This window comes from Hibiscus syriacus, unplaced genomic scaffold (assembly GCF_006381635.1).
Source record: "Hibiscus syriacus cultivar Baekdansim isolate YM2019G1 unplaced genomic scaffold, ASM638163v2 tig00110160_pilon, whole genome shotgun sequence".
Taxonomy (NCBI): domain Eukaryota; kingdom Viridiplantae; phylum Streptophyta; class Magnoliopsida; order Malvales; family Malvaceae; genus Hibiscus; species Hibiscus syriacus.
The window spans coordinates 316,885-388,973 of NW_024062608.1; the positions used below are offsets into that span (position 1 = coordinate 316,885).

The 72,089-nt window shown below is 34.0% G+C and overlaps 1 non-coding gene and 1 pseudogene across 1 annotated transcript; one reads left to right on the top strand and one right to left on the bottom strand.

Annotated features, from left to right (window-relative positions):
- Positions 1–30,140: 30,140 nt before the first annotated feature.
- On the bottom strand, positions 30,141–30,212 carry TRNAH-GUG. Its single transcript has one exon. It is a non-coding gene; the product is annotated as a tRNA-His (tRNA).
- A 108-nt stretch (positions 30,213–30,320) lies between these two features.
- Positions 30,321–32,112, top strand: LOC120216478 (annotated as a pseudogene).
- The last annotated feature ends 39,977 nt before the right edge of the window (positions 32,113–72,089 follow it).

A 72,089-nucleotide genomic window follows, 5' to 3' on the forward strand; every position in this document is an offset into this window, starting at 1 on the left:
TGAGAATGACAAGTGACCAAGTGACATGGTCCTTGTTTTTGGAAGAATTCAAGCACAAGTATATAGGAGATCAGTTTATAAGGCAAATGAAGCAAGAGTTTATGAGCTTGAAGCAGTTGAATCGCACTGTATATGAATATGAGTGTGAGTTTAATAAGTTAAGTCATTTTACTTTCGAGCTTATTCCAACTGAAAAAGATACATGTGAATGGTTTGTTGAGGGCTTGCGCCCCTGATTGAAAGAAATGTTAACTATCTTAAATATTTCCTCGTTCCATGAGGTGGTCAGCCGTGCTAAAGCTCTTATTCGTATTGATCCAGAGATTATTGCAAGTATTTTTTAGTTACTAGAAAAATCTATTTTAGCATTGATTATTCCGGGTTCCACTTATTCGTATGTTAGTAGCAAATTGGTGAATGAGTTGAGAATTCAATTAGAATCAACAAGTAGTGATGTGATAATGACAAACCCATTAGGGTATAGTGCTCAGGTAAATCAGATGTGTCGTGGGTGTCCCATAAATATTCAGGGAATTGAATTCCGTGCTAATATGATAGAATTACCCTTTGAGAAATTTGAACTGATTTTGGGAATGGATTGGTTGTATCATTATCATGTCAATGTTGACTGTAGATTGAAGAAGGTAACATTGATAAGTCCATAAGGATTTGAAGTTATAGTGTTTAGTGGAAGTTTAATCCGTTAGCAAATGTAATATCAGTAATGGCGGCAAATAAGCTATTTTTACAAGGATGTCAAGGTTTTATCACTAACGTGATTGATACTCGGGTTAAGGAAAGTGGAATAAATGATATCCCGATGGTCATAGTGTTTTCAGACGTTTTTCTAACGAAATTGTCGGGATTACCTCCAGATAGAGAAGTTGAATTTCAGATTGAGGTAATGCCTGGAACTGCACCGATTACAATGGCACCTTATTGAATGTCTCCAAAAGAATTGAATGAGTTAAAGATTTAGTTGCAAGAATTGTTAGATAAGGGATTTATCAGACCAAGTGTGTCACCTTGGGGAGCTCCAGTGTTGTTTGTAAAGAAGAAATATGGTTCAACGCGTCTCTGCATTGATTATTAACAGCTCAACAAGGAGACTATCAAGAACAAGTATCCCTTACTAGGAATTGATGACTTGTTTGATCAGTTAAAGGGAACTTCATTCTTTTCTAAGATCGATTTGCGTTCTGGGTATCATCAGTTGAAGATTCAAGAAAGAGACATTCCAAAGACTGCTTTCAAAACGAGATATGGTCATTACGAGTTTATAGTTATGCCGTTTGGGTTGACTAATACGCCTGATGCATTTATGTATTTAATGAATAAAGTATTTTAGCCCTATCTAGATAAGTTTGTTGCTGTCTTTATTGACGCTATTTTGGTATATTCAAAGTCCAATTAAGAGCATGATGCGCATCTCAGGATAGTTCTGCAAACTTTACGAGATAAGAAGTTATATTTCAAGTTGTCTAAATGTGAGTTTTGGTTAAATGAGGTGGCATTTATTGGGCATGTGATTTTTGCAGAGGGGATTCGAGTTGATCCTCAAAAGATTAAAGCTATTTTAAATTGGGAAATTCCAATGAATGTATCTGAAGTACAGAGTTTCTTGGGTCTTGCAGGTTATTATCGAAGGTTCGTTAAGAACTTTTCGATGATAGCTTTGCCTTTTAAAAGATTGATGAGAAAAAATGTACAGTTTGTATGGACCTCTGAATGTAAAGAGAGTTTTGAAGCATTAAAAAGAATTTTGACAGAAGCTCCAGTGTTTGTCCAACCTGAATTTGGCAATAACTTTGTGATTTATAGTGATGCATCCTATAATGGTTTGGGATGTGTACTGATGCAAGAAGAGAAGGTAGTGGCTTATGCCTCCAGACAATTAAAATCGAATGAGAAGAATTATCCTACAGATGAATTGGAGTTGGCTGCAGTAGTGTTCGCTCTCAAGATATAGCGTCACTACTTATATGGTGAACGTTGCTAACTTTATACAGATCATATAAGCTTGAAGTATTTTATGACTAAAAAAGAGTTAAATCTACGACAACGAAGGTGGATCAAGCTTCTTAAGGATTATGAACTAATTATTGATTTCCATCTTGGAAAAGAAAATATGGTAGCTGATGCTCTAAGTCGGAAAATGTTCTCAGCTTTACGAGTTTTAGATGCAATGTTCTCATTGGTGGGAGATGGTGCATTATGTGCAGAGTTAAAGCTTAGGCCAACATTGTTGGATCGAATCAAAGAAGTACAGGATAAAGATAAAAAGTGTTTAACAAGAATAGATCAATTAAAAAGAGAAGAAAATAAATATTTTGAGGTTAAGTCTGATGCGAATCTGTACTATAGAGGGAGACTGGTGATTCTAGATGATGGAGAATTAAAGAATTATTTATTGACAGAAGGTCACTGTAATCCGTTGACGATGCACCCTGGTGGAAACAAGATGTATATGGATCTCAAGAGTCGGTATTGGTGGCCGAGAATGAAATGAAGTATCACGGAAGTTCTGTTTAAGTATTTAACTTGTCAGCAAGTTAAAGCTGAGCATCAGGTTCCGTCAGGATTATTGCAACCAATCTCCATTCCTCAGTGGAAATGGGAGAATGTGACAATGGATTCAGTGACAGGGCTACCTCTGACTACGAATAAAAGAGATTTGATTTGGGTGATAGTGGATCGATTGACTAAGTCAACACATTTCATTCCTGTACGAGTTGATTTGTCTATGGATAAGTATGATGAGTTGTACATTAGAGAGATAATTTGACTGCATAGTGTGCATGTTTTGATCGTTTCTGACCGATATCCTCGATTTACATCTCAAATTTGGAAAACTTTACATGGAGCATTAGGGACTCGACTGAACTTTAGTACAACGTTTCATCCTCAGATGGATGGACAGTCCGAGTGGACTATCCAAATTCTGGAAGAAATGTTAAGATCTTGTGTAATCGAGTTCAAAGGATATTAGGAGAAGTATTTGCCTCTTGCTGAATTTTCTTATAACAATAGTTACCAGTTAAGCATTAATATGGCTCCCTATGAGGCTTTACGGAAGAAAATGTCGTACGCCATTAAATTGGTACGAGATCAAGGATCGGGAAGTTCTTGGTCCTGAATTTATCAAAGAAGTAGAGGAGAAAGTTCAAGTGATTTAGCACAATCTTAAAGTGGCCTTCGACAGACATGAGTCATATGATAATCCTAAAAGAAAGAAATTCAGTTCGATGTGGGAGATAAAGTTTGATTGAAGGTATCTCATTGGAAGAAAGTGTTATGGTTTGGTCGAAAAAGGGAAGCTGAGTCCTAGATTCATTGGGCCTTGCCACCAGAAATGGAGAAGATTCATAATGTTTTCCATGTTTCTATGCTTCGAAGCTATAGATCTGACCCATCCCATATCGTTACACTGAAAGAGATAGAAGTTCAACCTGACGTGACCTATAAGGAAGAACCGGTGAAAATCTTGGCACAAGAAGTGAAGCAGTTAAGAAATAAAACAATTATGTCAGTTAAGGTGTTATAGAGAAATCATAAAGTAGAAGAAGCAACGTGGGAATGTGATGATGATATGCGTAATCAGTACCCCCGTCTTTTTATGCAGTGAAAATTTGAGGACAAATTTTCTTAAGGGGAGAGATTTGTAACATCTCAAAAATCAGGTTAGTGTCTAAATTGTAAGATTTTGAAACTTTGTGTCTAATTTAGAAAAATTAAAAAGTTTAGTGGTTTATTTAGAAATTTGTTTGTGTAGGATTGATTAGTAAAGAAAGGAAGTTGGAAGGGCATATTGGTCATTATACCAGAAGAAAATTAAAAATCCCATTATGGTTGTTTTATATAACCACATGGAAAAGAGGAAGGAAAAATCAAGATTCTAGACATCTCTTCATCATTTCTTTCTTCTTCCCCGTGAGTTGCATAGCTAAGGTGAGTTTTGTTTTCAGCTGGTGATTTCTTGAAATTCATGAATGGTTTTGATTGTTGAAGCATTAGGAAAGATTATGGAAACTTAAAGGGATGTAGAAACTAAATGAATTGTAAGTTATGGAGGATTGAATATAAGAGGTTTCTAAGTGAAATTGTGAGAAAGAGTTAGTAAGTGCAGTTTGAGATAAAATATGACTTGTCATCAGTTAGAATAAGAGATTTTTATGGCTAGAAAGGTTTTATAACAAAGTTGAAAATTTGGTATGATTTCTGATTCCATGTAAGCTATTGAGAATTTAGATGTTTAGAAGTACTAAAGTGAAATAAGTTGGTTTGGAAGAGTATAGATGAGTTTAAAAGCTTTAAAGAAGTGTTAGATGAGAAAGTTAGCAAAGTTTGGATAAATTTTCAGGTTACATTAGTTATATCTAGGCTAGGGGTATACAATACCGATAGTTCAAAGAGAAAATGAGTGATATTTGGGGTATGGGTACCGATACTGGTTGAACAATATCGATACCATAAGCCAAAAGTTGATAATTTGTTCATGGAGTATTGATACTGAAGGGGTAGTATCGATACCAAGCGTACCGATACCATTATGCAAGTATCGATATCATTTTAGAAATGGAATTCCAGAATCGGAAAAGGGTATCGATACTAAAGTACAGTATCGATACCACAGTAAAGGAAGTATTGGTATTGTACCTTGGGTACCGATACTACTCAAAGTAAAAATGTGAATTAAGTACCTCTTTTAGTTTAGGTTATTGATGATCTATTTATAATGTTTAGAATTTTGATATTCGCATCGAATTTACATTTATGTAGATATCAAACATAAGCAAGTTCCAGAGCAGTCGAAGAGTTAAGATCGATTGAGAGAGAGATAAAGAGTTATAGGAATTGATTGGACTAAGTGAGGCTAATGTGAGTGCATATTACTTTGACTTATGATTATATAGAAACTAGACTTGCGATGAGTATGTTCCTCATGTTTTGCTTTCATGATTTCATGGGTATAAGCACGATTATGATTTGTATTGTGTAAATATGCCTTGTTTGCATTACATGATATATGATATAAACCTATGTGATATGTGTTATAAGATAATGATCTAAGTTACCATATGAGAGTGTTAGATGAACTATGTGACAATAAGCTATGAGATTATGCCTATGTGATATGAGAATTGTGATAAATGGTAAAGCCCATGTTATGTGATATGAGAACTAAGGGTATAATTGGCATGCCAAGAGTCAAGGGTTCTACACTGTCCTTCGGGATAACTCTACGGGGTCCTTCGGGACATTCTATGAGGCAATTCGGTGCATTTTATATGAGCTGTGGTGACAACATTTGTGCATAACCTCAATGCACTCACATACCTTAAGTTCTCAATAATGTACCGTGGGTTATTAAAAGATATAACATGAATCAATATTGCATAACATGATATGTTATTATTGATTAAATGCATGATAATGTATATTTTGTTTATTTGATATATGATAATTCTTATACATGATAAAAAATATGTGAATGCATGTATTATTATTATTTCATTATACATATATGCCTCACTAAGTGTGTGACTTAGCGTGTGAGTATTTCACATGTAGGTTCAAAGAAACAAGGAGATTCAAGTTAGGACAAGCGGACAAGACATCATCGATCAGTTAAAGATCATATCATAATTAATTTAAGCAGTTGGTACTTTTGTTATATGTTATTTTATTGGTATGTAATCAAAGGCTTGAATAAAGTATGTTGTGATCGGTTTTGTAAATCTTTTTTATTGCGTTTATGTAAAGAAATTATTGTTTTACTTAAATGAAGGGTTGATTTTTCAACTATTTTGTAAGAGTAACATTTTGAAAAGTCAATGTAACACATCGGATTCGTATCTGGGTCGGGTACGGGTTGGGGGTGTTACATGTTCCCATTTAGGGGATACCTTACCATATTCCGAAGTCAATGGTTTCAAAAAATCCCCTATAATTGTTCGTCTTATACCATATCTAGAACTACCCTCACCAGTTTGTGTAGCCATTAATCTTCTTTTGTATTCAATGAGATATGTTGACTTTGTATATAATTCCGCTGTAAATAAACGATCTTTTCATAGATCCATTGTGATCTTCAAATTATATAATAATGGAAATACCAAACTTAGTCGCCATATATATATATATATATATATATATATATATATATGGTTTACTTGTAAGTTTTATTGGTATACCTTATATATTACCTTTGGGCAACCTTCTCAACAATTAAGAGATCCATTTGAGGAACACGGGGACTGATTGAAGTAATGAGCCTCCCAATATCGGGTCATCTGGGTCGGGTATTTTTGAACACCCCTAATGGCTCCCCCAGTCCAAGGTCAGTGGATACCTAAGACCCAATTGAAATTTACATTAGAATTTACAGATTGCCCACTTATAATATAAATAGAATAAATGTTAACCTCATCTACCTGTTTACTAATACTAAAATGAAAATGAAAATGATTAGGTTCTCATTTGATAATATTGTATAAAAGCACTTTTTAGTTAAAAAGCTCGTTTTGACCGTAAAATTAATGTCAAACAGATAAAAATAGAAAAAAATATGGTGAGAACGATGGTTTTAAACCAATAGCAAAAGCTAGAATTTCTAGCTCTTTCATTCAAACTTTGCGTTTAGCAACAAATTTATATTTTTATCCTTACTAATGCATGAGACTCACCCAATTATGTATTTACATTTTATTTTAATAATTTAATACTAAAATCTTTAAAAAATATTACTTTTAATAATTTATTTTAATTACTTAATAGTAAAAATTCTTGATTTATATATAATAAAATTTTAATAGTGGGTTATTATAAAATATATTTTTATTTTTATATTTATAATTTTATTATATTTAAATTGATATAATTTATATATAATAATATTTTTTTTAAATTTATTATAGTTTAAATCGATATAATTCATATATAAGTGTAAATATAACTTAAATGCTATATTTTTAATTTACAACGTAATGTCTATAATGGATATTTTATATTTTTAAACTCACATTTTAGCATTAATCCTAAATAGTTATATTTTAAATTGCATTTTTAAATGTTTGTTTCTACAATCCTTATAAAAGTCACTTTTCAAAAGAAACGCTAAACTGACCCTAAATTATGGCCATTCATTTGTAAGATTAGAATTTGTTAATAATAATAATACGAGTAAATTTTGAGTTTAGTACATAAACTACCGGCTTTGATTTGTTTTAGTTCATAAACTTTCAATTTTTCAAAATCATATATAACGTTTAGTTTTTATTTTATTCTAGTACATCTCCGTTAAAAACTTAACATGTAATTTGCACGTGGCACCTTATTTATAGGTAAATTGCATCATTCATCACTCAACTATCTTCTCACTCCTATTTTGGTCACTAAAGTTTAATTTTTTTAATTTAATAATTACTTAAATTTCAAATTACTCATAATTTAATCACTCTAACTTTCAAATTTATTTTTTATTTATATGTTAATAAAATAATAATAAAAAATGTCATATTGCAAAAATTATTAATAAAATAAATTAAAGTGATTGAAATATGAGCAATTTGAAAGTTAAGCAGTTAAATTGAAAAATTTTAAACTTTAGTACCAAAATATGAATGAGAAGATAGTTGAGTGATAAATATATAATTTACCCATAAAAATTCAGTGTTGTTTGGAGTACTAAAATGAAATAAAAACTAAATGTTAGCTATGACTCTAAAAAAATAAAAAATTTAAATACTAAAACTAATAATTTAAGTATTGAATGCACAATTTACCCTAATAATAAGTAAGTCAAAATTTACAATTGATTCCAATGAGGACAATGTGTGGAATTCTTGACCCGTTAATTATAGGATAAACTACTCCAATGGTCACTAATGTTTGGGTAAGTTTTTATTTTCACCACTGATATTTCAAAAGTTACAAATCAGTCACTAATGTTATTGTTTGTTACAAATTGGTCACTCACCGCTAACAGGCATGACGGAAAACACACGTGGCATGTTAACAGCAGTTAACAGGCTTACCTGGATGGTATAATTACACAAATAGCCATTGTTATTTATATATTATTTCAATTTGATCCTAGTTTTAATAAATTAAAATATATTTATTTTTAATTCTTATAAATAATGATATATTTTTATACAAAATAATTAAATGTTTAAGTCCACGGCTTTAAAAAAAGGAAATCAAAAATTTAAAATTAGTTATAAAAACAAAAAATTAACGTTTTTTAATGTTAGGGGAAACTACTTTTAAAATTACCCAAGACTCGTCAATAATGTTTTTTCACTTCATTTTTTTCTTCCCCAAACTTTTTTTTAAATAAATACTAATATTAAAATCTTTTTTTGTGAAGAAAGAAATTCCACTCGGTCCATAATTTTTTTATTAAGTCTTTCATTTTCGGAACATTCTTATAATTTAATTTATCATTAAATCTTTTAAATTAAATTTTATCACAACATAAATTGTAAATTTAATTATTATTATTGATATGATGAAAAATTAATAAGCACATAGGTCGTGAAATTATTTAGGGAATGGACCAAACTACATCCGAAGTGACTCGTGATGATATCATGGATGAATATTCTGAGAGCTTTGTAGATTGGGTAACTAATGGAGATTTTCTCCTTCCGATAACCGTCAAGTCGAACTAGTTCGTTATAGATTCGTGATAGAATTCATTTTAACCACAAGAAGAAACAAAATGAATCCATCCGAAGGATAAATTCGAGGTAACAAAAATAAATCGGTCGAAGGTCTGGCTTCTGCCCGAGGAAAAGCAAATTTTTAGCTTGTGTTATATCCGATGATACGACCACAATTTCTTTAATCACGATGAATTCATTAGGTGGTGTAAATTGGTGCCTATAGCTAATTCATTTTGGAGCTCTGATTGCCTCTATCTACAAAAAAGCCATAGGGATTTCGATTTCTAATGCTTGTAAATATTTCATAAATAGATTTATGACGTCTTATTGAGAGCCCCTTAACATTATTGGTATTCATGTATTTCCCCGTGCTTCGGTATAATATCTTTTTGGGAAATACATAAATGTGCATTCACAAATTTATCATTTTATGTTATGAAACTTTTGTCTGGTATATTATTATAAGCTTGAATATTAGAATTTATATTTTCATATCACTTCAAGTAATATTAAATTAAAATTTTGGACAAAAATTTACTTGGAAATTAAGGTTTTCCCCCTTGAATCATGGAAGATGGAGGGGCTTCAAAACAATTTCACTACCTATGTGCTTATTAATTTTTCATCATATCAATAATAATAATTAAAATTACAATTTATGTTGTGATAAAATTTAATTTAAAAGATTTAATGACAAATTAAATTATAAGACTGTTCAGAAAATGAAAGACTTAATAAAATTAATTTTAAAAAATTTTATGCACTGAGTGAAAAACAATTCTTCACAAACAAGATTTTAATATTATTGTTTGTTTAAAAAAAACAAAAAAAAAATTGGGGAAGAAAAAAAATTAAGTGAAAAAAACATTAATAACGAGTCTTGGGTAAGTTTCAAAGTAGTTTACCCTAACATTAAAAAGAATGTTAATTTTTTTGGTTTTATAACTAATTTTAAAATTTTTATTTCCTTTTTTTAAAGCTATTTTTTTTGTTTTTATAATTAATTTTAAAATTTTTATTTCCTTTTTTTAAAGCCGTTGGACTTAAACATTTAATTATTTTGTGTAAAAATATACCATTATTTTTAATAATTAAAAATAAATATATATAAGCTCTTCTCTCTCGGTGCATATTAGTTGGGCTAATAGCGATTGAAGACGGGCCATCTTCTTCGATTATTGCTTCTTTTCTGTAATTTCTGGATTCTTTCTTGGGGTTTTTCTAGGTCATGGAGATTGAAGGTGTCTCTGATTGGAGGAAACTCTTCTCGGCAGGGAATGAAAAAGAAATAAATTTCTTCCCTCCTTCGATGGTCGAGGGTTCCTGGGTAGTGAAGCCACCTCGCTACGTGTTTGAGGAGGGTATTTTGGAATGGAGATACGCCTTGGTTGGCCAATTAATTGGTTCAACGCTGAGCTATGCTTCTCTTCAGAAGATTGTTGGTTTATTGTGGGGGAAACAATCTCCGGTGAAGGTAAGTTTAGCTGGGTTGAATCTTTTTGTTTTCTCATTTGTTAATTCTTCGGCTAGGGACTGGGTTTTAGAGAACGGTCCATGGCATGTTCAACATAAATAAATTTGCCTTAGGAAATGAGAACCTAACTTGAAGGAATTGAGCTTTGACCTTCATTGTATGCCTGTTTGGATCCATTTGTATAATGTACCATTGGAGTTATTTTCGAAGAAAGGGCTAAGCTATGTAGCTAGTGCAATTGGTAAACCTCTCCACATGGATTCGATTACGGCTAATAGAAAAATATTAGAATATGCACGAGTTTGTGTAGAAATTTCGGTTGGGTCGCAGATTCCGAACTATATTGATGTGATATTATTCGATGAATCAATAGCCAAGGTTAAAGTCATTGTGCCTTGGATGCCTAACTCCTGTGCATACTGTAGTCGATTTGGTCATTTGGCGAAGTACTGCCCACAGGGGAAGAAAGTCAAGCAGGTCTAGAGGGTCAAAGATTCAACTCAGGGTATTAAACTGAATGAACATGCCTCTGCGGGTAAGGCTACAAACGCTCTGGAATCTGTAAGTTCTAAGGATGGTAGTTTGATTGCACCTGCATGCTTGAATGATATTTCAGCCAGTGGGCTATCTGATTCTGCTAGTGTCAAGGTGGATAACCTAATTGTTGATATTGTTAATACTTTGATTTCTACTGCTGATGAGACTTACGCTAGGATCCTGGGTACTATTTTAGGGACTGATGGGGCTTGTAATGGGGATTCAGTTGCTAATATGGTGCCAAGTGGGGCTTACGCTGGAAGTTTGGTTGCTAGTACAACACCTACTGAGATTTGTATTGGAAGTGTTGCAGTGACTGGCCAGGAAACTAAGCAACCTGAACATCCTGTTCAGGCTAATGACCCCACGCAAAGAGAGGTACAGGCAGGCCTATTAAAGCTGATAAAGCTGTGGGAGGAGAGTCCAAAAATAAGTTTGACATTCTCAGTTTGATCAACCTTGATAGTTTGGTTGGAGTTTCTCTTGTAGATTCTAGTAAGAAACAGAGGGGGCTGCTTTGGGTGTTGCAAATATTGTGCAAGAATTGAAACTAAAAAAGAAATAGCAGGTTGAAAAGGTTAAAAAAACTGAGGAAAGGGGTGGTGCCTCTTCCTCCACAAATCTGTCATGCTAGTTTGCTTCTGGAATGTTAGGGGATTCAACAGTCCCCTAAAGTAAAACATTATGCTGAAGTGGGCTTATAGACTTCACATCAATATTCTTTGTCTTCTGGAAACTAAAGTCAAAGAGAACAACACTGGGGAGATTTTGTTTAAGAAGTTTGAGCGATGGAATTTTTGATGTAATTACTGCCATGCTGAGAATGGTCGAATCTGGGTTTTATGGCAAGAAAACTTGGACAGCTCCATTTGTTCAATTTTTTAGTAGTGTATTACTTTCAAAGGCAGTTTTAGTGATAAGCCTTTTTTCATTACCGTGGTGTATGGCTCTAATGATGACATAGCTCGTAGGGATCTTTGGGCATAACTTAGTAGTATGGACATCTTTGTGGGTAATGAAGCCTGATTAATAGGGGGTGACTTCAACGTCGTTTTAAAATTGAGGAAAGCTCAAATCCTTTTAACTCGAACACCAGTAGTGACATCGCTGAGTTTCAGAAATGTGTTGAGGACCTGGGGGTTTTTGATCATCAATTCATTGGACCTCTGTTTACCTGGTCTAATAAGTAGCAGAACACCTTTCTTGCTCGCAAACTCAATCGAGTCCTTGTTAATCATTGTTGGGTTGAGACTTTTCTGTCCTCTGAGGTTGAATTTCAAGCACCTAGGGAGTCAGACCACAGTCCAGCTTTAGTCTGGCTACACAAAGAAGCTGCTATAGCAATGCCAAAGCCGTTCAAGTTCTTCAACTTTTGGGTTATGCACCCAGATTTTTTGACCATAGTTAGAGATTCGTGGAAGCCCCCAGTTACTGGAAATCTAACCCAAGTTCTTTTCCTGAAGCTAAAGAGATTGAAAAATGCCTTAAGGACCTTAATAAAACTTACTTTCTTGACATTTCGGGGAAAGTTCAGAGGAAAAGGGAAGAATTGAGGTCTATTCAGCTAGCCAATTTGGATGCTACTACTGCTGGCAGTCTCATAATTGACGAACTGAAGATAGAGGAGGAGTTGAAAGTCCTTGAGCAGATAGAGCTTCTCTTCTACAAACAGAAAACAAATGTAGACTGGATTAGAGAGGGAGATCAGAGTACTCGTTTCTTTCACTCTATGGTGGCTAGCAAAATGATGAACATTACCATTAGGGTCCTTTATAATCAAGATGGTGTTAGACTTAGCACCTTTGATCATATGACTAGAAAGGCTATCAATTTCTTTATAAAGTAATTGGGGGTGATTGATCCTAAGGTAAATTGTTGTAGTGTCAGTACAATCAAGGAGCTACTTGGCTATTCTCTACCTGAGGGTGCACCTGAGGCTTTAACCAGAGAGGTCACTGATGTGGAGATCATAGATACTATACGAGGTCAAGAAAATAACAAATCCCCTGGTACTGATGGTTATAACTCGTTCTTTTTCAAAAGAACTTGGCATATTGTTGGAAATGATTTCTTGACAACTATCAGGTACTACTTCACTAACTCATTCATGCTCCATTCCTTCAATGCTACAACTGTTGTTCTTGTTCCTAAGGTTCTTAATCCGAGTATGGTTAAGGACTTTAGGCCTATTTCTTGTTGTTTTGTCATATACAAGACTGCTACTAGAATCTTAGTGAATCGACTGTCTGTTGTCTTTCCTAGTATGATTTCAATGAATCAGTCTGATAACACCCTACTAGCACAAGAACTTGTTAGGGGATATTCTAGGAAGAAAGCTTATCCAAGATGTGCCCTTAAAATTGATTTGCAAAAGGCTTTCGACTCCTTAACCTGGGAATTTGTGATGATTGTTTTGCATGCACTAGGATTACCGGAGAAGTTCATAGGCTGGATCTGGGCTTGTATTACTAATCCTAGCTATTCTATTGTGTTCAATGGTACTCTAGTAGGCTATTTCAAAGGTGATCGGGGTTTTAGACAGGGTGAACCCCTTTCACCATATATTTTCGTCTTAGCTATGAACATTTTATCTAGCCTTCTAAATATGACTGCTAAGAAGGGAGTGTTCAACTTTCATCCTAAGTGAAAATAGTTGGGCTCACTCACCTTTGCTTCATATATGATTTGCTTATATTCTGCAAAGGTTCTTTAGACTCTGTAATTAGTGTACAAGCTGTTTTAGATTCTTTCTATACCATGTCTGGGTTAAAACTAAATGTTAGTAAATGTAAAATGTTTTATTCTGGGATTCTTGTTGACCAATGTGCTGCCATCAAGTAATTAACAGGCTTTAAGCTGGGCAACCTCCTAGTTCATTATTTGGGAGTCCCACTGGTTACCAGGAAACTCACTGTGAAGGACTATCATAGTTTAATTGATAAGATTAGGACAAAGTTGAATTTGTGGGCAAACAAACACCTTAGCTTTGCGGGGAGACTCCAACTAATCCGAGCTATTCTCTTCAGCATGGCAAGTTTCTGGTGCATGCAGCTCATTCTACCTAAAGAGATTATTAATTCCATTGAGCAGTTGTGTTCCAGATTCTTCTGGAAGGGTCTGACTTGCCTGCAAAAGGTGCTCGTGTCAGCTGAAAGAAAATCTATACAATAAAATCTGAAGGTGGCCTGGGGGTTCAAGCTGTAGGTGAATGGAATAAAGCCTGCATTATTTATCTTATCAAGATATTATTAGCTAACGAGGGCTCTGTTTGGGTGGCCTGGATGCGTGCCTACATGATCGAGAATGCAGACTTCTGGCAGATGAGCACTCCCACAAATATAAGCTGGTAATTCAAGTACATTTTGAAAATCAGACCTAATGTCCTTCACCTCTTTCCTGGCCTGATTCATAACCTGAGTGTAAGAAGTATTCAGGATAACATGCACATCAGTGCCCCCAAAGTTTTTTGGCAGCATTTAGTCTGGTTCCTTGGGCGTATACCTAAGCACATCATCATTGTGTGGATGGCCATTCTTAATCGTCTCCCTACTCGGGTTAGGCTTCTAAGAATGGGTTTAAATATTGAGAATGATAAATGCCTTTTGTGTGGTATGAGGCTAAGTGTAGAGACCATCTGTTCTTTGGTTGTCAATTTTCAAAGGACTTATGGTGAGCTATTCTTTCTTTATGTGGTATGTACCGAACGGTTAATAGCTGGGATGGCGAATTGACTTGGGCGACCTATTGCCTTAAGGGAAAGTCTCTCATTGCGAGAGTGTTTCGGCTTGCCTGGGCAGGTCATGTTTATAGCATTTGGAAGGAAAGAAATAACATACTTTATGGGGGTAGAGCTCGATCAGTGGATGCGTTATTGCATGATATTAAAGTAGTTGTTCGGATTCAGATGGAGGGACGCACCATTAGCAGATCTGACTCACGTAATGCAACTCTTTGTGCTAGTTGGGGCATCACTTAGCTGTGAGTCTCTGTTCTTCTATTGCCCCTGTTGTGTTAGCAATCTTGCCAAACAGTTTCTTGCTTATGTTATTTGTTGTTTATTGTAGACTGTAAACTGTAGCAGGCTTTTGCTTTCTTGGGTAATGAAATGGAATTATCCAAAAAAATATATATTTTTTGATTTATTAAAACTATGATCAAATTGAAAGAATATATAAATAACATGGGCTATTAGTGTAATTATACCATCCAGGTAAGCCTATTAACTTCTGTTAACAGGCCACGTGTGTTTTCCGTCACACCTGTTAACGACGAGTGATCAATTTGTAACAAACGATAACATTAATGACTTATTTGTAACTTTTGAAACATCAGTTATGAAAACAAAAATTTACCGAAACATTAGTGACAATTAAAGTAGTTTACCCTTAATTATATCCTCTCTCACCTGTTATACTGTTTGGAGAACGAAACACGCAAAAAGTTAAAAATACAAAACTTTGATTTAAAAAATTAAGGATATGTTTAGTTTAAAAAAAATATAAGTTATTTTTATTTTTATTTTTTTAGAAAATAAAAAATAGTATAAAAAACGTGTTTGATTTTCAAATCGAAAATGATTTTAGGAAAATAAAGTTAAAAGTAAGTAAAAATATCAAAATATCAAAAGATGTTTTCGATAAAATTATTTTAAAAATTTAAAAAAGAAGAAAACATGAGATCTAGATTTTTAATTTAACAACAATTTTTTTACTTAATGGTATAGAAAACTCTCTAGCTTTTGAAAAAAAAATCAATACAGTCTATGTAACTTTTATTACATTCAATATGGTCCTTAAATTGAATTATTTAATAATTTATTTTTATTATTTTTTATATTTAATATATTGAATATCTTAATAATTATTTATATTTTATATTCAAATAATTTCTTTTTAATAAAAATAAATAAGTCATCAAACTTTTTAAAAAATCAATTATATCCTCGAACTTAACCAAAAAATCAATTAAGTTCATCTATCATATCATCATTCATCGTGTATTGTCACAACAACATCGTGAACATTCACTTCAATCAAATATTGGGAATGTCTCAGGAAAGGCGGGTTAAAATACGGCTAATATACGACGTTATCGGATACATTAAAAGATATTTAACAAATTCGGTTTAGCGCTACCGGAAATGTTGAGTAATAATAATGTAGTAGGTCTAAGTCATGAAGAAATATTAAAATTTTTGGCAACCGACAAATTTAACTTGTCGGTTTGTGTCGATCCAAATTAAAAAAGTATCGATCCATATCAATATAACATGTAAAAATATCGATAAAACCTGTCACGAAAAGATAATACCGATAAATCCTTACTGGATATATTGAACGTGTCGATACTTTAATATAAGGATCGACACTTTGTGAATTTAAAAGAGAAGCAGTTTTAACGCCTATAAAGTGTCGATACGTTATAAAAATGTATCGATACACAACGATATAACAGGTAAAAATATGACAAAACCGGTATCGAAATGATAAAACCGGTAAAGAGCTACCTGATATATTTAAAGTGTCGGTACTTTAATATAAGTATCGACACTTTGTGAATTTAAAAGAGAAGCAGTTTTAGCGCCTATATAGTGTCGATACTTTATAAAAATGTATCGATCCGCAACGATATAACAGGTAAAAATATGATAAAACTAGTATCAAAATGATAAAACCCGTAAAGCGCTACCGGATATATTGAAAGTGTCGATACTTTCATAAGTACGAGTAATAAATTATCGATATTTTCAAAGAAATAGGTAATTATCCTATCGAAAGTATCGACACCTGACATAAAAGTATTGACACTTTGGTAGTTGTATCAATTAAGTATAAATAACATATCCGATTAAAATATAAAGGCCATAGCTAAATATCATCTGAAAATAAATAGAACGGACGAGTTTTTGAAATCGAAGCGTAATTGTTGCTGCATTTCAGAAGGCGTTTCTAAAGCAAAGTTTGTTTGTTTTTTTTTTGCTGCAGTCGAATCGAAAAGTATGTTGTCGAAACCCTAGTTTTTTATTATTACAGTAATCGTAAATAGGGTTTTTATGTGTTGTTTGGGGTTTTGGAGTAAAGAAGCATTTGGGACCGATTACAGGTAGACAGTGATATTCAAGGTAAAATATAAATGTCGATACTTTTATTAAATATTATAGGTAGAAAATGATATTATAGGTTGTATAAATGTGCTGACACATTTTGTAGTAGCCATTCAAATTCTTTTGAAGAAAACTGTTTTACCACAAGAGTAGTTATCTATATTTGTATCTTGAATAAAGTGTATGTAAAAAGTATTTGATTTGATTTGCATAAACTGATATATGAAGGAAAAATAGAGTCAATGGGTGGAAAAATTGTTGGTGGCGCAGATGACTTTGAAATTGAGTCCGAGACTCGAAAGCAACCAAAGGGTGGATATATGTACTTCTAGTAAGTATCAATGTCTTTTTATTATTATTGTTGAAATGATAATTGGATTAAAGTATTTAAGAACTTTAAATTGATTACAAATTTTAAATGTTGACAGTATGGCCGAATGCAAAAGGATGAAGGAAGATGGCACACAGAGCGGTTCGGTATGTAAAATGAAATTGACATTGAGTATTATTTAGTGTTAATGTATTGATTAAGAAACGTTTATGCTTAATATTAGGTGACAAAAGATGTGAGGTCCAAATGAAATTCGATGAGTGATGCTAAAAAGGAACCTTACATCACAAAGTCAAGGAATGATAGTAAAGAATACAAAGAACGGAGGAAAGCACATGAAAAATAAGGTATTCATTAAACTTGTAAATACGTTGATACAAAATATATAAGAACTATAACATTATATATTGTTAAAAAATGTAAGAAGTGTCGACAAGGTACAACATTAAAAGGGTGAATTAATTAATTAAACACCTTAATGAGAAGGGTCAGTTGAATGTGTTGGGAGAAATAGATTTTGGATCGTTGGTAGGAGTAAGAGATCAACCTATTCGGAGGGAATTGTGTCGATCCTTGATGGTGCAATTTGATGTCAAACAATTTATTGCTAAGTATGGTGATTTTTCATTTCCTCTCGGGATCCCATGTGCTGCAGCTATAATGGGGGTAGAAAATGAAGGCAAAAGTGTTGTAGAAGTCTGTAAGAGTTAGGACTGGAAAGCACTTGCCTCCAAATATGGTTTGAAGTAGAAGGTGGCATATGCTGAAATTGAAGAGGAAGTCAAAAGTGGATCTTACGGGGGGATGAGCTGAAGGCCAGAGTTCTATTGTACCTTGTCGGTATCTTTTCTTTGTCCAACGGGTGATACGTCAACGAACAAGGACTATATGAAGCTCATTTGCGATAAAGGCTTGAAGGGTGAATTCAATTGGGCTGAATATGTCCATTCGAGATTGATTGAATCAATAACAACCTTTAAAAAGAGCAGCCAGAGATACCTCAAAGGGTCCATAGCAATCTTAGAGGTAAATGAGTTGAAGAACTTTTTTGTGTTTTTATATAAAATGATAGTATAATTATTATATAAAATTATAAATTTTATTATAAATATAGGTTGCATTATTCGATTTTTGGTCGGGCTGTGAGGCAGTGCCGGCTTATGAAAGAACCGGAGTGGCACACATCCGTGCATGGGGGAAGGAAGAGGTGATTAGAGTGATGGCGAAGTTGAAGTTGGATAGACCGAGGAAGCAAGAAAGGGTAATAAATGTAATTAAATAATATTAAGAATATAATCAATGTCTTAATATTGTAATTTAATTTTGAAGGTTATTGGCAAGGAGGTAGAGGAGGCAGAGGAGAAGAAAGAAGAGATGGTTGTATTGGGGGATGATGGTGAGGGGGATGTCGGTGAGGGAAAATAGAGTAACTTCGACATTTTGATGTCTAAATTGGTTGATATCAAAAAAATCCAATTTGATATCATGCAAAGACAATTAAGAGTTGAAGAGAAACTTGAGAGAGTCGAAGATATACTTGAGAGGCATAAGGGGGAAGTTGGAAGGAAAAATAGATGGAGTGGTAAAAGAAGTAGAGGTGTTGAGGGGTGAAGTGGTGAAAGAAGTTGAGGTGTTAAGGGGTGATCTTAAGATAGTGACGGGTGAAAAATTTGATGGAGTGGTGAAGGAGGTTGTGGAATTGAGGAGTGAACTTACGGGGGTGAAAGGGGTGATTGATCAATACTTGGATGAAGGAGATCAATTGAAGGGTGAAATAAAAGAGATTAAGATCTATGTAGAGCAAAAATATGATGAACTGAAAAAATATGAAGAAGAAAAAAGGGAGGAGGAAGAAGAAAAGATGGAAGAAATGAGGAGGAAGGAAGTCGATGTCATTTATACACTGGAGAGTGTTATAACAGCAGATTTGGATTCGGAATGTCCTGCACCCCAGAAGAAGAAGCAGAAGGTAAGTTAAATAAAAGAAAACTTAATTTGATCTTTATCATGTTGTTGTGACAAAATTTTGTATGTAAAATTGTAGGTTGAAAAAACGGATATTCCAAGAGGAATTAATGACATCGAAGTTGTAATTTGTGATTATTTATGGAATATTGAGTTAGAATTGGGGTAAGTGAAATATATTTCTTTGTGAGTGATATTTAAATATTTCATGACAACACATTAATCCTAATGATTCATACAGATATTCTATAATATCAATGGGAAATCAATTCGCTAGTGTATACGACGTTGCAACGTTGAAGCCTACGGAATGGGTTGGCGGTGTGGTAAGTAGAAAGTAGAAAATGTTAAAACTTATTGAATATGTTCTGATTGTGTAATTAATTTTGTTAGGTTATTGATTTGCTCGCCTAGACAGTATGCTACGATTCTCAAAAGTCACTCCGGAGGATTGGCTACCTTCCATACCTATTAGCGGTGAGTTAAATTAATAAATGTTGAAAAGTAGTGTTATAGACGGTAAATTAATAATGTTTGTTGCGTAATTACAACAACATACGTTGGATTCCAACAACAAAGAAAGTGTTGAGAGTATTGCTACCTTTTGGGGTCCCATATTGGATAACTATGTGAAATTCACCGAATGTGACAAGGTAAGACACCATACCAATTGCAAATGATGTTTTCAGATATAGAATGTTGAATTTTGTCAAATTGGGTGTGAAATTTGTTGCAGATCATGATCACAATAAACTACCATAATTCACATTGGTATATGTTGGTGTTTGATATGGTAGATCGTGTTGCAACAATATATGATAGTATGTTTACATTTGAAGCAGCTAAATAGAGAGTGAAGGATGCTAAGAGATTGGTATGTATGTATGTATGAAAGGACATTATGTAAATTATAATGCATAATTTTTTTGGATCATAACTTTTTTTAATGCATAATAAAATATTAGATTTTTATAATAAGAAACACATTTTGGTTGAATACTGTGGATCTCTAGGAAAGTTCCCCTTAAAAATTTTTAAATTTGTGGAACATAAGAAGAATAAGCAATTGAATGGGTATGAGATGTTATCATAAATAGAAAGCTTAATTTATGCAGAATTCATAATTGACATGTATGGTTTTCAAATTTTGTAACAGATATAATTGCGGCATGTATGTGATGATGTGGATGGAATCGATCGGTTCTACAGGGGCAACTGGTGATTTTGTAAGTGGAATTAAAAATTCGTTTGTGGTAAAATTGTTAAAAGTCGTAGATTAAATGCTGTGGTTTACAATACTTAACGTTCTGACAATTTGAATATAGTTTGTTGGAGAGTAGGATCGATCGCGAATATTAAACGATCTCGTAAGCCACAATCAAAATCAACGAAGACATGAGATAACAAAAGCTGCCATTAGACACAAGAATAACAAAAGGATGCAATGATGTAAATGTAGGGTTATTTTTTATAAGATTTATAATTTTGTATAAGATTTATAATTTTGTATGTGAATGTAATTATGTATGAGATGAGAAACGTTAGCAGTAGTTTGTTGTACATTTTCTTATACACATTAAGAGTCATGTTGATACGTATGATATATGGAGATTGTTGTAAAAGGTAAATTTACAATGTAGTTGGTAAAAATAGACTTTTTACTGAAAAATTAATAAACACTAATTTGTTTTCAACATTTTGTCCAGTATGATTCCCAAACGTTAAGTTTCCAAAAAAATAAGTCAGCATATGTGTAATGTAATAGGTAAATTTATCGATCGCAGAAACATATGCGTCCATAAGTATAATGTAATAGGTAAATTTTCAATGTAACCGGTATAAATATACCGATTTTATGAGAGAATAGGTCTACAACATGTATCGACACATTTTTAATTTTGCGTCGATACTTTTGGTCCAGAATGGATGCCAAAAAGGGTGAACGCATAAAGTGTCGATACATTTTCAAAACGTGTCGATCCCAAAAACATAAAAACCCATAATTATAATGTAATAGGTAAATTTACAATATAACCGGTATAAATATACCGGTTTTATGAGAGATAGGTCAACAACATGTATCGATACTTTTTTAATTTTGTGTCGATACTTTTGGTCCAGAATGGATTCCAAAAAGGGTGAACGCATAAAGTGTCGATACATTTTCAAAAAGTGCCGACCCCAAAAACATCAAAACCCATAATTATAATGTAATAGGTAAATTTACAATGTAACCGGTATAATATACCAGTTTTATGAGAGAATAGGTCTACAACATGTATCGACACTTTTTTAATTTTGTGTCGATATTTTTGGTCCAGAATGGATGCCAAAAAGGGTGAACGCATAAAGTGTCGATCCCAAAAATATCGAAACTCATAATTATAATGTAATAGGTAAATTTACAATGTAACCGGTATAAATATACCGGTTTTATGAGAGAATAGGTCTACAACATGTATCGACACTTTTTTAATTTTTGTCGAAACTTTTGGTCCAGAATGGATGCCAAAAAGGGTGAACGCATAAAGTGTCGATACATTTTCAAAAAGTGTCGATCCCAAAAACATCGAAACCCATAATTATAATGTAATAGGTAAATTTACAATGTAACCGGTATAAATATACCGGTTTTATGAGAGAATAAGTCTACAACATGTAGCGACACTTTTTTAATTTTGTGTCGATACTTTTGGTCCAGAATGAATGCCAAAAAGGGTGCAACCATAAAGTGTCGATACATTTATAAAATGTATCGATCCTAGAAACATATGCATCCATAAGTATAATGTAATAGGTAAATTTACAATGTAACCGGTATAAATATACCGGTTTTATGAGAGAATGAGTCTACAACATGTAGCGACACTTTTTTAATTTTGTGTCGATACTAATTCAAATATCACGTGTTTTCCCCCTTCATTATTTATTCGATGTAAACTCCAAATTGATAAACCCTAAACCTAAAGGCTTCTAAAATCTTCCTCTCCGACAAATACTAGCGTTATCATAAATGTGACGATCAGATATTCAGGTAAATTTATCGATATTTTATGGGTTTAATTGATTTGTATATTGGAGTTTTTTTCCTGAATGTGTTTGTGTTCCATTGTAATAGCATCCACACCCAAAACGACTCCAAAACGTCAGCGTCAGAAGCGTGGTCTTTCTCAAAGCTCTTCTCAACCACAACCTCCTTCTCAAACAAACGATTCTTCTTAAGAAATCAGGTCCTTCGAAACTCTGAACTTTAGATCCGATATGGAGAAACAAAGATGGCAGATGGGTTTTAAAGTAAGGAAGATCCTTCCCGAATGTGTCATTGACATGGGTTTCTTGTTTGATGATAAATATGCATTTAGTTTTAAATTCATATTTACATATTGGGGTTGGCTTGAATTCCTTGGTGTAGAACCAAAATATTACCCCAACCTAGTTAGAGTATTCTACAATAATGTTTCCTTACAGCACGAGCCTAATAAGACTAATATAATAGGAATTAATACCCATGTCATGGGGAAGAAAATATATATATCTCCGGAAACTATTGCAGAGGGTCTAGGTGTCGAGAATAAAGGGGATTAAGATGAAAATAATTTAGATACTACAATACAACGGGTTGCTAGAAATAGGCCAATTCACCTAGATGTAGAGTCGAGAGTGTTTAACAAAATGCTCACATGGTATATCCGACCTAGTGGGGGAAAACATTCAACGCTTCGAGAAAGCGATTATTGGTGGATAGCAAAGTATAAATCCAAATCCAAAACGGTTCCAAACATTGCTAAACTGATATTTAATACAATTGTATATATGTTCACAAAGGGAGCAACAATTTCAACTTCACTACCATATGGATGTTTCATCACCCATCTGTTGAAGAAGAAAGAAGTTGATTTTTCGTATGACGCCCCTGTTCGATTAACCCGCAAGATTGACATGTTATTTATTAAAAAAGCGGGATATGATTTTGTTGAAAAACTCGGTTGGAAGCGTGTCAAGGAGGTCGAATTAGATCAAGAGAGGGAGGAAATAGACCCCATTGGCCATGAAGACGAGCAACCAATTGGAGACGCAATGATGGAAGAAGCTTCAGTTGGAGAGGATGTCACAATTAAGACCGTGATGGAATACATGGTTAATTTTCGAGAGCATATTGATTCCCTTGTAAGTGGAATACGAGCCGATATTTCATCATTGCGCGATGAAGTCTCCATTTTGCGTGACGAATTACGTCAACGACATCAAACGAGTTAGGTAATTCATTATTTATGTTTCTAAACATTTACACGTTCTAAAATGTATTTTATTTTCTTTTAACAAATGTGGACAACCAAGCGGTCAATAAAGATGACGATGACAATGAAGATTACGATGATGATGATGATCCAAACAAGTATATCGTTTCTACAACGCCACCTTCAAGAAAACTTATAATTTTTGATCTCAATGGTATTCTTGCCTACATCCCAAGACTGCCTGCAGGTTTTAATTATGTTCTTTTGTATCCATTATTTTAACATATAAGCGTAGAACTTTAATCTCATTTTCTTCATGTTGTAGATGTTGTCCTCAGAACATGATTATTTGAAATTATGCAATTTTGTGTAGACAATTTTGTTGTTGCCATTTAGTCTTCCAATATGAGGTTAGAACTGTTGAGCAATTGAATTACTGTAGCCAAAATCGTTAATATACAATTGAATGTTAACATTCAAACTTGATTACAATCTCAGGCATAACGTCGACCGTGTACTTGAGAAACTACCTTTATTTTCTGAGCATTTTTTATTCGTTTGGGTAAGATGAATGTCTTTACAGTTTGCTGACTTTTCTTTGTCTATGATTCCTACATATTTATGTTCGACTGTTTGTGAACAGGATCAAGCAAAATGCAAAACATACGATAATGTTACCTACTGTAAAGATCTCAATGATGTTTGGAACATGTGTCCTGATTTTAACAAGCTAAATACACTTTTGGTCGATGATTCAGCGGAAAAATGATTTTTAATCCGGTAAGTTGCATTTATGCAATATGTTTTTCTAGTTAAACATGTGTTCATACATTGATTATTTTAACAATTTATGTGTTTATATAGAAATACAATTACATATGTCTGCATACCTTTGACACTGCTTCCCATTCGAACGACAGTGCTCTAGGTATGACACAAATTTATTCATGCTTATGCGAATTTAGTTTATTGTTAGTAAAACTGCACCTCATTAGTTTGATAATTGAAATTATTTATGTATGTCCTCAGAAAAAGGCGGAAACATATGAGAGTATTTGGAAAATTTGTTGAAGGCGCCTAATGTTTTGGACTTTGTTAGAAATAACCCTTTTTCATCGGATTAATTTCGTTGTCGGTACATTATTTGAACATTGTTGTGTATGTATCTTTTGGTTTGATTATATTGTGTGTATATTTTCATTAATTATTCCATATTTTCTTCTCTGTATACAGATACATTTGAGGATTGTTGAAATATCAATACTAGTTATTAATGTATTTTACATTTGCGTGCAAATGTATCGAAACACATTATTAAAGAAATGTTTTCTATGATCTCCACAACAAAGTTTTCATACTTAGAAATATCGGTATATTTATAATCGTTTTCTATAATGTATACAATCTTAAAGTTTCCTATAAAGTGTCGATCCATATATAAAAAGTAACGACCCAAAAAACATCGAAACCCATAATTATAATGTAATGGGTAATTTTTCAATGTAACCGGTATAAATATACCGGTTTTATGAAAAATACGTCTACAACATTTATCAACACTTATTAGTATTGTGTCGATACTTTTTGTCCAGAATGGATGCCAAAAAGGGTGAACCTACAAAGTGTCGATACATTTTTATAGAGTGTCGATCCAAAAGGGTTGCACGCATAAAGTGTCGATACATTTATTAAAAGTGTCGATCCCAAAAACATCGAAATCCATAATTATAATATAATAGGTAATTTTGTAATATAACCGGTATACATATATCGGTTTTATGAGAGAATAGATCTATAATATGTATCGACACTTCTTAATATTGTGTCGATAATTTTTGTCCATAATGGATGCCAAAAAGGGTGAACGCATAAAGTATCGATATATTTTCAAAAAGTGTCGATCCCAAAAATATCGAAACCCATAATTATAATGTAATAGGTAAATTTACAATGTAACCGGTACAAATATACCGGTTTTATGAGAGAATATGTCTACAATATGTATCGACACTTTGTAAATAAACCCCAGGTTTTATTGGCTATGCTGTCAACATGATTAACCTGGATAATCCCAGTTACAGATCTGATTTTGGTCATGATTACGGGAGACTATACTCTACAGATTGTTTGGTATTTATGTGATGATGCGGATGAAATATTAAACGGTCTCATAATCCACAATAAAAATAGACTAAGAGAGTAAATTTTGTAAATATAGGGTTAATTTTGTATAATTTATATTATACTCAAACTGAGCTTGACTTGAGGACATGTTAGTTTGTTATGTCCCTCACCGTTGCAGTACCCACATTGCCTAATTATCTTCTCGACCTTGTTCTTCGGTACTTCTTTTCGCTTGTGTTGTTTTCGTTGAGGGTCACGAACGTTGTTTACTACAATGCTCTGATTGACTGAATCATTCAAACCAAACGAGTTTTCTAATTCTTCTATTAGTCTTTTCATTTCATCTCTTGCGGTTTTTAAAGACTCGTCTGTCTTTGATGCAATGTAGAATAACCTACTTGACGTTGAACGTAGAGCAGCGAACCGTGCCATTTGCATAACTTCTGGAGACACATTCAAGTCAACATAACTGGGTGCAGAAGCTTTCGCATCATTAGTCCACCTACTTTGAATCAAAGTCTCGGTCAAATATGTGTAATCCAAGTGCTTCAAAATGGGAAGTTGATGGCGACACGGAAGTCCAACGGTCTCGAATTTTTTGCAGGAGCAAATTAGGGTTTTCGTATGAGAATCAAAACTAATTTCAAATGTTCTATTTTTTTCTTTGTACTTTGACAAAATATAATGTTGACATTCATCTGATATGAACTGAATCTCTGCCTCAATCTGGTACAATGTCTCCCGTAGAAGTTCATCTTGGAACGCACGAAAAGATTCGCAGGTAAAAATCACAGCAGCATGGCTTTCAAGGTCGAACAGTTTTGTGATCTGGAAGGGCTTCGTATGGGAACTTAATTAATCCGCTTTCAACTCGTTCATACGCATTCTACTAATTCCATCTTCAATTGCATGAACAATATCTAAATATGTCTTCTTGTGTTTCAGTGCAATTGCTAGTGAAGCATTCATAGACTCGCACCTTTGTGTTGAGCGAATATTGGCAAAGAAATGACCGGTTAGATATGCTTGTGCCCATAAGTGTCATATATTTCCCTTCTCAATCACCCATGGATGCTTTTCGACGTTGAATTCTAAAACAACCGAACGCCATTGAATATCAAATTCCTCGGTTGTCCACCAGGAAGCCATGCATTTTGAGAATGCTGCTATAAATTTTGGGTCACCAATGTTAGCTTGTGTATTGCGAGAAAGATGCCAAGAACATAATTTGTGCTTAGCATAAGGGATAACAAATTTGATAGCCCTTTGCATTGCCCTATCCCCATCGGTGACAACTGAAATAGGTGATTTATTCATCATGGCTTCTAAAACATTCTGTAGCACCCACTAGAAAGATTGAGACGTCTCGTCAGCGATTATGGCAGTGGCAAACACAATTGTGTTACGGTGATGATTGACACCGACAATAGGCATAATTGGTCGACCATACAAATTATCTTTGTATGTTGTGTCGAACGTAATTACATCACCGAAGCATGTGTAATCTGATCTCGATATAGAATCCGACCAAATAAGATTATACAATGCCCCTGATTCGTCTACCGAGTATGTCACAAAAAACCCAGGATCATCATGTTTCTTATAATCAAAGTAGGCAATAAGCGTATTCATATCCCCATCGACGATTTCCTTTGCTTTACCTCTTTGAAGTGCATTGTAGAGATCTTTATGTCTAAATCCAACATTATGATAGCCCCCTGCCTGCTGCGTTAAATAGTTCATTACTTGTGACGTGCCAACACCGACCTCTTTCAATGTTGTTGCCTCATCGATATCATCCTTACTTACAGCTCTATTAGAACGCATAAATGGTGTCATAGCAGGTGTGCACAATGCATGATTATGTTCCTGATAAGATTTACTTATAACCCACTGATCGTTTGTATTTGTTGATGTAACTACGACTCTAGCCTTATATCATGTTCTTGTGACTAGCGTATGAGCACGTTGACGATTAACAATATTGACTTTTGATGCTCGAAACCCTTCTTTGGAACAACAAAATTCTTGTGTCTTCACATTCCCTTCCACGTCAAGCCATTTTGTTGCCTTACGTGCACTAAACTCATGTTCCCGTGCGAATCCCTTGTAAAAGTACCAAGCTTGATCACGTGAACAGAAGAGCTGACCAACCAATCTGTCAGATTCATCAACATTATGTACTTCATAACATTCCTTGGTTGGCTTAACATTGTCTGCATCAGTATGATCCATGGCAAAAATTTTGTTGTGCAAGTTCAGTGGTCCCGGAGTTGATGGAGATGTAAGCAAAGGTTCATTAAACATGTTTCAGTAGTGCTGCTTTCAATAGGATGTGGTATTGGTAGTGGTAGTTAAAGGGTGGGTACAACATTAAATTCGTAGTACATATTTAGGTATGTACAATAACTACCTAAATATGTGTCGATACATTTTATACAAGTATCGACCCAAAAAACATCAAAACCAATAATTATAATGTAATAGGTAAATTAACAATGTAACCGATATAAATATACCGGTTAATTAGAAAATAGGTCAACATAATGTATCGACACTTGTGTAATTTGTGTCGATACTTATTGTCCAGGATGAATGCACAAACGAGGTGCACGCATAAAGTGTCGATACATTTATTAAAAGTATCGATCCCAAAAATATCGAAACCGATAATTATAATGTATTAGGTAAATTTACAATGTAACCGATATAAATATACCGGTTTTATGATAAAATAGGTCAGCATCAAATATCGACACTTGCTAAATTTGTGTCAATACTTTTGGTCCAGAATGAATACCAAAAAGGGTGCAACCATAAAGTGTCGATACATTTATAAAAAGTATCGATCCCGGAAACATCGAAACCCATAAGTATAATGTAATAGGTAAATTTTCAATATAACCAGTATAAATATACCGGTTTTATGAGAGAATAGGTCTAAATAATGTATCGACTCGTTGTTAGTTTGTGTCAATACTTTTTTCCAGAATGAAATATGAGTGCCCAACCAGGTGCAAGCATAAAGTGTCGATACATTTAAAATTGTATCGATCTAAAAAACATCGTAACCGATAATAATAATGTAATAGGTAAATTTGAAAAGTTACCGGTATAAATATACCGATTTACTTCAAAAATAGGTCAATATAAGTGCTACCTATTACATTATATAAGAGCTACCTAATATGTTATTGTACTTGATAATATTTCCGGTTAAATGCCTATTTTATTATATAAGCGCTACCTATTACATTATATAAGTGCTACCTATTACATTATATAAGCGCTACCTAATATGTTATTGTACTTGATAATATTTTCGGTTAAATGATATAACATTATCGATCAAAATTTTAACCGATCACGCTATTTTTTAGTCATTTTTTAACCGCCGCACAGCAGAACTACCCATCAATATTTGATTTGGTCAAATGGTTAGATTGATTTTTTTAAAAAACATTATAGTACTTTTTTCAAAAGTTTGAGGACTTAAATATCACTATATATATATATATATATATATTATTTTAATAATACTTTTGTGTTATGAAATTTTTTATTAATTTTATTCTTTTATTTTTGCATAACTCACATGTTAAATTTATGTAATAATTTTTTAATAATTTTATTTGAATATAATTATTTAATAACTATTTGTTCATCTCTATCTTAAAAAATTTGATACCAAATATATTTTCACTATTTTATTTTTGAATTCAAATTTCCATTTATACTAACCAAACAAATTTTCTGATTTAAAAAATTAAAATAAAATTTATTTTCTAAAAAGAAAAAATGCTTTTAAAAGCCAAACGAGCCTTAAGTTTTTTTATTAGTTATATTTAAACGAAATAAACGAGAAATGGATATTTGTTTTGCACACATTCTTGCCTTTGCTTGTCCTTGAATCATCTTATTCAACGACATATTCTATATGAAAAAAATAATTCGAAATATCAGACCGACCATTTATATTTTATTCTACATATGTTTATTATATGTGTCTAAATATCATATATTTATATAAATAATTTTAATATATTAATAGATTAATACTATAAATTTTATAGTTTTTAATGCATATTGTAAATTTTATTAAAAAAGAGAAAATATCTAAAATTACAATGAAGATTTACAATCAAAATCATAAAAAAAACATAATTATGATATTTTTGTAACCACTCATACATTAAATTAGTCTATTGAGATCATACAAAGACCATATAAGAAAAAAGTTAAAAATTCAACCAAAAAACTCAAACAAAAATAGATACTGAAAAAACTGATTGCATTGACAAACGAACCACAAAAAATTATTAAACTACTAAAAGATCATCGTTAAACCGTAAATTTAAAGTCAAATGACATTAAAAAAAACTAACTATGAACGAAATCACGTCTCCAAACTTAATCCGAAAATTTAATTATTTTGTGAGAATTGCATACGGAATGGATAAAATATATTATTTAGGTGTGGATCATGTGTTAATTATTCAAACAAGATTTGTTGTGCAGGTACCTTTCACAAATGAAAGAATATCTCAAAACAAGACGGGTACCGACAATCATGAAGATTTGTAGGAACCTTCGGCCAACGCAACCATATACGTATGTATATGTATTTATCGATATTGGCTCGAACCAACTTGTGGTTTTACCTTTGACGACCAAAGAGAAATTGGGTAAAAAATGCTTTTGTGGCTGCTGGGATTTGAGCCCAGGTCTCCACGGCCACAACGTGGAATTCTTACCACTAAACTACAGCCACTTTGTTACTTTACCTTTTAAAATTTGTATCTTATTCTATTAAAAAAATCATAATTTAAACAAATTCTGATTATTTACTTAATTCAACAAATTAGAGAAAGGACAAAAAATGGGTATAAAGCTAGACCTTTAAATAGTACAAACTTTTTAACTTTTAGAATGATAACCCTACAATATGCCTATATATAATATATATTGCTGATATTAGGTCTTTGATTGAAAAGAAAAGAGCATTTTCGAACAGAATTTTCCTCTTTCCGAGTTCAGACCCTTCCTTTGAGTACCTCAATGCAATTCCAAAAGAAGGATTCCAGTCATGTCTCATCCATCTATGTGATTGTGGAAGTAATAGAGAAGACAAAAAGAGAAACTTATTCCAATATATTACTATACACACACACACACACAACACTTATAGGGCTTTTCACTAGCAAAGTGAAGCTGGTTAAAGTTTCTTGGCAACCTCGAAGTTTAAAGAAGTGAATGAGACTTTGCAGTTGCAGGGAGAGGAAACTTGTAAACTAATGCTAATGGACAGTCCCCATGTTTGAGAACCGCGGCAGCCAGCAGATATGATTTCAATCATATATTTCCAAGTACAAACATTTCTACCACAGATATGTGTTCCACATTGATTTCAAACTCTTTGGATTTAAACTTGAAATCCTTGGATCTTTTAACCGCTACGTATGATGGTGGAAGTTGCGATTGGTCTTTTGTCGAAATTCCTTGAAAATTAAGCAGAAATGTGCTTATGGGCCATGATCTCAAAAGAGAAAGCAATGGTAGTCCATCACCCAGCTCCAAAGTATGTCTCTGTATATTTCAATCTTATTCATATTTATACATAGTTCCTTTTTTTTTTATGCATTTAAAAGCTCATCAAAACTGAAAGAGTTCCTTTTTCAGTTTAATCTACTACACATGGTCATTCTTCCAAACTATTTCCATTGATTACTTTTAACATTTTCTTTTTATCACCATAAAAGGTATCAGCCTTTGTTAGTGGATCAACAAGCACAAAGAGACCTTGTAGCTTTTCTGAGACAGGGGACTCCCATACCGATGCTAAGAAGCATCGGTCCTCAATGTCACAATCGCCATGCCTAACGTTAAAGGTGATACTACTGTTACCAGTGCTTCCATTTTTTAGCTTCCTTTTGTCTTTCTTCAATTTATCACAAGTTTGGACCTTGGTTTTTAAACTATAGGTTAGAAACGAGAAACTAGGAGACAGGGTTGCAGCACTTAGAAGCTGGTGGCACCATTTGCCAGGGTACATTTCTCACCATGTTACTGCCTCATTACCATCCAACTAAGACTGAATGGGATAAGAAAGATTTTTACTTTTAAAAATTGTATATATATATATATATATATATAATTAAAATATTGATTTAGCCATACTCATATATCTAAGTTTATGCATGGGGTGATTGCCAGACAGATACTGCTTCAGTGTTAACAGAAGCCATTGGGTACATCCAGTTCCTCCATGACCAAGTTGAGGTATTTTCTTCTCTTTTACTCTCTTTGGGTTATTTTATTTCCTTTTACTACTATATTCACACATAAGTAATATAGTAGCTCTGGGACCCTGAATATGTTTTTTCTCTTCCATTTCCTTTGCAGACATTGAGTGTGCCATTTTTGAAACCATCAGAAACCAAGCTTTAAAGAACAACGCAAATGGTAGGAAAAATCCCAAGCTATCTCAATAAAGATAAACACAAACATAAAATATACTAGGAATCCATTATTGACAGATAAAAACTGCATTTTTTTCATCTTATCTGCAGGGTTCGAAAGAAGGAAAAGAAGATCTTAGAAGTAGAGAACTATGCCTTGTGCCCCAGTCTTGGGCCGAGTATTTTATTAATAGTTGCTTTAATGGAATTTAGACGTCCCCTTTTGAGAAGCTTGAGGTTGTACATAACAAGTATATCTCTACTCTAAAAAAAAAGAGGTCGTACATAACAAAAATGATTTTGGCCTTCGGAATTATTGAGACTTGGAGCTTTAGCTGGTTCATATATATTTGTCAACTTCCATTAAAAACTGTTTGTTAGGGGATTATCAATTTGGAAATGTTACTAATATTGTCATAAAACTTTCCCACTCGTATATATTTGTTTGCTTCTCTTCTATTTAGCTCCTTGTTAACTTATGCTGCGAGCATCCAGCTTTGTCTTCCTTCATGGTGTTCATGTTTGAGTTATCATCTGATAAATACATCTAGAAGATAAAATTGGATGGAAAATGGATAAACCACAATTTATGGACAGCATCCATGGACAGCATCCATGAAGGGTATTGTGAAGATTTTGTTGATGCGTTACAAATGGTTTAGAGATGAAGCATGGGAAGCGGCGGCGAAGTTAGGGTTGGGGAAGAAAACATATGGGAAAATGGGTAAATTTAAATTTTATCCCTAAATTATTTTGGATTTATAAAAAGATCCATGATAATTTATCTAAAGTTCAAGGATTCAAATAAAATTTAAATCTTTTTACTAACGTGTCATGTTATCAAACTCACGACAACTAAAGTTTCAATGACCAAATCTTAATAAAAATGATAACGTAAGTGACTAAAACTTATGTTTTTTGAATCGAGTGACCATACGTTTATAAAACAGAAACAAAAGTGACAAATTCTGTAGTTTATCCATAAATAAATTAGTAAATAAATAAATAAAGACGATATAATTATTGTGTCGTGTAATCATTGTCTTAGAAGGAATTTCATCCGGATTGGTGTAATCCCGAAAGTGGATGTTACCCCAAGGTTAACACAATTTTCTAGATTTCGTATACCCGAAATAAGGAAATGGATCTCGCTTGAAATTGCTCTTTTTGAAGATAAAGAAGAAGGTAATTGTAGAGAAAAAAAATTAAGGAATTGATGTATCAAATAGTGAAGTATAGTTTGACATTTATAAGGAAAAAATAAGGGGTAAATCAATAATAAATCCATGCGGTTATCATAAAATCTCAACCACTCTTCAATATCTCCCAAGTATAGAATATTTTTTCTAAAAAATATTTATTTTTTAATTATTTGCTTCATCCAACACCATGCAACTTCCCTGCAACATAACAAAGATCTCTATTTGATAAAATAAATTGTGATAGTTGTCTCGCTTGAGACAGAACAATAGTCATTATGAAAAAAAAATCCACAATATTATTTGAATAATTTTACTATACTTACATGAAAAAAATCTTTTTCTTCGACCGGTTTTATGTTAAAAGAATAATAATAAAATCGGTAATGTCTTTCCTTAGCCGTATATTAAGACTGCTGCACGGTATAACCCCAAACTTTCTCCTTACTCTACAAGTTTCCACCAAATTTTCTTTAACTTTAAAAATAATTAAACAATTCATTAACACTTTAGCTCCAAAATCGTAATTTTAATTTGAAAACTAATATGCATGACATGAACACTAATACTAATTACCATTTTCCAAATTTCTATATATGTAATCAAATATCGCATATAGATTCATTTTCCCATATTTTCCACTAATATTTCTTTTTGGAAAATTTCACATGTAAAACTTCCATTTTTACTATTATTTCAATTTGGTCACAAAACTCTAAATTTCACTGATTGATTTTCAATTGAAGTTTGAATCAAATCATCTTTTAATCTGATTAAACATACTTCCTTAATAATTAAGATAAATATTTTAGTTATTGGAATGGATTTTTAGTCACCAAATTCAAAAAATTAAGTTCGAAAATTTTAAAGATGTTAAAGTTTAAGCGCTGATGATGCAACTTGAATATCTGTAGCTGACCTTCGAGCCTCCTTTATCCTTACTGGAACCTTGAAGACGATATTCTTTTAGAAGATGATGTAATAAATGTTACAACAACTGAAAATGATCGATATAATATCGAGTTATCCTCAAGGATTTTGTTGTGTAAGGGCATGAGAATGTAATTTGAGAGGTTGGTACTATATATCCTGTCGTAACCGGTTTTCGTCCGGGCACGAATTTTTTACTTGGCGGGAAAATTTATGTGAATAAATGGTTTTGAAAATAATTTGGAAGTCGCCATCGGCCTTTTGGGTCAGGTAGGTCGAATACCTAAAAATTATCTTTTAACAGAGTTTTTAAGAAAACATCAGTTAAAAGATGAACTGATCTGCGTTTATAACCAAAAATTCGTTCTTTTTAATAATAAAAAGGGATTCGTGGTCGGTTACGTTTAGGGAAGGATTAGCACCCCTACAACGCCCAAAATTGGTACTTTTTAATTATAAATTGTCTCTATTATTAAAAATTTTAAAAATTCAAAATATATTTAATTTATAATCATATTATTTAAAAAATATTTAGAAAATATTTAGAAATATCAGAAAAGGACTTCTAGGTGTCTTAAGACAGCTCTTTTCTTTGATATTAATAAATATTAATCTGAATAAAATTAAGTAATAATTTTTATTATATTTAATTTTAAAATACCAAAATAGGACATCCAGTTGTATTAAGACTTCCCTTTTCTTCGATATTAAAAAAAATAAATGTTAAAAATAATTTATTGAAAAATAAATATTTATTTATTATATATGTTTATGACTACATAATAATAATAAAAATATTTAAATGTATATAAGTAACATTAAAATAATAAAAATACAATTTAGAACTATATATTTAAAAGCAATAAAAATAAAAAACATTTAAAATAAGTGACTAAATTATAGTAAAATTAAAATTAAAAACCTAATTTATAATTAATCAAAATTATAGGGATTAAACATGCTATTTTCTTATTTTATTAATTTAGTGACTAAAATAAATTTATCTAAAATTCGAAATATCAGATTAAAATAAATTAAAAATATAAACTAGGGATTAAAATATTACTTATTAAAATTAAGGGATTAAATCTGTTATTTCCTAAATATATTATTTTAATACAAAGGACTAAAATAAATAAAATTAAAATTAAAGAACCGAATTAAAAGGATTATAAATTGATTTAGTGACTAAAATGTAAAGATTACAAGTTAGGATGGCTGCGAAAAGGGTTTAACCTTTACCAAATTACGCACATGTCCTCCCTTAAACGACGCCGTTTAAGAGAGGGTATAAATACCCTATGCTGGCTGGCCCGAAGGGCCAGCATCTCATTTCTCATTTCTCTCTTCTCTCTCTTAAACTGAGAGAGAGATTTCTCTCTCGCCTCTCTCTAGCTTCCCTCATCAGAGGGAAGCCGGTCACCGGACGACAACCGTCTGCCGCCGTGACCCTCACCGCCGGCCACCGCATCCGGTGGCCGGAAAACTTTATTTTTACACTATTAGATAGATCGGACCGTCCTAAGGACGGTTCCGGTGCTCCTTTTTCCTAAATAGCTTTTGATCGAAGAGAATCTAAAGAAGTACCTTCGGTTTCCGAAGGTTTTGATGACGTTTGAAGGGGTCCGGTGGCTTCCTCGGTAAGCTCCTTTCTTTTCTTTTCCTTTCTGTTTTGGTTTTTGCTGGTTGTAGGACATTTGCTCTCTGTTTTCTGTCTCTCTCTGTCTCAGTTGTGGTCTCTCCTCTCTCCGTTCTTCTATGTTTTTGCTTGCAGATTGGGGTGATGGCTTTATAGCCATCACCGGTGTGGCCATCGGACCGGGTAAAAGAATACCCTTCGGTGAGTCACCGGACTCCCAGTGGTGACTCACCTCATAGCCATAGCCTGGACGGCTGGCGTTGGAGCTTCTGGAGCCTTCGGTTGGGACGTGGCAGCGGTGGAGATGGCGAGGGCAGCTGCGGCGGCCGCGTGGCCCTAGGGTATCATACCCTAGGGTTTGCATCTGGAGGTTCTTGGACCGTTGGATCATGCCAGATCCAACGGTGGATGGATGATGGCGGCTGGGGTTTAGATACAAACCCTAAACGGGTTTAGGGTTACACATTTGGGTTAACTGGTTGGGCCATTGTATTTGGGTTAACTGGTTGGGCCAGACTTGGCCCGTTTGTAATAATAAAATAATAATAAAAATAATAATAATAATAATAATCATAATAATAATAATAAATAATAATAATAGTAAATGGAGAAAAAAATAATATCTTCAGCTGCCCCTCTTTGCTCATTCTTGTGTTAACAAGAATAGAGTAAAGATGAAAAGATAATAATATTTTTTTATCCATTTGAATTCACTTGACTATGATGGAGATGTTGAATAAATTCTTCTCTTTCTTCAGATGAGTTCTTTTCATTATGAACCTTCTGCTGGGGATGATGTTGACCTATTTCCTTCTGTGATAGAGTCATTCAAAAGGTTAAATAAGCTCTTCTCATTATGAACTTTCTCTGGAAAGGCTGATGCTAATCTATCTCCTTCTGTGATAGAATTATGCAAAAAGTTGAACAAGCTCTTCTTATTATGAACTTCTTCTTCTTCAGATGAATTCTTCTCATTATGAACTTCTCTGGAAAAGCTTCTCCATAAAGTGATGGATTTGAGCAAAAGATTGAACAAATTCTTCTCATTATGAATTTCTTCTTCTTTCTTCAGATGACGAGTTCTTCTCATTATGAACTCTACCTGGCAATGTTAATCCATCAAATGATGAATTTAAACAAAAGGTTGAACAAATTATTCTTATAATGAACTTCTTATTCCTTCTTCAGATGAGTTCTTCTCATTATGAACTTTCTCTGGAAAAGTTGATCCATCAAATGATGGATTTCAGCAAAAGATTGAACAAATTCTTCTCATTATGAATTTCTTCTTCTTTCTTCAGATGACGAGTTCTTCTCATTATGAACTCTACCTGGCAATGTTAATCCATCAAATGATGAATTTAAACAAAAGGTTGAACAAATTCTTCTCATTATGAATTTCTTCTTCCTTTTTCATATGAGTTCTTCTCATTATGAACTTTCTCTGGAAAAGTTGATTCATCAAATGATGGATTTGAGCAAAAGATTGAACAACTTCTTCTCATTATGAATTTCTTCTTCTTTCTTCAGATGACGAGTTCTTCTCATTATGAACTCTACCTGGCAATGTTAATCCATCAAATGATGAATTTAAACAAAAGGTTAAACAAATTCTTCTCATTATGAATTTCTTCTTCCTTCTTCAAATGAGTTCTTCTCATTATGAACTCGAACTGGAAAAGTTGATCCATTGAATGATGGATTTAAATCTTTGCTAAAATCTTTGAAATTCCTATTAAAAATTCAGTATGGATGAAAATGAATGAAAATGAACCTATTTTTGCAAACACCTAAATATGATGCATGAATGTTAAGTTTATTTGATTTCAGATTGGTGAATTGAGTATTTCTTCAATTGTAGAAACCCAATAAATCTTTCTTCTTCATATCAGAGAATCTATCATCTTTGACAAATGTAAATATAATGTCACAAAATCTCTTGAGAATAAAACTCAATAGTATGGGCTCCTGCAAAGCTTGCCTGCATGTGACATGTTGATTCTGATAACAACTCATCTGATTATGAAATGTCCTTTCAAGATGATTTCACAGATATCGATAGTTCTTTTAATACCAAGAAATCTTGAATTCTGATTCTGATGAGGGGAATAAACTATTATACTTGACAAAAATGGGATTCTCAGAGGCTGAAGCTTCAATAGCCATGGAGAGATGTGGTCCAGATTCATCAATTGCAAAATTGACAAATTTTATATGTGATGCTCAAATGACTAAGGCTGCCGACACATTTCTTCCGGTAAAAGATGGGAAGCCATTATGCAATGATCCCAATTACAAGCAAAGGCGAAACTTGGGCTATGTTTTTTTTGGAAAGGAAATAAGCAAAAGAAGCTTTAAAAGAAACTTCTTAATGAAGACGATCATGCAGTTCATCTTTTAATTCCAATGATTGGTTCTGTGGTTCCTACTAAACCAGATCAGATAACTCAAAGAACACTTCCAGAAGATGCTATGAGCATATTACTCTTCTAAATTCAATGATTGGTTCTGCCAAACCAGGTCAGATAACTCAAAGAACACTTCCAAAAGATGCTATGAGCATATTCATCTTCTAATTTCAATGATTGATTCTGCCAAACCAGATCAGATAACTCAAAGGACACTTCCAGAAGATATTATGAGCATATTCATCTTCCAATTTCAATGATTGGTTCTGCCAAACCAGATCAGATAACGCAAAGGACACTTCCAGAAGATACTATGAGCATATTCATCTTCCAATTTCAATGATTGGTTCTGCCAAACCAGATCAGATAACTCAAAGAACACTTCCAGAAGATGCTATGAGCACATTCATCTTCCAATTTCAATGATTGATTCTGCCAAACCAGATCAGATAACTCAAAGAACACTTCCAGAAGATACTATGAGCACATTGCATTTGTTCCAGTTAATGTTTGGACTGGGATATCACAGTACTTATTAGATGTAGAGCCAGACTTTGTAGATTCGAAGCATTTTCATGCTACTACACTAAAAAAGGCTATATTCATAATTCTTCCAATTAAGAACAAATCTTCTCTTATTCTGCTTCCTCCATGTGCTGATACTTTTCCATTGACAAAGAAATGATGGCTTTCTTGGAATCTAAGAACAAAGTTGAACTGTTTATAAACATGTACAGGAAGTGTCAAATTGACAGAAATGATCTTTAAGGCTCTTGAAGCTTATGACAATGAGCCACATTCGAGTGTCCAGAAGTATGTTCTTGATGAGTGCTGAAAATGGAATCTAGTATGGGTTGGAAGGAATAAAGTTGCTCCACTTGAGCCTGATGAGGTGGAAATGCTTCTAAGTTTCCCTAAAAACCATACACGAGGATCTGTATAGAGACATGTTCCATGGTGGTATCCATGTCCTGTCTCTTTTCTCTGGGATCCATGATGCAGAAGTTGCCTTTTACTGTCTTGGCATTTTTGAAAACAGATGTGCAAGAACTGAATGATGATCGGTTGGAGCAATTGATGAATAGATTTAATGGACTCAACTTTGTTGTCAGTGGCATCCAGCATAACAACCTTATTGTTCATGGCTTTAAGATGGTGATGATTTGCTTAGTTTGTATTCCATGCTTTTAAAAGGTATTAACATAAAGTGATATTCAGAAATCTTTAACTTATTTCAAAATTATGTTAATTCAATAAAAGAATAAATTGAATTTTAGAAAATAAATTGAATCTCAAATAAATTGAACTTGAAATAGATAGAATTGTATTCAAAGTTATGGCAAGCATAAGAATGATAAAAATTCAAATGTCTCAACAAATTATTAGCATAAGTATTTCTAAATTAATCAAGTTGACATAATTTAGAGAAATGATGTAAGCTTTTATCTGGAAGATCTCAAACGTTGTCAAAATGCTTGTAGATGTGAAGTTTCTCCCAAACTGTCAAAATCTTAAGAGAGTTCAATTGCCAGATGCCTAATACCAACCTGCATTTGAGCCGCCTTTTCAGGTTTTCAACTCAAATCCTTCCTTTGGTTACAAGATGCCCTTTGTGGGTTTTCATCTTGACCCCCCTTTTTCTTTTTTCTTTCTTTTCTTTTTTTTCTTTTCTCTTTTTTTTATTATTAAGCATAATATTTCTTGACAGAATCTGAGTTTATTGGATTTCTCAGAATTTTTCCATCCATTTCTGCCAAGATCAACGCTCCTCCGGAAAAGGCCTTTTTCACAACGTATGGCCCTTCCCAATTAGGCATCCATTTCCCACGGAAATCTTTATGTATAGGAAAAATCTTTTTTAGTACTAGATCACCTTCTTGGAATTCTCTTGGATGTACTTTTTTGTCATGAGACTTCATCATCCGTTTCTGATACATCTGTCCATGGCAAATAGCTTTCAATCTTTTCTCCTCAATAAGGTTCAATTGATCAAATCTAGCTTGGATCCATTCAGATTCATCCAATTTTATTTCTCTCAATATTCGAAGCGATGGAATCTCAACTTCAATTGGTAAGATTGCTTCCATCCCATAGACTAAAGAAAAAGGCGTTGCCCCAGTAGATGTTCGAACAGTAGTTCGGTATGCGTATAGAGCAAAAGGTAACTTCTCGTGCCAATTTTTGTAAGTTTCAGTGGTCTTTGTAATGATTCTCTTGATGTTCTTGTTTGCTACTTCAACTGCCCCATTCATCTTTGGACGATATGCCACTGAGTTTGCATGTTTGATCTTAAACTGTGCACAAAGTTCGGTCATCATTTTGTTGTTCAGGTTCAGAGCATTATCTGTAATGATCCTTTCGGGTAGGCCATACCGGCAAACTATCTCTTTCTTTATGAATTTGCAGACTGTGGACCTCTTAATATTGGCATATGAAGCAGCTTCAACCCATTTGGTAAAATAATCAATTGCCACAAGGATGAAGCAATGTCCATTCGATGCTTTTGGTGTGATTGCTCCAATGACATCTATTCCCCACATAGAAAATAGCCAGGGTGCTGTCATTACATGTAAAGGAGATGGGGGTACATGAATCTTGTCTGCATATATCTGGCATTTATGACATTTCCTTGCATAGTCAATACAATCTGTGTGTATGGTAGCTCAATAGTATCCATATCTCATTATTTTTTTGGCCATGGAAAGACCATTTGCATGTGTTCCACATATTCCACTGTGTACCTCTTCAATGATGCTTTTAGCTTCGCTGGTATTTAAACATCTCAATAGCATTTGATCATTTCTTCTTCTATACATAATCTCGCCATCAAGAAAATATCCAGCAACCATTCTTCTCAAGGTTCTTTTATCAATTTCCGATGCATTTGGTGGATAACTTTGATTTTTGATATATTGCAGAATATCATGATACCATGGTTTACCATCTACCTCTTCTTCCACACTATAACAATGTGCAGGAATTTCATATACTTTCATTTTGATTGGCATCATATCAACTTTCTTAGTTGCTTGAAACATAGCAGCTAATGTAGCCAAAGCGTCTGCCATTTGATTTTCTTCTCTAGGGAGATAATTGAAGGTGAATTTCTTAAATTCTTTCACTAATTTGAGAGTAAAATTTCGATATTCCAACAATTTAGGATCTTTTGTTTCCCATTCTCCTCGCAATTGATACACCACTAACGATGAATCTCCATATATTTTGAGACATTTGATTTTTCTTTCTATAGCTGCTTTCAATCCCATGACACAAGCTTCATATTCCGCCATGTTATTAGTGCAAAAGAACTCTAGTCTACTTGTAAAGGGATAATAAACATTTTCTGGAGAAATTAACACTGCCCCGATTCCTCGTCCCAAAGCATTGGATGCTCCGTCAAAGTAAAGCTTCCAAGATGCATATGCATCATTTGTTCTGACTTCTTCATTCATGGATATACACAACAAATCTTCATCAGGAAAATTGAAACTCAAAGGCTGATAATCATTTGATACACGACTGGCCAGAAAATCAGCTATGACACTTCCTTTTATCGCTTTTTGGTTGACATATACAATATCAAACTCAGATAATAACATCTGCCATCTAGCCATTCTGCCTGTCAAAGCTGGTGATTCCATTAAGAATTTCAAAGGATCAAGTTTTGATATCAGCCAAGTAGTATGGTATAACATATATTGTCTGAGTCTTCGAGTAGCCCACACCAAGGCACAACATAATTTTTGTATTGGTGGATATCGAATTTCACAATCAGTAAATTTCTTGCTCAGATAATAAATAGCTTTTTCTTTTCTTCCAGATTCATCATGCTGTCCTAGTACACATCCCATCGAATTTTCGAAGACCGTCAAGTAGAGAATTAATGGTATATCAGGCATTGGTGATACTAAAATTGGGGCATTGGATAAATATTTCTTAATAATATCCAAAGTTTCTTGACATTCTTCATTCCAGACTTCAAGATTGTTCTTTCGAAGTAATTTGAACACTGGATCACATTTGTCAGTTAATTGAGAAATGAACCGAGATATATAATTTAATCTTCCCAAAAAGCCTCGAACTTCTTTTTTTGTATTGGGTGGTGGAAGATCTTGAATTGCTTTTACTTTATCTGGATCAATCTCGATTCCTTTTTTGTTGACCACAAATCCCAAAAGTTTTCCAGAAGTTACCTCAAAAGTGCATTTAGCGGGGTTGAGCTTTAATTGATATTTCCTCAATCTCTGGAAAAGCTTTCTCAGATTTTGAATATGTTCTTCTTCAGTTCGGGATTTGGCAATCATGTCATCTACATATACTTCAATCTCTTTGTGCATCATGTCATGAAACAAAGTTACCATGGCTCTTTGATATGTTGCCCCTGCATTTTTCAATCCAAATGGCATCACTTTATAACAGAATGTGCCCCACATGGTTACAAATGTTGTTTTTTCCATGTCTTCAGGATTCATTTTTATCTGATTATATCCTGAAAAGCCATCCATAAAAGAAAACCATGCGTGTCCTGCAGTATTGTCCACCAATGTGTCTATGTGGGGTAATGGAAAGCTATCTTTTGGACTAGCTTTGTTGAGATCTCTGTAATCCACGCACATTCGAACTTTCCCATTTTTCTTTGGTACGGGAACAATGTTGGCTGCCCATTCTGGGTATTTAGATGCCTGTAGGATACCTGCATTGATCTGTTTCATCACTTCTTCTTTGATTTGCAACAACATTTCTGGCCTCATTCGTCTGAGCTTTTGTTGGACCGGTTTATATTCTGGATTGATTGGAAGCTTGTGCATCACTATATCTGTGCTTAAACCAGGCATATCTTGATAAGACCAGGCAAAGATATCTTTGAACTCTTGAAGGAGATTTATCAATTCTTGTTTTATCTGGATTGTCAGAGTAGTACCAATTTTCACCTCTTTCATTTCTTCATCTGTTCCCAAATTCACAGTCTCAATCTCTTCTTTGTGGGGTAGAATTTGTTTGTCTTCTTTTTCTACCAATCTTAATAGTTCAGTAGGAACATTACATTCCAGTTCATCCTCACACCCATTGATTTCTTCCAGACATATAGGTTGCTCTAAATTTATCTCTCGATTAAATTTAGGAATAAACATGCTATTAACATGGTGACACCTGCATTAATAAGTCGGACATATTTCCGAAAGAATATAGTAAATTTATGAAATAAATAAATGTATAAATGTAAGAAAATGTAAAGAATGATTGCCATCTGAAAATTTTAAAGAAAATTTCTTATATTTAACATAATTTCTTTTACAAGATAAAAAAGTTTTCATACTTTTGAGCTAAACATAAAGATTAGTTCTGAATATTACTCTGCGTTAATATTAAAAACTATAGGAAGATCTTCAGTGGTCCAATTGTTGAGTGTTTCTCCAGGAAAACATGGGCGAATCCTATCCAAGTATTTGCCAGTCTTGTTGTCATTCATGATCATGTTGATAAATAATCCATTCATAGCTTCTTCAACTATGTCTTGATCTTTCGTCAACTTTTCTTCTTTAAAGGCTTCAACAAGCTGATGATCTACATTAATTGTTCCTCCTGATCTGAATGTGGTCTTCAATTGTGGGAAAGACATGTGTTTCCAAAGGATTTCTTCCCCTTTCAATTTTGCCTTTCTGTCTTCGTATCTTCTTTTCATCTCTTTGTTCTTTTGCTGAAAATTGGGCTTAAATCCAAGCCCAAAACGATCTTTCTTCATCTTTATACTGACAGGAACTGAAATCCCTTGAAGATTCTTTCCTAAACCTTTCCCAGCTTTAGCTCCGATGCCTAAAGTTTGTCGTACCGTCATCTTGGTGCAATCAGATAATCTGGGATATGGAATTTTGCTTCCTTCTGCAATAAAGGTTGCATTGACAAATTCAAGAGCTCGGAAAGAGCATTCAAGAGCATCATCATTGGTTTCGATATATGGAACATCACTTGTTATAGACACAATGATTTCTTTTTCAGCTCCTACGCATATTAGTTGTCCATCAACAACAAATTTCAATTTCTGATGTAATGAAGAAGGAACTGCTCCTGCTGAATGAATCCATGGCCTCCCTAATAAACAATTATATGTAGGGTGGATGTCCATCACCACAAAGTCAATATTGTACACGACTGGTCCAATTAACAACGGTATTTCCATTTTCCCGAGCACCTCTTTTTGAGTACCATCAAAGGCTCGCACTACATTCTGATAACTCTTCATGTGTGATTGATCCACAGGCATTCTTTGAAGTGTGACTAGAGGCATCAAGTTGAGAGCGGATCCATTGTCAATCAATACTCCTGGCAACACATGACCATGACAATGTGTCGTGATATTCAAAGCTTTTACTGATCCCATTCCGCCTTCCGGTATTTCATCATCCGTGAACGTTATGTAATTGTCAGCGGCTATATGTCCCACAATTCTGTCAAGTTTATCGAGGGATATATCTTCAGGGATAAATGTTTGATTGAGAATTTTCATCAAAGCATTTCTATGTGCTTCTGAATTCACCAATAGATCAAGAATAAAAATTCTCGCTTGTTGTTTGTGTAGTTGTTCAACCACACTATACTCACTATGTTTCAGGAATTTCAAAAATTCTTGAGCTTGTTTTTCTGTCACAGGCTCATTGAATGCTGGAGGGGATTCATCATCAAATACCTTATGAGGTATTGCCATGGCTTTTCCTTTTGCTTTCACTTGTTCTGAAGCATTGGATGTTTCGGGAGAGTAACATCTCCCACTTCTTGTAAAGAACCCGACTTCGCTCACTGCTTCAGACGTCGATGTTGTACCCAAATTCTGTATTTTCTCTTCTGATTTTTCTAGAGAAACATATCCTCCTACCATTGAAACATTGGTAGTATAATTCCAAGGTACCCTGCGGGTATCTTTGTATGGAAATGATAGAGGAGTGGTGATAACTACTTTCGACTTTATTGGTGCAGGAATCGCCGTAGATGATTTCGCATTAATGATCACAGGATCATTTATTCTTTGATTAGGTTTAGAATCCTCTGATGAGCAAACATCATCTTCTTTTTTCCCTGGTTTTTCTTCAAAGAATTCTATTTCTCTGTTGTTCATCAATTTTTGCACCAAATCCTTAAACTCGGGACATAGTTGAATTTTATGCCCCTTCTCTTGATGATATTCACAATAATTCTTGCCTTCATTTTGTTTTGGCTTGAATTGTTGTGGAATTATACCGGCTAAAGAGAGTTGTTGGAATACCCAAGCAAAAGGAGATTTAATTTCAGAAATGTCAATTTTTGCTTTCTTTCTGTTCTCTTCCTGAATTGCATTCACGTTTTTATCTCCATGATTTGGCAATGGATGATTTGATGCAGATGGTGTATTGAATTCCAACTTTCCAGTGTTGATTAAATTTTGAACCACCCTTTTGAATGCCAAACAGTTTTCAATAGAATGACCCGTAATTCCTTCATGGTAAACACAGTGTGCCTTTGTATCATACCAAGGAGGGAATGGTGGTTGCATGGGAACCAAAGGATAGGGCCGTATGACATCTGCTTTTAACATCGAATCATAGATCTCCGCATATGGTACTGGTAAAGGTGTAAAAGACAACCTTTCATTTTCCTTTCGAGATCCTCTGGACTCTACTCGATTAGTGTTTGTTTCCTCTTTCTTAACCCTTGGCTGGGTTATTGTAACACTTTTCGATGAATCCTTGTTGTAAGAATTTGCATTGTTGACTTCATTCTCTTTTTTCCGGTACATAGGTATTTTGGAACTAGACCCCTCATTTGATTCAATTTTGCCACTTTTCAAGACATTTTCGATGAGTTCTCCAGAAATGACCAAATCTGCAAAATTTCTGGTTGCATTCCCCATTAGATGATTTAAATAAGGAGCTTTCAATGTATGGACAAATATTACGGTGGCCTCTTTTTCTGACAAAGATGGTTGAACTTGGGCAGCCGTGTCACGCCATCTATGGGCATACTGTCTGAATGTTTCATTATTCTTTTTCTCCAAGTTTTGGAGAGTCCATCTATCAGGGACCATGTCTGTTACGTGGCGGTACTGCTCTAAAAATGCTTTAGCCAAATCTTTCCAGGATCTAATATTGGCTTTGGTCAATTGAGTATACCATTTTAAAGCTGGTCCTGTCAAACTATCCTGAAAGCAGTGAAGTAACAATTTCTCGTCTTTCACATATCCTGCCATTCTGCGACAAAACATAGTAATGTGGGATGAAGGGCATGTAGTACCGTCATATTTATCAAATTCGGGAGCTTTGAACTTGATGGGGAGGATTAGGTCTGGAACCAAACTCAACTCACTAGCGTCAAACCCATAAAATGATTCAGTTATTTCCACGAATTTCATTCGTTCTTCTAAGCTTTTGATCTGTCTGGTCAATTCTTCATTTACTTTTTCTTTCTCATTCAGCTCATTCAAATCTGGGATTAAATGCTCAGTATTAAGATCCCCTATTTTCACATCTGATATAAGCGGATTTTTGCTTGAAGATGCAGGATCCACTTGTTGATTTTCATGTGGTTTGGCTTCTTGAAATGCAGATGTACGAGCATTGATTTGTATAGGTGTAGTACCAGAATGATAAATTGGTTCTGGTGGAAAACCTAGAGGATACATAGGTTCTTGGTCGAAAGATACAGGATTTTCATGCATTTTCCAATGATAGCCTGTCTTTTAAACATGTCCTCTATTTTCTGCATCATGCTGTCTTGTGAATTTGCAATATTGGCTTCAATTTTCTCCAGCTTCATTCTCATTTCTGCTTGTTCTTTATTATGCTGTTCCTCAATACGTTGTATTTTATCCTCCATAATTCTCTTAGTAGCTTGTCTAGTACCGTAGTGATGTTGTATTTCTCTTTTGGCCAGAATAACTACGATTGAAAAATCTTTTGATATTATTTTTTCCAAATTTTAATTAATGAATTTTATTTTAATAATAAAAAAAATTATGAAATGAATAATGAATGTATGCAAAATGCATGTATGCAAAAAGGTATTGATCCCAAAAAGTTAATTGTCATAGAACAACTTTCATCGGCATACAAAAGTTTCTTTATAATAGTTCATAACTACAGATAAGGCGTAGCTTTCCTATTAAGCTCTATAATTTCTTTCATTAACCATGACCTTTTCTTTCCGCATTTAGAAACTGGATCAACGTGATGCTCAATTATTTTGGCTTCAACAGCTAGTTCCCCAACATATCTAGCAACTTCGCTCATTTGTACCATGGCCTCGAACACCATATTACTTCTTTCTTCACTTCTTTCAACATAGAAATCAATTGACTTTTGCCATTGTTCATTCGTTCCTTCAAGAGTTTGCTCTAACTCAGTGGTTCTGACTTGACAATTGTGCAGAATTTTTTCAAGATCTCTAATGCGTCTTCGCAGTGAAGCACTTTCTTCGTTACTTTCTTTGAGATCATTAGGTCCTAGACGAACCTTTTCTTGAAACAATGATTCTTCAAGTTGCAAAATGTAAGCGTTAAACTCTGAGTTTTTGTTTCTAGACTGATCCAGATCTTCTTCAAGTTTTGTTCGTTCTTCTTGCGTTCTTTGATTAATCTTCTAGATTTGAACATTCTTGTTTCTGCATCTTTGCATCCAATTACTAGCCACTTCTTGTTCTATCTCAAATTTGGTGTTGAAATTCTTTCTTTCCAGCTCCCATTTTTCTTTTTCAACATTGAATTCTTCAATCTTTTGGCCCCTGACTTCAAGTTCAGCAATCAGCTGGTTCATTTCAGATTCAAATCCCTGGAACATGATATTTTTCTCACCTTCAAATCTATCAAAGATGTCATTCTTCATTTCTTCTAAATCTTTGGCTCAATCCCTTTCTCTTTGCATTTCATTCATGATCTCGCGGTGTTCAGCCTTGTGTTTTATAATTCGCTCTCTTCTGTCGACCTCAAAATCTTCCATTTTTTGCTTTCCTTTCTCAAGGCTTTTGAGTAGACGACTATTCTTTCCTTTCAGATCTTCAACTCGACTTTTCTCGATGTTCAATTCTCTGGTCATCTGTACCGTCGATTGGCTTGGTCCTGATGCTTTCCGGGATTTATATAACTCTTGGTAATTTTTCTTTAATGCTCTAAATTCACCATCAACTTTTTCTTTGTTTTCTCTCAACATTGCACATTGTGATGAATGAAAGTCAATATCAACACCCAACATAGCTTTATCTCGTCTCATTTGCTCTAATTCTCTTGACCATCCTTCTTTTTCTGCTTCAAACTCAGCTCTCAGGATTTCAATCTCTGATGGAACCACCTTAACGATCTGAAAGTTTCCGCTAGAATCGTAGAAGCAGGATTAATCTTTTTCGGTAGCTGTTCAAACAAATCTACCACTGTAGCTTCAACATATCCCAATACTTTTGGGAAGATGACCATACCATACATACCCAGAGCAAATAAATCGAATCGTACTTTAATATCTGGATGGCTCTGAATAAGTTCTTTAATGTTGGTCCAAGCAATGCCTTCGCTTTCGCCTTTTTGTTTTGTACGGGATGCCACCCATTCTTCTCGTACACCGGCAATCTTTGTTAATTTAACTCGAAAGGGTTGAGTTTTAATTGACTTTGAATAGATTCGATTCTCCAAAGCCCCCTCTATATGTAGCAAAGTTGTGTACTCTTCAATAGTAGGGACCAAGTCCTCTTTATTGAGAGTGAAGCAATTGTACCCTGGATTCCAGAATTGAATTAGGGCTCTGAGTAATTCATCATCAACTTCGACATAGAGCAAATATGGGATGTCTCCGTAAGTCTGATAAAACTGCAATTTTTTGTTTGAATCCCAACTTTCCCAAATACTTCGCAAATCTTGCATATCATTTCTTTTTAGCGAAACTGGAGCATAATTGGCCAAGTCAGATACATAATCATCCTGCAGACTGTCTCCTTCTTGTCTTTGTAAGTCCTCAGCCCACTGTCTTACTTCTGAGTTTAGAATTACTTGATTTGAACACTTTTTATCCATGGATGAAGGCTTTCCAATGAGACAATTAACACAAGGATCAATGCCTTTTATCCTGTATGATGCTATGCAAACAGAAAAAATAAAGAACACACAAAAAGAAATGAATTAGTTTATATATAAAAGAAATTTAATAATAACATTTACCTAAATATTTTTATTTAAACATGCTTTTTCTGAATTTAAATAATTTAAATATACATGTAATTTAATCAGTAACGAAAATAAATAAATTAACAGGAAAGTTAGAATTCATTTCTCCTGTGTGTACACCTATTTTGGACAAAATTTCGGCATGACTTCGGATCGGAAGAGTTTCTAGGGTTTATTAAATGCAGGGTTTCAGATCTAAGAATAAAGGTACCCGAATTGTCCTTGTTAGTGCCCCCTTGGGTTGCTAACCCTCAATCCTAGTCCATCACAGACTAAAATGGATCGAGTTCAATTCGAGGGGATACATTTCTCTATGCCTGACACGGAGAATAAATTCCCACGAAGACATAGAGCATATGAACCCCGAAAGTTACTTGCTAGGTCTGACACGGAGAATAAATTCCCACGAAGACGTCGCTTTCACTCCCACTTAAAAAGGACAACTCAATTATAGAGCTTTATGTTATGCAATGCAAGTGTTGTGTGTGAGGAGAAATGTTCAAACCTTTGACAGAAAAATAAATAATGAAATAAAATACTTGCAAATAAAATGAAACATATAAATATTATGAAAATAATAAGTAAATATAAAAATTTTGAAAAGAAAGAATTAAAAATTAAATATATGAACTTTTAATTTTTAATTAATAGAGACAATTTATAATTGATTTTAAAGTTTGACCAGGTCCCCAGCGGAGTCGCCAAGCTGTCGTAACCGGTTTTCGTCCGGGCACGAATTTTTTACTTGGCGGGAAAATTTATGTGAATAAATGGTTTTGAAAATAATTTGGGAGTCGCCATCGGCCTTTTGGGCCAGGTAGGTCGAATACCTAAAAATTATCTTTTAACAGAGTTTTTAAGAAAACATCAGTTAAAAGATGAACTGATCTGTGTTTATAACCAAAAATTCGTTCTTTTTAATAATATAAAAAGTGATTCGTGGTCGGTTACGTTTAGGGAAGGATTAGCACCCCTACAACGCCCAAAATTGGTACTTTTTAATTATAAATTGTCTCTATTATTAAAAATTTTAAAAATTCAAAATATATTTAATTTATAATCATATTATTTAAAAAAATATTTAGAAAATATTTAGAAATATCAGAAAATGACTTCTAGGTGTCTTAAGACAACTCTTTTCTTTGATATTAATAAATATTAATCTGAATAAAATTAAGTAATAATTTTTATTATATTTAATTTTAAAATACCAAAATAGGACATCCAGTTGTATTAAGACTGCCCTTTTCTTCGATATTAAAAAAATAAATGTTAAAAATAATTTATTGAAAAATAAATATTTATTTATTATATATGTTTATGACTACATAATAATAATAAAAAATATTTAAATGTATGTAAGTAACATTAAAATAATAAAAATACAATTTAGAACTATATATTTAAAAGCAATAAAAATAAAAAACATTTAAAATAAGTGACTAAATTATAGTAAAATTAAAATTAAAAACCTAATTCATAATTAATCAAAATTATAGGGATTAAACATGCTATTTTCTTATTTTATTAATTTAGTGACTAAAATAAATTTATCTAAAATTCGAAATATCAGATTAAAATAAATTAAAAATATAAACTAGGGATTAAAATATTACTTATTAAAATTAAGGGATTAAATCTGTTATTTATCCTAAATATATTATTTTAATACAAAGGACTAAAATAAATAAAATTAAAATTAAAGAACCGAATTAAAAGGATTATAAATTGATTTAGTGACTAAAATGTAAAGATTACAAGTTAGGATGGCTGCGGAAAGGGTTTAACCTTTACCAAATTACGCACAGGTCCTCCCTTAAACGACGCCGTTTAAGAGAGGATATAAATACCCTATGCTGGCTGGCCCGAAGGGCCAGCATCTCATTTCTCATTTCTCTCTTCTCTCTCTTAAACTAAGAGAGAGATTTCTCTCTCGCCTCTCTCTAGCTTCCCTCATCGGAGGGAAGCCGGTCACCGGACGACAACCGTCTGCCGCCGTGACCCTCACCGCCGGCCACCGCATCCGGTGGTCGGAAAACTTTATTTTTACACTATTAGATATATCGGACCGTCCTAAGGACGGTTCCGGTACTCCTTTTTCCTAAATAGCTTCTGATCGAAGAGAATCTAAAGAAGTACCTTCGGTTTCCGAAGGTTTTGATGACGTTTAAAGGGGTCCGGTGGCTTCCTCGGTAAGCTCCTTTCTTTTCTTTTCCTTTCTGTTTTGGTTTTTGCTGGTTGTAGGACGTTTGCTCTCTGTTTTCTGTCTCTCTCTGTCTCTGTTGTGGTCTCTCCTCTCTCCGTTCTTCTCTGTTTTTGCTTGCAGATTGGGGTGATGGCTTTATAGCCATCACCGGTGTGGCCATCGGACCGGGTAAAAGAATACCCTTCGGTGAGTCACCGGACTCCCAATGGTGACTTACCTCATAGCCATAGCGTGGACGGCTGGCGTTGGAGCTTCTGGAGCCTTCGGTTGGGACGTGGCAGCGGTGGAGATGGCGAGGGCAGCTGCGGCGGCCGCGTGGCCCTAGGGTATCATACCCCTAGGGTTTGCATCTGGAGGTTCTTGGACCGTTGGATCATGCCAGATCCAACGGTGGATGGATGATGGCGGCTAGGGTTTAGATACAAACCCTAAACGGGTTTAGGGTTACACATTTGGGTTAACTGGTTGGGCCATTGTATTTGGGTTAACTGGTTGGGCCAGACTTGGCCCGTTTGTAATAATAAAATAATAATAAAAATGATAATAATAATAATCATAATAATAATAATAAATAATAATAATAGTAAATGGAGAAAAAAATAATATCTTCATATCCTATTGAATTCGAACACGTCATATCATATATGGATTTTTTTTGTCATACATACTTACAGGCCGTGGCAGGGTTTTCGGGGCCCTGTACAAATTCGTATAAAGGGCCCCTATTTTCTAGATATATTCGATTTCGGGACAATAATAGTGGCGTTTTCTTGACAAACGCCGCAATAAATCCATCTATAATGGCGTTTTATCAATAAAGCCACAATAATAGTGGCATGTTTTTGAAAAAATGTCGCAATAGGTCAATCTATAGTAACGTTTATTGGTAAAACGTCACTATATTTTTTTTGGGCCCATTTTTTGGGGGGCCTGCGCGGTCTCACAGTCCCCCCACGGCCCTGCCTACTTAAAATCATAACTATTACAACTCTAAATTTTAAGTATCAAATATTAAATTTTGACTATAAATATTAAACGATAAACACTACATTTTAAACCTTAAATTTTTCTCTATTATTTTTAGTTAATTAATTAAAAAATTAAAATATTATTAAGGATAATCCAACTAATTAATTTTTTTGAAATGAGATAACATATTAAGCGTGATGTCTTAACATAATTTAAAGTTAGACTCTTCAATTAATTTATCTTGTGGGCTTATATACAAGTAAAATCCCCTCACTTCAAGTTCACTGTGTGAACGGAGATGGTAGGTTGCTTTTGTGTATGATTCAGATTTTGTTTTTAGCTGGTTTAAAGAATTTGTAATATAATTTATTTGATAAATACATAAAATAAAAAAAATAGAAGTTTTATTTTTTAACAACATTAACTAAGATTAATCAATCTCAATGATTGAGGAGAGTGTTATTCTCCATAAAAGTTTTAAATTCCAATTGTTACGTCTACAAATCGTGCACACGTTATTAAAAATAATTTTAAACATATATTATATCATAAAAAATTCAAATTATTTTTAAAAAAATTAACAATAACTCAATTTATAATATTTTCTCTTCTTTTATTTTTAACACTAATAAGAAAATTTATTTTTTACTCAATGATTTTTTTTTGTTAGAGGTTGTTCAGTTAACTTTTGGGTAAATTACACAAATGATTACTAATGTTTGAGTAAATTTCCATTTTCCCCAATGAAGTTTTAAAAGTAACAAATTTATCACTAATGTTATAGATTCACAACAAACTAGACCGCTGTTGCTGGATAACAAAATGCTAATGTGACACGTCAAATCAGTGACCTGACCCATTTTACCACACATTTGATGCTTCAAAACATTTTACTGATATTTTTTTCTCTCACCTTCTTATTCAAGTGATTAACACCACACAACTATCATCATGGAGAGGAGTGTTGTAAAACTCACCGATGCAACAACTGATGACTGGTGACCCTTTGCTTCACTCTCTCATCTTCTATATCATTAATTCTCTCTCTCTTCTGCTCTAATACTTCTTTGGCATCCTTCAAATTTACTTGAGCTTTCTCCATAGTTTCTTTCATAACAACCTCAGAGATCAGGCCATAACACCTCAATTCACATTTATCTCAACATAAAAAAAGGAGGTGAACTATGACCCATTCAAAGATCTAGAATAAATGCAACAAATCTTTATAAAAAATTTCAATATTTTAAAGTTTAAATGATGTTTCTCGTGGAAAAGTTGGCTTGTTTCCTTTACTATTATGGCTTCCATAGAGTTTCTTTATACTAGGTGGAGACTCTCAATTACTGAACTCATAATACCAAGTTCTTGTTCAACTAAAGAAGCATGAGTGATAAGCTTTCCATTGATGTTACTGGTTTCCATAGTTTTCCAGTAACAAATCTAATTTTGTCATATGTTTTTTTCAATATATTATTTTGTTACTTTGTCGAGGTTACCATGTTTGAAAGTTCTTGCTATTGTTTCTTTAGGGATTTGACATTCCGTAACACCTCAAATTATAGGTTGGTAGTTTCAGGTTTACCCACGAGGTAAGTGGACCATGTGAAATTATAAATTAAGTTGTTGGGCTTAATTGGGTTGGCTTTAGGGCCTTATTAGTCATAAAAAGTAGATTTTTGAATATAAGATAAAATGCAAAGAACCAAAACTGCAATTAGACCATTGAAGATTTTGGAAGCTGAATTTAGGGTTTTTATTGGTGTTTTGGATGTGGGTTCTCATCCCATCTCCTCTTCTTAGATTATTCTTCTTCATTTCTCTTCTTTTTCTCTTCTACAAGTCTCCATAGCTTCAAGTGTTTGTAAGAACATCTTTCTCTACTCCTTTTGACTTCTAATTTGTTTCAAACTCATCCTATAACCCTTGGTATGCTAAGGATCTTTTCTTGTTTTTTGATTTGAGGAAAAATGGTAGAAAATCAACCAAAGTAAAAAAATGAGGGTGCTTGATAGAAAATAGAGCTTCATTTCGGGTTTCTAAATTCAAGGTAGTGTATTTCAAATCCTTTGGAGTATTAAGGTTTTCATAAATCTATGGTTTTTGCTAATATTTGGTGATTTGAGCATTTTAGGGTTCATATTTGATTTCTCAATCAAATCATGTTTTAGGTGTTAATAATATGTTTAAATGATGCCTTAAGACACTGAATAACTTACTAAAGCTTTTGAATAAGTTTAGAAACCAACCCATGTCGTTTGGGGTGATTCTTGAGTGATTCTCAAGCTTAAGCAAGTCATTCCCAAAAAAAAGATCGATCCCTCAGGAGAGAGAACTGATCTCTTTTCAAAAGGATCAATCCCTTGGAGAAAATTATTGATCCCTTGAAAGAGAGGATCGATCCCTTCTATGTTTTTCTCGATGGAAAATGATGGATTTGTATTCATTAAAGGTCCTAAGTGTTGTTGAATGTTCTTTTGACCTGTTTAAGGTTCGTAAGATCTAAGAATGATCCGTAATAGTAAGACTTAATTCATGAGGGATATAAATGACCAAATATATCTAAAAACACTCGTAGGAGCAGTTTACATCGGGTGTAACCATATTAAGCACAATACACCAAAATATATTTAATCAAGGACATATACAGATAGTTGGGATCAAAGATCGTTACAAGAGATATATGATAAGTGGTATGATGAATATGGCATATCAATACTGAAAAAAGTATGGGGCTTCGAGAATGTTAGTGAACTGGAATGTATAAGTCATTTCACTACTTTAGGGTTTTGATAGAAGTACGATAAGAGCGTTATGAGTGTTGTTACCCAGTAATGAACCCGAGTCAGGTATCGGGCTAACTAGTGATTTAGTCAGTGAACAACAATCATAATAGGCAAAAAATCATGAAACACTTATAGATCTCTCTGAAGTCAGAGATGACTAAAATACCCTTTAAGTGTTAATTAACCTTTCCTTAACGTCCTAGGTGAGAGAACAAGTGAAATAGTTCAGGATTGAGGAAATGGCCTCACCTGACTTCAGCAAGATCGGTAACGAGTAACTGAGCTACTTTGTTTTCCATAAAGGGGTATTGCCTAACGTGTGTTAATATGTTAGCTTTAGAGAAAGACTTATAATAATAACGAGATAATAATAATTATAAGATAACCATAAGAGGCTTATGAGGTAAGATTCAATAAGACTTATGTCCTTGTGTGCATCTCGGGAAACGGTGAGGACACCCGAGTTACTTTAGCAGTAGAACGATTGTGTTGTATGCATAGAATATACGGATATATCCAAGTCAGTGCAAGATGCACTTTAGTCGCTAGTTGATCGTGGTATCGATTTTATGTGACCCATACACGTTTCGAGTACTCAAGAAGAGTAAACTAGCCATGCAAGGTGCCGATGATGTTTGACCCGAACCTAGCTTAAGGTATTGAGAGGTGTTGATGCTATCTGACCCGGACCTCACCTGAGATACTTAGGAGATGTTGATGCTATAAGACCTAGGTATACCTAATGTACCTCTATTTAGCAAACAGAGGTGTGAGTTTCGTGATGCTATGTGACCCTCGAGCTACACCACGATGTTTACTTATTATTGAGTGATAGTACCAATGGCTTTGCGATACTGGGTACCGTTATTGTATTTGGCATGGTGATGCATTATAAGATGATAATGAGGTTAAAGACTTAGTACTTGTATACTCGTGAAGGGCCCCTTAGCGAAGACTAAGGGAAGCATGGGACATAGATTCGAGGGATAGAACTGGAGGAATTTACCTGGGTAGTACTGATTGGAATCATACTTGAACCTACTGCTTTGTACTATGCCTCTAGCATGTTTTAGTTTATGAAATTCTTATGATGCTCTAGATTTGTAATTATACTGCTGAGCTTTATAAGCCCAACCTTTGGATGTTTTTCGTTGGCAGGTTCGTAGCTTGAGCAGTTCGTAGAGCACTGTCGTCGCAGGACTTCTAGCATCTCTGACAGAGTATTGTACTGTAGCTTTAGTGGGCATGTGTATTCATAGAACCTTACTTATGTATTTGAGTTGTAAACTTCAAGATGTATTATTTTGATTTAATCATGCATCACTGAGCTCCAGTTTTGTAAAATATTTTTATAGCAGTTGTTTATGTTTTATTATGATATAATTCAATACATTTGAAAAGAAAATGAATATGTTTTTAGGATTAGGGGTTGCCTCGACATCCTAATGTGGCACTTTAGGCTCAATCGGGTTTAGGGTGTTATTTTTAGTGGTACAGGGCGCCAGGTTTAGTCGGTCAAAGAATTTAATGGTCGTTTTTAGTAAGATGTCAGTGAATACATGCTATTAGGTGCTCAACGTACTTGTATAAGTATGGAATCCTAATGGTGCCTCCCTTTCTAAGTCTGTGTTACAGAAACTTGTAATGGTTGATAGTTTCGAGCTTAGTCTCGATGATAGGATGTAGAGCCGAGCCTCTCATCTCGATAACGTTAATAAGGAGTTCTTGCCCAGAGCATAAGACCATGAGATCTAATTAAGCACATGAGTCACATAGGTGACATTTTTCAGAGGTTTGACCTCCACTCTCAGGGAGATAATGGACATCATTCCTAAAATGCAAATTGTGCAACTGACCACCCAGGGTATGTCATTGCCGATAGAATCTCAAGTAGAGAGATTGAGGAGGTATAACACATTCGACTTCTACGATTCAGGCATCGATGAATCGATTTCGACGGATCAGTGGTTGAGGGAGACCATGATTACTATGAGACAATTGCACCTTATGTCAGAGGGTAAGTTAGAGTACGTCACCGCTTTTTTCAAGGGTGATGCTATCAATTTGTAAGAGATTGTAGAGATAGCTCTACATCCGAGTATGTCTACATAGGATCAACTCATATAGGAATTTAGAGGCAAGTATATTGGCGAGGTGCACATATAAAGTTTAAGGATGCATTTCTCTCAGTTAGTTCAATGAGACCATTCAGTGTTCTAGTACGAGAGAGATTTCCTCAGTTTGAGCTGTTACACTCCAAAGCTAGTTATGATTGAGTCCTTGAGATGTAAGAGGTTCCCTGAGTAGTAGGCGGTACACCTACCTAGAGTGTTTTTTAGAGTCATCACGACAAGTGAAAGTCGTGGAAATGGTGCAGTCCATGAAGAAGAGTTGGTTGGGCTAATCAGGTAGCCCAAGTATGAGGACTTGTGTGCCAGTAGACCAATCTCGGTCAGTGATCGAGGGGACCTGAGGTACACGAGAGCAGAGGAGAGTGACATCAGCTTCCTCATATGTAGTGAACTCTGAAGGTTATAATAGAGTTTTGAGGTATCCAGAGTGTGAGCATTGTGGCAAAAATCATCGAGAGATGTGCTTCAAGCTTTTTAGGAAGTGTTATGGATGCAGATCCTTGGAACTTATGGTGAATGATTGCCCTAGTTTCATTGGCGTTAGTTCTATGCTCGAACATGAGAGTATATCAGTGATTTAACCCGTTTCTGGTTCGACAAGGTTCAATCATGCTCGTTAGATAGCAGAGGAGTAGGGTTAGGATGTTGATGACGCAAACGAGATGCTAAGTATATTTTTAGATGTCTCAACTTTTCGTGTTGCTTCAGTAAGCATATGTGCACGCATTCTTTTGTGGTGACCAGTGAGCTAAGTAAAAGTATTCATGTGGAGGATCTTAGAATGATGACCCAGGTGTCAAGTGGATTAACCTTAGCAGAATGAGCAATGTTGATATGATCTCGATTATGTGTTTCGAGTCATATACGATGTTACCCGATCGTGATTCTAGTAAGAACTTTGCAGTGCTTTGATTGAAGACTGAAATGAAAAAACAATGTTACAAGAAAGAAATTGATATAAGTAAATTGAAAATGAAATGTTGTGGATTATGATAAAGTGGTTTGAAGGTGATGGTTTTTGTGGTTTGATGAAATGAAGGAAAGTGGGGGAAGTTTAGTGGTGATAATAATTTATAGTGTGGAAAGAATAGAAGTATGGTGAAAATAAAAGATGTTATGGAGTGGGAGATGAATAATGAAATAAAAAGTATGGATTGTGACCCGCTAGCTATATGGAGCTAGGAACCAACAATATAAAAAGATGGAATCGAAGTGATAGAAGGTGGAACGTGACCCACTAGCTATAGGTGAGCTAGGAACAAACGTTATAAAAAATGAGATGGAGGAATGCTTCAACTAACAAGAAACCGATAGAGTTCTAATCCAAGAACTAAAATGAAAGCAACCTTTCAAAGAGTTTATTATACAAAAAGTTCTTTGTACAAATGCCATGGAGGTGCCTATTTATAGTGTTGATAGGCACCATATGAAGAGATTTTACAATTAAAATAAAACAATCACCTAAATGCAATTGAATTCAATTAAATGACTTGCCATTCTTCTTATCCTTTGATGGTTGGCCATGTAAATTGAAAATGGATGAATTAAGCTTTAATTTGAGATAATTCCAGCCTTAAATTCGTTCAAAAAGAAGGGGTGACTCTTGGGCTGCCTTGCTTTGTTTGCAAATGGAAGAAAAGAGGATAAATGAAGTCATAGCATGAATGTGGACATCCTACATGTCCATATCAGCTTGTCTCTTCAAATTCCTTGCTGATTTTATCACTTAATTTGGTGATTAAATGAAATAAAATCAGCCTTCATTTCTTGTTCCTGGTAGCACGTGAATAGCTTTCAAAGAATGATAAGTAAGACTTGAATAGGTGAATTATGAAGGATTGAATGCATTGTCTCTCCAAGAATATGAATAGCCTTGAAAAGATGAAAATATTTAATCCTTGAATTGCTTTGAATAGAAGTATTAAGATAGCCTTCAATTGCTTGTCTCTTGGTAGAAGATGAAATGACTCTTCCTTGGCTCAAACTCATCCAAATCATCCATGCATGAAAATTCTCGTAATGAAAATTCCAGCCTGTACTTTCTTTTGTAATTCGATCATATCTCAAGCTATCGACATCGAATTGAGGTGATTCAAAAGGCGTTGGAAAGATAGGAGATATAAGAATAATGTCCAATTGATTTATGGACCCAAAAATGTCTGTATCGTATCCAGAATTAGAATACATTCTGACTGATATTATTGCATCTGTTGAGACTGTTCAACTTCCCTCTTGCACCTAAACACAAAGATAAACTTTATTCAATCATAACATGTAAATATGCATGGGATAATTAAGAGTTAGTTTGCTTAATGAACTAACATTATTCAATGAACTAACTTTATTCAATGAACTAGATATATGAATGAAGTAGCTTACTAAATGATCTAAATATGCATAACTGAACTACTTACCTAAATGAACTAGATGATTTAAATGCAATGCATGCTTAAATGAACAACATACTTATTAAATGCAATGAATTTCATGTAACTAATAAAACTCATGCAAATTCATGCAATGAATGATATCATATGATAAGCATATCCTAAGAGGTAAATACAAACATATGATAAAGTATAGTGCATAAATGAGTATGTATAGGATGAAGTAAGGTAGAACTCCCTTTGAATCAGCCTTGGTGAACTTCAATGATTTAATTATATCAAGAAGAAAAGTTAGGGCTGATTGGGATCACATCATTCCATCATTCTTTAATGTGATTTGTCCCCAAATGGACACTTGCTATGAACAGGAACAATTTTGATTTCCTTTGGGCGGGGAGCTTCTTTACTTTTGATTTACACAAAACCCATTCTTCGAGATCAAGATCTTCACGTAAACCTTATTTTCCTATGGTTCACTCGAATATAGACATATCTTGTGGATCTCTCTTTTTGAAACATCATATTCTTTGGCAATGAGAGTTGTCTTTTGAACCTTGGCTTGATTAAAAACATCACTTCCATTGATGAAGGAACTTGTCCTTTGAATCATTCCTTGGTTTGAAAAGTTATGACTTTCTATTAAAGAACGTTTCTCTTCAAATCCTCTTATCTTTCGGTGTTGTTCACTTTCAAAAGGATGTCTCATTTCGTTTCTCACAATCAAAACTAGATTATTAGAAAAGGAAATCATATTTAAAGGGATAGGGAAAACAAACCCAAGAATATTCAGAGATAGTGGTTGATGGTTGAGGTTCTTCATGGAAATATGCATTGGTTCATGCAATCTTTCTTTATGGCATCCCTTGGAATCATCATGCCAATTGGTTAATGCATGAAGCTCCTATAAACCTTCATTGAATAAATGGTTTGGGTTTGCATGTGCACAATTCTCTTGGACTCGTTCATGTTGGTAGGTCATGCCAACTTTAATCTTCATGCCCTTCCACATTATGAACCTTGAATAGATCGATAATGCATGTTTCATCCTCTTGAATCGATCATCACTAGCAAGAGAAATTCCATGAATCAATGTTCTACAAAATAAATCTAAGTTAGAACATGGAACACTATTAATAAAATGAATGAACATAGAAAATTCATGAAGGTTCGTGAATGGAATTTGTCCCTTGACATTCTCAAGAATCAGATTCATTGAAACTTCCCTTTTATGAGGTTCTTCGAATGGATGGAGTATACTTGGAATGTCAATAAACACGTCCCTTGGAATTTCAAATGATTCAACCTTTGAAACTTCAAGTGTCACTCCTTTTGGAACTTCAATGGAGATGCTTCTTGAATCATCATTTTGTAAAGGTATGATCTTGGAATATCATGTAAATCAGATGTTGAGTAGGAAGAAAGATTGGTTAGTAGAAAACAAATTTTCCAACTCTTCACTTTTTTTCTCTCACTTTCATGCTTCTTTTGAACTATCTCTTCAATACCACACTCTTGTTTTTTAATGTGCTCATTTTCACTCTCAATTATCTTTTCAATGATCTCAATTCAACTCTCGTTTCTTCTTCTTTTTTGCAAACACTTTCTTTTTTGTAGTTGTTCTTGCAATTGTGTTTCTTTGGAAAAATTATCAAAACACACTTGAAGACGAGCCAGACTTTCTAGATTGAAAGATGCAAAATTCTTTGGCTCACTTCACGTTGAACTTTTGACATTGCTTGTTGTTAGAAAATTGGGGTCCTCATTGTAAGATCTTATACAACAATTGGGTGTAGAACTAGAAAATGATCGAGTGTCACCTCTCATTTTTAGTTATCTTTTGATCTTCGTTGGACGTGTTTGTGAACAATAAGGTCGTTCAATCATTCGCTCCAATTTCTTTAAGATTGGGTCGAGATGCTTTTGAACCAAACTCCTTATCTGACGTGTCATGGATTACATTTACAAGTTTGGTGCACCACCATCATTTTAGGCGTCACATCCTGAAATATGAGAATTGTCTCTAGAAGTACGAGACATGATTAGTAAAAAAAATGAAAAATAGACCTCACCAACACAAAACCTCACCAATAAACTCCACGAAAAAGTCTCTCCTCTCATGTTTCACTTGGGATGGCTTTTACCCTTAATGCACACTCTTGCCTTTTACGGCTCTTGCTTTCCTTTAAAGTTCTTGTGGAACTCCCTCGAGGTTTACAAGGCATCTTGTAGACATTGGCTGAAATAATTGGGGATTGGTTGAAAAAATAATGCGAGTAAAGAAAGAATTGGCTACAAGAAAGAACGAAGATGAGAATAGATAATGAAATCGTAAAGATAATGAAAGAAGCGATGAAACGAATACAAAACCTTCTTAATTATTTTTTTCAAAGATTAAAAGAATTGATCCCGCCCTCTTTAAATTTTTCTTTTCTTTCTTTTCGATTTTTTTTATTTTTTATTTTTTACTAACTCGGGAGAGAGAAAACTATAATCTTACTGAATCAGCTCACTCTGATATCAAATGCTATGATCTCGATTATGTGTTCCGAGTCATATACGATGTTGCCCGATCGTGATTCTAGTAAGAACTTCGCAGTGCTTTGATTGAAGACTGAAAATGTACAAACAACGTTTCAAGAAAGAAATTTATATAAGTAAATTGAAAATGAAAGGTTGTAGATTATGATAAAGTGGTTTGAAGGTGATGGTGTTGTGGTTTAATGAAGGTGATAATAATTTATAGTGTGGAAAGAAGGAAGTGTGGTGAAGGTAAAAGATGTTATAGCGTGGGAGATGAATGATGAAATAAAAAGTATGGATTGTGACCCGCTAGCTATATGGAGCTATGAACTAACATATACAAAGATGGAATCGAAGTGATAGAGGTGTGAAACGTACTAACTATAAGTGAGCTAGGAACCAACGTATAAAAAATGAAATGGAGGAAGGCTTCAAGACTGACAAGAAATGATAGAGTTCTAATCCAAGAACTAAAATGAAAGCAACCTTTCAAGAGTTTATTATGCAAAAAGTTCTTTTTACAATGCCATGGAGGGCCTATTTATGGTGTTGATAGGCACCATATGGAGAATTTTTACAATTAAAATAAAAAAAATCAACTAAATGCAATTGAATTCAATTAAATGACTTGTCATTCTTCTTATCCTTTGATGGTCGGCCATGTAGATTAGAAATGGATTAATTAAGTTTTAATTTGAGATAATTCCAGCCTTAAATTCATCCTAAAAGGAGATGTGACTCTTGGGATGCCTTGCTTTGCTTGCAAATAGAAGAAAAGAGGATAAATGAAGTCATAGGATGAATGTGGACATCCTACATGTCCAAATCAGCTTTTCTCTTCAAATTCCTTGCTGATTTTATCACTTAATTTGGTGATTAAATGAAATAAAATCAGCCTTCATTTCTTGTTCCTGGTAGCACGTGAATAGCTTTCAAAGAATGATAAGTAAGACTTGAATAGGTGAATTATGAAGGATTGAATGCATTGTCTTTCCAAGAATATGAACAGCCTTGAAAAAATGAAAAGAATTAATCCTTGAATTGCTTTGAATAGAAGCATTAAGATAGCCTTCAATTGCTTGTCTCTTGGTAGAAGATGAAAGGACTCTTCCTTGACTCAAACTCATCCAAATCATCCATGCATGAAATTCCCGTAATGAAAATTTCAGCCTGCACTTTCTTTGGTAATTCGATCATATCTCAAGCTCCCGATATCGGATTGAGGTGATTCAAAAGGCGTTGGAAATATAAGAGATAGAGGAATAATGTACAATTGATTTATGGACCCAAAAATGTATGTATCGCATCCAGATTAGAACACATTCTGACTGATATTCTTGCATCTGTTGAGACTGTTCAGCTTCCCTCTTGCATCTAAACACAAATAAACTTTATTCAATAACATGTAAATATGCAGATAATTAAGAGATAGTTTGATTAATGAACTAACATTATTCAATGAACTAACTTTATTCAATGAACTAGATGCATGAATGAAGTAGCTTACTAAATGATCTAAATATGCATAACTGAACTACTTCCCTAAATGAACTAGATGATTTAAATGTAATGCATGCTTAAATGAACAGCATACTTATTAAATGCAATGAATGTCATGCAGCTAATAAAAATCATACAAATTGATGCTATGAATTATATCATATGATAAGCATATCCTAAGAGGTAAATACAAAAATGATAAAATATAGTGCATAAATGAGCAGGTATAGGATGAAGTAAGGTAGACTCCCTTTGAATCAGCCTTGGTGAACTTCAATGAATTAGATCAAGAAGAAAGGTAGGGCTGATTGGAATCACAACAAATGTTATCTCAGATATTCTTTGATGGTTCATGTGATCGACATGCGAAAAAAATTCAAAATACCGAGTTCAGCATTGGAGATAGAGATCTCCACGAGAGTTAAGTATACCAAGTTGCTCTAATTAGTATGTTGATTGGTTGTTGTCAGAAACATCAGGATATGTCTCAGTCATTGCTAGAGCACTTTGGTTGCTAACTGGGCACAGAAACCCCAAGTACTCTCAAGGAGTAAGTTAGCCAAGCGTATGTTCCAATGCAACAGTTCCAAAATTCCTCCCTAAGTACTAAGAGTACCATGGATCAGGTGGTGAGTTGTGAGTCTTGAAGTACCGAGATTCCTCTGATTTAGTCGGTGTGCATTCATGCACGATCAGTAAATGAGTTAACTAAGTGAGCCAAGCCTCGTCAGTAGTGTCTTTGTGTGGTATATGAGCGTAAACTATGTATCATATCCATCAGTATGCAGCGTTGCTTAGTACCACATATTTTTGGGTACTTCATGTTAAAGAAAATCAAGTTCATTAAGCATCGTATGACTAGCGTTAGATGTCATCAGTTAGCTCAATGACGGTAAGCGTTAACAAGTGCAAGATGTAAAGCCTCAGAACCCTTAAGTCATAGTTCAATCTTATGAGACCTCCGGTTTGTGATGTGTGCTCTCCAGGAGATTCAAATGTTATTAGTTCCGCTCGATAAGTTCTGGATTTTCAGTTGTGAGTACCTTAGATGTTTGATTAAGTGAGTATTGCGTATGTGAGTCGCAAGATATATGAGAAACAGTCAGGTACTGTAGTTGAGTAATGAAGCATAGTTGCATAGCATAAGCATAGAGATTAATGTTAATCAAGGATTACCGCCGTATCTTTAGTACCTGGTATCGAGACGGTGTTGGTAAGTACTGTAAGATATTAAGGTATAGCACGTTGAGTTGCATATGTCCGACAAGAAAAAGAGATTATCGGATTAAGGAACGAGTTAACTCGATTGAGTAACATTTATGAGAGAATGTATTAAAGATAACAGTGAATGGACGAGTAGCGTTATCCTTATGGAATATTCCAAGCATGCTGCGTCGGATAGTAATGATGTGATTTCTTAGATTTGAGCTTTCGAAGGTTTTCAATTAAAGTTCAGTGTTAGCAATGCCTTTAGGAAATTGTAGATATATTTTGTGATTTTGAGTCACATATTAAAGTGTAAGGAATTTATCCTTCAGAATCAGTTTTGATATAAGTTAGGTACTTCAAGGTTCCTAAGTGTTTGACTTAAGGATAAATCATTGATCGAACCGAGTAAATTTTGAGGACGAAATTTCTTTTAAGAAGAGGAGAGTTGTAATACCCCAAATTACGTGTTGGTAATTTCAAGTTTACCCAAGAGGTACCCGAGAGGTACGAGTTAAAAATGTTGTCATGGAGGATCTGAACAGGTTTGTTAGGAGGAAAGAGTTTTATAAAAAGGTTGGGAAAGCCTAGAAATGTGGTTACTTGTTGTATGGACCACCAGGAACAGGGAAATCGAGTTTGGTTGTTGTCATGGCTAATCATCTAAAGTTCGATGTGTACGATCTTCAGCTGGCGAATATAATCCGAGACTCCGACCTCAGTAGATTACTGCTTTTGACTAGGAATTGATCTATACTAGTGATCGAAGACATCGATTGTAGTGTCGATCTACCGGATAGACGGTATATTGTCAATGGACACAAACAACCTGAACATCATGTACATGTTTGGCTTCTCTACTATTTAAAAGATAATTACTACAAGTTTTTAAGTATGGTGGTTAGGAATTAGAGTTATTTGAATCATAAAAGCTAGGGTTCATTATACTTCCTCTTGTCTTTCATTATTGATCCTGCCCTCACCACTTCCTCTCGATCTCTCATTGCAAAAACCCATCCTTTTCAAATTAGGAAATTATTAGGCAATTGTTTATTGGATAACAGAGCAAGGAAAAGACTAGATGATGCTGATGACAATGGTGATGTCCTTTTCATACATGAATTCTCTTGTCTTATAGCTTGTTGAACAATATCCAAGCTTTTAGCCTTTCCTATACATTCGACATATATTTTGTTGTTTTATAAAATTTAGAACCTTAGTACCCCCACATGGCTCAAGTTAAATGCACCGACAATGTGTAGGGATGGACCGGTGGTGACACATAGTAGCAGATCTAAAAAATTTTTTATGGTGGACACATCTATATTAATATATAATTTTTATATAATCAAATTTCAAGGTGGGCACACATGTATTAATGAAGAAAATTTTGAGTTTTAAAAAATAAAATTTGAATTCTAAGAAATTTAGAGTGGGCAAGTGTCCACCCTATCGTCAACGTAGGTCCACCACTCGTTACACAGACAGTTGCCACAGAAAAATTCAAATTATCATATGTATTAGATATTTTATTTATATTTTTATTGATGATTTATTTTCGCATTTCTTATAATTTTATAAGTTTGTCCCTTACATAAAATCTTGTGACCGTCTATGATAATGTGCATGTTAACTTTCAAGGTAGCCATTAAATCTGTGTGCCCTTTAGCATAGGAAATTGGGAACCTTAAGGGGGCAAATTGAGAATCCAAATGTTTATTATCATCATGATATATAGATAAAACTAGTTTGAGCTTGAGAACGAGTTGCTTATGAACCACTTGGATCATTTGCAGTTCCAAAATTGTAAGCTAAGTTATTTGTACATGTTTGTAAATTATGCAGCTGACACTATCAGGGCTTCTCAACTTCATTAATGGACTATGGTCTAGCTGTGGAGATGAGAGGAATCATCATATTCACAACTAACCACAAGGACAGGTTAGATCCTGCTCTATTACGACCGGGTCGCATGGACATGAACGTTCACATGTACTATTGCAACCCTCGAGGTTTCAAGCTTTTGGCCTTGAACTACTTGGGAATCCATGGCTACCAACACCTTTTCAGTGAGATTGAAGGTTTGCTAAAGAACATCGAGGTCACTCACACATGTTGTTGAAGAGCTAATGAGAAGTGAAGATGTCGACGTTGCGCTTGGTGGACTCGTCAAGCTCCTCAAGAGGAATAAGCTCAAAGGCGATGAACCGATGAGTAAAGATGCTCGAATGTTTGGAATTCATGATGTTAAGAGACAGAAAGTTAAGATATGTAATCACCAATTTTATACCAAATCCCACCTGACCCGGTTCAAGCCCAATACTTGGATTCGACCCGGTTGATTGACCCACTTAGATGTCATCTCCAGCATCCCAAGTGAATCATCATCATCTCTGCTTCCATGCCCCTACGCCTGCAATAAAGTCATCACCATCATCAACCCTATGCTCATCCCACAATCATCACAAACAACAAACTAGTATTAGATTAGGTTTTATTTTATGCTAAATTTATGTAAGAATATAGATATATAACCGATGAGAAAGGGGTTTTTTTCCCCAAAAAATCATCTTTTTAATTTAATATTCCTGACCAGGCACAGATCATACTATATTTCCCGATCTAACACCCTTTGCAGTAAGGTGCCCCCCTGCACCGCGCTATACGCTGATTTGGCGCCACGTGGGGTAAGGCACGCCTTATGCTAACATGGATACACGTTGAAAGATGAGATTTTAGAAAAAACTAATTACTAAACAATCAATACCCGATCACTATTTCTAACTAGAACTAATTAAAACTAGTCATATGTTCAAAATCAATGAAATAGAGAGTTTAGAAAAATTTACCTTGAAAGATGAGATTGAGTGGATTTTGATGTTGTTTGCACGATTTTAATGATGCTAGCAAGTTTAGAAGATGATATTTGAAGAGAATTCTGATTAAAAAACGTTGTTTTGAGGCAAAGTGAAGATTTTAGAGAGTGGAAGAGGAGAACGGCGACAATGAGAGAAGAAGAGGGTTTGAGATTTTTAGGAGTTCTGCCCGTGTTAAAATCCAGAACCCCAGGGGGGTATCGATTCCCCTAGGGGGGAATCGGTTCCCCTTTAAAGGGGGAATCGGTTCCCTCATGAGGGTATCGATTCCCTCTGCACAAAAATGTTAAAATCCGATTTTAAACACATAAAATGCTAAATTAATTTTCTCTAGTGGTATTGGCAACTCATATATTGAAAATTAATCATGTTCAAACAATCAAATTAATCTTTAAACTATATTTTAAACATAAAATTTTTTCATCAAGAATCATAAACTCCCCTTAACTAATAGCAATGAATGCAATCAAAAATTACTATTCTAAGCATTTTTTTATTTAGTCTTAAAAGTGCTAAAATTATTTTAAACACTAAGTGAGGATAGGTTGGTCAAACCTAATTCTCTCCTAAGATATCTGCTAATTGGTGCAAAGTATCAACAAATTCTAGAACTACATCTTCTTTAGCGACATGGTCTCTAATGAAGTGATGTCTTATTTCAATGTGCTTAGTTCTAGAGTGTTAGATAGGATTTTTAGTGAGACAAATAGCACTAGTATTGTCACACTTGATAGGAATGGTACATACTTCAATTCAATAATCAAAAAGTTGTTGTTTCATCCATAAAACTTGTGCACAACAACTACCAGCTGAAATGTATTCGGCTTCAGTGGTAGATAATACAACACAATTTTGTTTCTTTGAAAACCAAGAAATCAGCATATTTCCAAGGAATTGGCAAGTACCAGAGGTACTTTTCTATCTAATTTGCATCCTCCATAATACGCATCAGAAAAGGCATGCAAGCTAAAGCTAGAGTCTCTAGGATACCAAAGTCCTAAACTAGGAGTGTCCTTAAGGTATCTAAAGATTCTCTTAACATCTAGTAAATGTGATTCCTTAGGACATGATTGAAATCTAGCACATAAGCAAACACTAAACATAATGTTCGGTCTACTTGTAGTCAGATAAAGCAAAGATCCAATCATTGACCTATATAATTTAACATCTACACATTTACCTCCTTCATCCAAGTCAAGCTTTGTAGAAGAGCTCATTGGAGTGTCATGATGTTTCCCATTTTCCAGTCCAAACTTCTTGAGCATATCTTTGGAGTCCCAAGAAAAATGAGAGCTCCCCCATCATACGCATTTCGAATTTGCTTTGCATTAGCTTAGAAAATTCTTGACAAAGAATATCATTAGTAGAACCAAATATTATATCATCAACATAAATTTGAACTACTAATAAATCTTTACCTTTATGCTTTAAAAATAATGTAGTGTCAACTTTCCCTTTTGAAAAACCTTTTTCAATTAAAAAGTTTGACAATCTTTCATACCAAGCTCTAGGAGCTTGTTTTAAACCATAAAGCGTTTTTGTCAATTTAAGAACATGATCCGGAAATTTTGAATCTTCAAAACCTGGAGGTTGTTCCACATACACTTCTTCCTTTATAAAACCATTTAAAAATGCACTTTTAACATCCATTTGATATAATTTAAATTCATGAAAACATGCAAATGCTAATAATATTCTAATTGCTTCCATCCTAGCTACAGGAGCGTATGTTTCATCATAGTCTATGCCCTCTTCTTGAGTATACCCTTGAGCAACAAGTCTAGCCTTGTTTCTCACTATATTACCACTCTCATCAAGCTTATTCCTAAATACCCATCTAGTACCTACAGTAGATTTATTACTAGGCTTTCAATTATTGTCCATACTTTACTTCTCTCAAATTGATTTAATTCTTCTTGCATAGCCATAATCCAATGCTCATCTTTTAATGCTTCTTTAATATTCTTAGGCTCTATGCATGAAATAAATGCAACATAATTACAAATATTTCTAAGAGAAGATCGAGTTGTTACCCCTTTGTATGGATCACCTATAATCTCACCATCCTTGACATAGTTGTACTCTCTTGGATAAGATACTTCCCTTTCTTCAATAGTTGGATTCTCAAGAGGATCACGAGTTACCTCATCTTTTGATTCTTCCTTTGATGATGGTTCTTCAACGTCATGTCTAACTTCATTTGTATTTATAATACCTACATCATCATTCACACAAGAATCCTTCTTCGAAAAGAGATTATCATCGAAAACAACATGTATAGACTCTTCTACAACTAAAGTTCTTTTATTAAATACTCGATAAGCTTTAGAATTTAAGGAATAACCCAGAAAAATTCCTTCATCACTTTTAGCATCAAATTTGCCAAGGTTTTATTTACCGTTGTTCAAAACAAAACATTTACATCCAAAAGGATGAAAATAGCTAATGTTAGGCTTTTTATTTTTGAAAATTTCATATGGAGTTTTCTTTAAAATTGGCTTAATCATTACTCGATTTACAACATAACAAGCGGTATTTGTGGCTTCCGCCCAAAAATATTTTGGCAAATTATTTTCACAAAGCATGGTTCTAGCCATTTCTTCTAAAGTTCGATTTTTCCTCTCAACAACTCCATTTTGTTGAGGGGTTCTAGGTGCTGAAATATTATGGCTAATACCATTAGAATTACAAAACTCAATAAATCCAAGATTTTCAAATTCAGTGCCATGATCACTCCTAACACTAGTTATAGAGTAACCTTTTTCATTTTGGATTATTTTTGAAAATGTGATGAAATGTTCTAATGCTTCATATTTAGTGCTTAAAAATAGAACCCAAGTATATCTAGAATAGTCATCTACCAAGACAAATTCATATTGTTTTCCACCCAAGCTAGTAGTCCTAGTTGGCCCAAAAAGATCTATATGGATCAATTGTAATACTCTACTAGTTGATACGTCATAAAAGAAACTCGTTTTTGTTTTCCTTTAGCACAAGCATCATAGATTTTATCATTATCAAATTTTAGTTTAGGCAGCCCTCGAACCAATTCTCCTTGAACTAACCGTTGCAAAACACTCATGCTAGCATGTCCTAGTCTCCTATGCCATAACTAACTATCATGCTCATCCTTTGCAACTAGGCATAAATTAGTCATTTCTATAGAGTCTAAATGCACCATGTATATGTTTCATATTCTATGACCAACAAGTATAATCCTATTAGATGCAATGTCAATGACTTTACAACCATTAGATTCAAATATGACATTGAATCCCTTATCACATAATTGACTAATACTCAAGAGATTATGCTTTAATTCATTCACGTATAAAAGAAGAGGTATTACCAATAGTACCAATACCTTCAATGTGACCTTTTGAATCATCACCAAAAGTCACTTCTCCTCCATTTTTGGCGTTAAGCTCAATGAACCGCCTTTTGTCTCCGGTCATGTGTCTTGAGCATCCACTATCAAGGTACCATGAATTTGGATTTGTTTCCCGTGCCTTGTAGCAATGCTCCTTTTCCTACAAACATAGATTAATTTCTAATTTTTGGTACCAAAATTCTTTTGGGTCCATATCCATTAGTTTCCAAAATCCTAGTCCCCTTAGGTATCCATTTGTGTAGGATATCCTTATCTTTAGTAGTAATGAGCTCTTTAGTAACCCATATACTTCTAACGATTTTTTCATTAGAGGTTTTTTGGGGACCTCTATGATTGTAGTTTTTAAAACTTTTTCTAACAAAGTTAGATTTTGAATTTTCTCCATTTTCAAAACGTTTTGTTCCAACTTTATCAAAAGAAGTTTTAAGATCATCAATTTTCTTTTGATGATCATCATTGACCTTTGAAAGTAAATTTTGCAAATCCAAATTTTTCTTTTCAAACTCTTCTAGTTTGATTTGCAAATCTTTGATTTTACTTTCAAGATCGTTGTTGGTTTTGGATATGAGTTTATTTTCATTTTTCAATTTTGAAACATCATTTTTATATTTTTAAAAACAATTCCTCATAATCCGAAGCCAACCCATTATATTCCTCTAATAGCTCATCATAGGATATATCATCAAAATCAGATGAGTTAGAGGTTACCTTAGAATCTTCCCCGAATGCCATCAAGTACAAGTTTGCTACTTCTTGTTCTTCTTCATCGGAACCTTCTTCATCGTTCCATGTAGCCACATAAGCCTTGTGCTTATTCTTTGATTGACCCTTTCTCTTCAATTGTGGGCAATCATATTTGACATGCCCCAGC